Source organism: Glycine max, chromosome 4, assembly GCF_000004515.6.
Source record: "Glycine max cultivar Williams 82 chromosome 4, Glycine_max_v4.0, whole genome shotgun sequence".
Lineage (NCBI taxonomy): Eukaryota > Viridiplantae > Streptophyta > Magnoliopsida > Fabales > Fabaceae > Glycine > Glycine max.
Genome location: NC_016091.4, coordinates 34064410 through 34136498, shown reverse-complemented (window position 1 = coordinate 34136498; position 72089 = coordinate 34064410). Strand labels below are relative to the sequence as shown.

Genomic DNA, 72089 nt, shown 5'->3' with positions numbered 1-72089 from the left:
GTAATCAATTAAACCAAAGCTATGAACTCTCTGCAAGCTTCTCAAAGACTTATGTCATCGATTACACATAAGTGCTAATTGATTAAAGCAGTGAGTTATATAGCGCTAAAGATGTTTCTTTTCTTAGAAACTATCTTCCTACTTCTATATGATGATGCAAGATGTACATATAGATAGACTAAGAATAAAAAGCAACAAGCAATACAAATGCAACTCAATAAGGAGTTGGGCATGTAAAAGTCAAAATTGTTCTAAGGTTGATCTTCATGTTGCTGCCCCTATCTCTAACACCAATTCCATTTCAGAATACAGAACTCAAGATATCATGACTTAAGCTATGTTGAAGCAAAAGGAAGAAACCAAGAGAGAACTCGGAGAAGAAACTCAAAAAGAGCTAAGGGCCTTTGCTGAACAACAACGACTTGAGAATGATCAATACAAGTAATTCATGCAACAAGCTATTTATGCTCAATTCACAAGGCTGCCTCAGATGCTCTGGCAAAACCTTTAGCAAGCTCAGATGAATATGCTTGGAGTTGTTGCTAATCTTGGCGTCCAACTACAACCATCAATTCTACAACAACCAAGTCTTCCTGCACTCGTCCAATTTGATCTGCCACCACCTTTTGAACTACCATCACCGGTTCCATCACCACCAACTCAACCGCAACAAGAGTGACTATGATGTTGATTCATTATTTCTTTCTTTGAACCTTATGGTTTTTTTGTTAATGACAAAAGGGGGAGAAGTATAGAAATTTTGATGTAAAAGGGGAAACACTCTTAATAATATAAGTTGGTTGTTCACTCACATATGTGTGTTATTATTTTTATCTATAAATATACCTGCATGTTTCATGTTTTACCTAAGCTTTGATATCAACAACATGCACAAAGTTGTTGGACTCAGGGGGGGTTTTGTAGAAGCCTTCATGCATATAATCACTCTAATAGTCCATAATCATGCATAATCTTACATGAATTTATTCACTTTGAACCTTTACATGATTATGTTTTATCTTGATCAAAATTTATATTGTTTGTCATCATCAAAAAAGGGGAGATTATTAAGTTTGAACGGTCCACTATGTCAAAATTGGACAATCCATCCGCACCAAATGTTTTGATGATAACAATGATATAAATTTTTTATGGACTAATAGTATATTCTTAAGTCAAACAACACTTACTTTATATGAGTTCACATTAAAAAAATTTATCCTATTTCTCATATTAGTAATTGTCCAAAGGTCACAGGAACTTGTGTTTATTCATCTTTATCCAACGTCCAACATGTTGTTGTAAAGAAGCATCCAAAAATTTGTGAAAACCAGTGTGTATGCATATTTCCTTCTATACACATCCAAAGGACTTATTCACTTACACAAAATTTTTTATATTAAGCATAAGTGACATCCAACCTTGTACTAGATTCATGTTAGCCAAAAAAAGAAGTGTGTGTACCCAGATTCTTGTAAATTCAGTTTGTCTCTCTTATTTGAATTGTTAACATTTTAATTTCAAGTGTGCAAGGACAAAATAAAAGATAATAGAAGGGAATATTCTTAAGAGTTGTTATAGTACAAGTTGTAGAAGAAAAGCACATGTGTTAGTCTGTACTATTTCTCTCTCCTCAAGAAAGCGACACGCTGCTGCCAATTGTGAGACAATGGTCACTTCTAGGAACACATAAATCCCATAATAGATCTCTTCATTGTAATCTAGTTTTGATTAGTAGAACCCTTCACAGGATTATGAAAGAGAACTGGATGTAGCTCAAGTTAAGTGAACCAATTTAAACTTAAAGTGTTTCCACTTCACTCTTAAGCTATTTAATTTGTATTCTCTTGTGTATGTCTTGACACACTTAGACACACAACTTTACATTTAGAAAACCTTTCTGAAAATATCTTTTTATAAAGTTAGACGATAGTCTGAACCTATTTTAACAAATTTGTTTTTCTATTGATTGGATGATACTTTTGAAACTTTATTTTTGACAAACTTGTTTTAGAAAATTATATCCTTTGTGAAAAGCTTTCTATACTCATTTAACACACTATTCAACCTCTCTTTCTAGTGTGATATGTGTTATTTCATGCTTGCTAATAAACTTAGATGTGTTCTTCCCAAATGTATTTCCAAGGACCAATCTGCTTTTGTAGAAGATTGGTCTATTCTTGATAATTTTATAGTTTCTATTGAGACCATTCGTCACATGAAATGTAAAGTAAGAGGTAAGGAGGGAGAATTTTCTTTGAAGATTGATTTAAGAAAAGCTTGATAAGGTTGATTGGAGATATTTACATGTTATCCAACTCAAAATGGGATTTGATAATAGATGGGTTACTTAGATGAGAATGTGTGTGGAATCAGTGGAGTTCAATGCTATGGTGAATGGAGAAGGAGTTGGACCTATTTTACTAGGGAGAGGACTCCGACAGAAGGACCCTTCACTTTATAAAAAAATATGAGAAAAAAAGGAAAGATTCATGGTATTAAAATGTGTAGTGCAGCTCCTCTCCTCACACACTTATTTTTGTTCATGCAATTCTTGTTGCCTTTGAAGCCTTTTCAAGTCTCTCTATAGGTCTTCATAAATCAAAGATCTACTTCAGCAGGAACTCTCAACCTCATATAAAGGAGCAAACTTCAGCAACATTGAGAGTCACTGAGTGCCTAAGGACTAGAAAATACCTTGCAATGCCCTCGATGATTTGAAGAAAAAAAAACTATTTTTGGCTACTTAAGGGATAGAATCTGACAGAAAATTCAATATTGGTCAAGGAAGCATCTATCTAAAGCGGGAAGAGAGGTTCTTATCAAATTAGTTTTAAGGGCTATTCCTTTATATTGTATGAGTGTTTTTCTTCTTCCCTCAACTCTTCAAGACGATATTTAAAGAATGATGAATTTCTTTTGGGCGACATAATAGAAATGCAAGAAAAGGCATAAATTGTATCAGTTAGGATCATTTAACCATCCAAAAGGAGAATGGAGGTATGGGTTTCAAGCATCTTTTTGCTTTTAATTTGGTTATGTTAGGGAAACAAGGTTGGGAGTTAGTTTCTGACCATGATGCTATAGTTTCTCAATTTTTCAAGGAAAAACATTTGTTGATTCAAAGAGTTTGAAGATTTGAAGATTAGTCTTATGATCTTTTGGTTTTAATAATTTTGCAATGCCAAAAAAATTTCTAAAGATGTGGCATTTGTATTGGATTTTTTACATTGGGCCTCTTGAGTGTTTTAGACTTAGTTTTCTTTATCCGTGCTTAGTGTGTAACACCCTAACAAAAATTACAACTCATGCTAGTAGAGGAAACTTTGTGTAGTGTCATTTGTGCATGTGTGTATTTAATTGCAGTGATGTTTTTAATTATTGATTTTCATAATTATTACATACATATATACATACATACATACATATGTGTGTGTGTGTGTGTGTGTGTGTGTGTGTGTGTGTGTGTGTGTGTGTGTGTATGTGTATGTGTGTGTGTGTGTAGTTTGGTGAAACTTGATAGAGAGATAGAAATTGTCTGAGCTAGTTTTCCTTTTGTGCAAGAATGACACTAGGCATTGAGTCATAGTGTAATTTTTTTCTATGTGAGTAGACTTTGTGTGAGGCTTACTATGAGTACATGTATTCCTGGGGAGGTTAACACAATAATTGAGGAAGTTAGCACATAAATCTAAACGTTTAAGATAAGATTTAACAATTTTGGCAAAAACAGTTTTTACCATTTTTGTCTATGCCTACTTTATGCATTTCTGACTAAAAATTCAAAAGCAAAACTACCTACTTATGGCACCCTTTGGCACGTCCAACATGGCCACCAAATGGTCATTCAAGCTTGTCAAGTGAGCTTACCAATAGCATTAGGCACAGCTTTGTATCACTTCTCATCATTTCTCACCATTTTCTCTCCAAAAATCAAAGCTTGGACCTTCATTCTTCTCCATTTGCACAAAATCTTCAAGGAGGAAGAGACCATCATTTTATTCTTCTTCCAAGCTCCATAGTAATTTTCATACCCTAATTTCGTCTAGGACTATCATTCGTTGATCTTTTGATCCTTGCTAGTTGACTTACAGTGTTGAACACCAGTTATAGTGCAAAGCAAGGAACCATTCAGTGTTTCGATCAGAAATGCAAAACATACCAAAAAGGAGGGGCAAAAGGGTCTTTTTATTGAGTTTCCTGGGCCCCCAAAAGACTTCAGGGTGAAGTAACCAGCTCGCCTGGGCGAGCTGCCATTGCCCCAATTGCCCATTTTCCTATAAATACACATGCTAAGGAGGCTGAGGAGAGGTTCAAAGGTTCAGAAGGTGAGGGAATTGAGAGAAGAGAGAAAGAAGAAGAAGAAAGAAGAGAAAACAAAGCCGAGGCACTACCGAATCGCGATCACGATCATTCCCTACGTCGTTTTCTTGTTATGTGTTCTTTGTGCGACCGTCAGTTAGTTTATTGTTTTTGTAATTGAATGTGATCTATGTACCCTTAGGGGTCCCCCTTGTTGTTTTGTGCATATTCATTTCCTCCATCTATCATCGATGATCTCGTTTTTATTTGTAAAGTTCAATCTTAACCGATTAGTGCAGTAAAATTGTCTTTAAAAAGATTGAAAGTTAATAAACGAAACCAAGATAAAACCAACTCATAACTAACTTCTTTTTATCAAATATCACTTGAGATCGTTTCAAGGTCCAAAGCCTTAAGGATTCTCTCTGCTTTTCAAAATTTAGAAGATCGTTTCAAGGTTCAACGCCTTAACGATTCTCACCACTTTTCAAAATTTAAAACATTGTTTCAAGGTCCAACGCCTTAAACGACTTTTTGTTCACAATTAAAAAAAATCTTTCAAAAACATAAAATCAATTTAACACACAAACATTCAGACTTAAAGAACTACGTAGGTCTAAATTCCTCATCGCACCTGAGGATACGTAGGAGCAAGGGCAACACCCTTGTCGACCCTAAAAAAATAAAAAAAATATAAAAAGGGAAAATAAATAATATTGAAGTCATGTTTTCGCTTGATAACAGTGAAGCCTCATCTAGAGTTTTCCTCTTTTAGTGATGCATTGTCACTGATAGTCCCTATTGCCACAATGTATTACCTAAGAGGATGATATCTCTAGAAGCCAGTAAAGTTACATGAAACCACCCTTGGGCGTTGTCACTAGAAGGGGACTTTTGGATCCTTTCCATTAGGTTCCTAAATTAGGGGGGGCACATAGCAAACTCACTCTGGCTTGTTCCTTGATCGCATCATGCATCTCTTCATGGCATCGTAATGGACATATCATTCCTGCATTTATCATTTATCATATCCATGAATTGCATTTGCATGAGTCATTGCACTATCATACATCTTCATTTAGCATGCTTTGGTTCAACCAACTACATACATTCTATTTTCATCGTTCGCATGTTATGTTCACTCATGCATGATCCTTGCATTTTCCTCTGCAAAAAAAACAAAAAAAAAAGAACAGAAAGAAAGTCACAATGAAGCTTAAAAGTTTACACTGCATTCTTAGTTACATGTATTGGGTACCATGATGATAGCTATAAACAAACCATGTTGGGATTATACACTCATTTCTCTTGAAAAATGATTGAAAATCACGTGAACATGGTGCCTAATGCCTTGTTAATTAGGAAAATGGTGGTTCTTTGGGCGTCTCATGTCGATCTCATATTTACATTTGTCATGCATAGCATAAGTGTGCCCTAATCATTCATCTCTATGATAAGTTGTTGAAGTATTGCCAATCAAAATTTCTATTCTTGCGAACATAGGGTTGAACCAAGCACATGCTTTTAAGAAAAGGTTTTTATCAAGTTTTGCAAAAGTTGGGGCAGAAGATGGATTGAGTTTACATAGCTTCTTTGGCTACTGCCAACACATGATTGAGCTAGATAATTTACAAAAATTGGGACTGTTGATGTCCATGTTTTATTTCCAGTTGCACTTTGACTCTAACAAAATGTAATGAACAATGTTGTTTTAATGAAAATCTGGATTGATTCGACCCTATGTTCTACTGAGTGTCCGGTGTAAATTTGCAATACTTCAACAATGTATTGCTCACATACATCCATGCTTTTTTTCTTTTTACATTGGTTGCATTGCTCATTTCATTCTTTCCTTGAAAGTTGAACTGTAATCATTGTGATCAAAAGGAAAGAACACGCTTTATGGCGCCTTTATCGAACGCGTGCCAAAGCTAGAGTGATGAGTGAAATAGAGGAGGTGCAAGAGTAGATGAAGGCCGACAAGGAGGCCATGAAAGACAAATGACCATAATGATGGATGCCATGATGAGTATAAGAAAAATGATGGAGGTCAACACGACTACAGTCTTTTCCGCAAGTACTACCACTAAGGTGGACCCGACTCACCCATCTGGCATCAATCAAGCAAGTCGTCCAGTCCTGAATATGGTAGGTCAGGGAGGCGAAGCATTAGGAAGTACGGGCAGCCGTCACCTGGTATATTAATCTGGAACCTTTCGAGTCCATTCTTGGAAGGACCTAATGGTTGCCTTCATTAGGCAGTATCAGTACAATTCTTATATGGCTCCGGATAAAATGTAGCTACATAACATGTGTAAGAAGGAGCATGAATCTTTCAAAGAATACGCCCAAAGGTGGAGGGATCTGGCAACTCAAGTACCGCCCCTAATGATGGAGAGGGAGATGATAACAATGATAGTAGACACGTTATCGGTGTTCTACTATGAGAATATAGTGGGTTACATGCCTTCAAGCTTTGCCGATTTAGTTTTCACCAATGAAAGGATCAAAGTTGGTTTGAGAAGAGGCAAATTTGATTATCCTGCTTTGATGAATAGGAAGCTTGGGGAAAATGGAGAGAATAAGAAGGAGGGAGAAACCCATGTTGTGGCAACCGTTCCTACATGGCCAAATTTCCCATTAGCCCAACAATATCAATACTCGCCAATATCAGTCTTTCTCATTACCCACCACCCTACCAGCCAAGAACACCCAATCATCCACAAAGGCCATCCCCAAATTGGCCACAAAATCCACCCGATGCACATCCAAGACCAAACACCACCCTTAATACCAATCAAAACACCAACCAAGGAAGGAATTTCCAGAAAAGAAACCTGTAGAATTCACCCCAATTCCAATGCCATATGCTGACTTACTCCCTTATCTACTCGATAATGCAATGGCAATTATAAGTCCAGCAAAGATTTCTTAACCTCCGTTTCCCAGAGGATACAACCCCAATGTGACATGTGCTTATCATGGGGGAGTTCCGGGGCATTCCATTGAGCATTTTATGACCCTGAAACATAAGGTGCAAAGTCTGATTGATGCAGGCTGGCTGAGATTCGAGGAGGAGAATCACTCGTGAATTCTGATGTCGTCAAGCAATACTATGTATGATGCTTGGGGAAATTTGAAGGTTGTTGTTAGATGTCTCCAATGACTCATTAGGATTTTCAAGTATATGCCATTACTGTAAACAACAGTCACAATGATAATAATATGGACCAATTTGATGTCCTTGCCTCTCATTCTCTCACAATTACATCTTTGCTTATTTAACTTTCACTAGAATGTGAATGTAAGTCGTTGGTTTGTTTGCTCAAGTAACCTACGCTCCTGAGTTGATCACCAAGTCTGTTCAATCAAAAATTGCTCATTCTCCACGTTTGGTGAGGGTGTCATAAACAACGAGTAAAGTAAAAAGTTCAAAAAAAATGTTTGTTTGATTGTGTTCCAAATCAAAAATAAGAAGTATAGACATTCATGTGACCTCATTTTTTTCATTCTTAAAAGTTTTCTTTTTGAGAGAAAAGTGAGTTATCAAGAAAAGGAGTCATTTGACTTAATCAGTCAATTGAAAATCTTTTAAATATTTCTCGTCCTTGAAAATTCATTTTCGAAAACCTGCACAATTTCTTATATTGCTACAAGGTCATGACAAAAGACAACAATAGATACCTCAGAGCCCTACACTGGGGCAATGAGAGGCACCATGCATGAGCCTCAAGCGAACCTAGGGGCAGATCAGAAGTTCTCACCCGGTAGGTCGAAAACTTGAAAGGGCGGCCTAGGCAAAAGTTAGGGTTAATAAAATATAAAAATAAAAAAAAGGAAAAAACAATCAGGAGCGTGTTTATCAGGGGATTGGTCTCGAAATCCAAACTGCAAAAGGATCTAAGTCAAGATTTGAAATGACACATGATCGTGTTTCAACATCCCAAACACTAATTTATCCCTTGCCACCCCCTCCGAGCTAAAGCATATTTGTTTTCTAAAAACAACACAAAAAACAACAAAAACAAAATAGAAACCCCAAGTAGGAACCACTGCTAAACCGGTGGGAAGAGCAATGTAAACTACACATGCATGAAGTTGGGCAACAATGAAAAGAAATAGAAAATAAAATCCGCCAAAGGCGAGTGAAGAAAAAGAGAGACAAAAGATCTCCAAATTTTACAAGGAAAGCACAAAAGTGCAATAAGGATTAATGTATAAGACAAAAAAGTAGAGCCCAACCCAAAAGTTGAAATGAATAAAAGTACAAGCAACGCTCTCGAGGTTCATACTCAATATAACCCTTAAACACTCTTTGGGCCTCTCTGATCTTTTCTTTCATAGCCTTCTTACCCCTGACCACGTTACAAGCCAAATAAAGCCCATGTGGATCGAGGAACGACTAATTTTGCTTTTAAGTTTGGATTCTAGAATGGAACCCACACACGCTTGTGATTGTTGAAATATATATATATATATATATATATATAACCATAAGGTTCACACATACACATTTGGAAGAAAACTCATTTGACCAGGAACTCGTGGAAGATGCCCAAAGACAATTGTGATAGTAGGGTACAGCTTATGTTAGTCTCTCAGGAAAACTCTTGGGGATTCCTTTTGAATCCAAGGGTAGCTTCATTATATAAATTCTTTCGTGATCAGCCCATGTCATAAAGTTTCAACGAGATCGACAGACTCTTGGCATGACTCTATGACCTTAAATCAGGAAAGTTCCACTTGGTCACATACCAAAGTGTGATAATCCATTGCCATCCTTCAATGGGGCGCACGATTGATCCCAAAGCCTTATGTTTCCTTGTTGTGCAAAATAATAGAAGGTTTTAAACAAAAAAGAAAGGGGCAAACCCTAGGATCAATATTTCGGTTGATTGATTAAATTTCAAACGGCTCCATTGTCGTCACTCCAAAATTGTCAAGTGACTAAATCAAACAAAACATACACTTTGAGGGAGTCCCCAAAAAGATTTGCAAAAAGATAGGATGAGGTCTCATGAGTTATCACGTCTTTCAGAAAGAGACAGTCAATCTATGTTTTCCACAAAAAGAAAAAAAAAGCAAAAAAATCAAATCAAAATCACAAAAATATGAAAGAATGTCATGAGCATTACACAATTTTCATGATTCAAAACCTTTTACATTTTACTGCATTTCAAGATGAAGGTTGCATGCATCTGCATCCCAAAAATCATGGTAGGTTATAAGTGCATAGATTTCTCTTTATATACCCAATTCCCAAATCTAATGTCCTATCTTTTGAGTTTAGGATAAGAGGCCCTCTCAAAGAGTCAACCTCTTGCTTTCTCATAAGGTTAAGCCCTTTGGTACTAGTACCTATTGGCTTGTTTCATAAGTGTTGTAGCTCCATGTGGAGCTTGTAGGCCTTGGATCCTCTTCATCAATGGATTCCTTTGCTTCTTGAGGTATGATTGCAGCAGAATGGAGAAGGAGAAAGATTAATGGAGACGCCACTTCAAGTAGAAAATGAGTCTAGAAGAAGCTCACCACCATAGGAAGCCATGGATAAGAGCTTGAAGGTAGAAGAAGATGAATGAAGGGAGAGAAAGAGAAGAGCACAAAATTTAGTGCCTTTAAAGAAGTCTGAACTTTGAAGTTTAATTCTCAAAATGACCAAAGTTGAAAAAATGCACACACATGACCTCTATTTATAGCCTAAGTGTCATACAAAATTGGAGGGAAATTTGAATTTCAATTCAAATTTCACTTGAATTCGAAATTGAATTTGTGGAGCCAAAATTTCACTAATTATGATTAGTGAATTTCAGTTATGGTTCAGCCCACTAATCCAAGATCAATTCCAAGATTCTCCACTAAGTGTGCTTAGGTGTCATGAGGCATGTAAAGCATGAAGGACATGCACAACGTGTGACTATATGATGTGGCAATGGGGTGTAGTAAGCAAATGCTCACCTGCCCCTCTAAAATTTAATTGGATTGGGCTTCTACCAATTCAATTAAATTTATTTCCCAACACACACATCAAATATTCACTTAGTGCATGTGAAATTAGAAAACTACCCCTAATGCAAAAACTAGTCTAGGTGCCCTAAAATACAAGGGCTAAAAAATCCTATATTTTTAGGGTATCCTACCTACATTATGGAGCCCTAAATACAAAGACAAAAAAATTATGAAATCCTAATCTAATATGTACAAAGATAAGTGGACCCAACCTTGGCCCATGGGCTCAAAAATCTACCCTAAGGTTCATGAGAACCCTCGGGCCTTCTTCAACAGCTCTAGCCCAATCCTCTTAGAGCCTATTGCTCATGGATTTGGTAACTGGTCCCTTCCTATGGAGGATTGCATCAATAGGACTCAAAGTCCTCGCTTTTATCTTTCATGGAACTCAAAGTCCTCACTTTTATCTTTCAGGACTCAAAGTCCTCGCTTTTATCTTTCACAAGACACAAAGTCCTCGCCTTTATCTTTCATGGGACTCCAAGTCCTCACTTCTATCTTTTAGGACTCAAAGTCCTCGCTTTTATCTTTCACAAGACACAAAGTCCTCGCCTTTATCTTTCATGGGACTCCAAGTCCTCACTTCTATCTTTTAGGACTCAAAGTCCTTGCTTTTATCTTTCACAAGACTCAAAGTCCTCACTTTTATCTTTCACAGGACTCAAAGTCCTTGCCTTTATCTTTCATAGGACTCAAAGTCCTCGTTTTTATCTTTCATAGGACTCAAAGTCCTCGCTTTTATCTTTCACAAAACTCAAAGTCCTCGCTTTTATCTTTCATAGGACTCAAAGTCCTCTCTTTTATCTTTCACAGGACGCAAAGTCCTCACTTTTATCTTTCATAGGACTCAAAGTCCTTGCTTTTATCTTTCACAGGACTCAAAGTCCTCACCTTTATCTTTCATGGGACTCAAAGTCCTCTGTCTTTATGCCTTCATAGGACTCAAAGTCCATTGTCATTTACATTTCAAAGACTTCAATGTCTTTTGTCTTTTACATTTATAGGACTCAATGTCCTTGTCTTTGTGCTTCTTAGGACTCAACCTCCTCTGTTCCTATGCTTCGAAAAAAAAGAACTTCAAATGTATTCCGCTCTACAGGACTTCAATGTCCTCCGTTTTATGTTTCATAAAACTTCAATGTCCTCATGCTTTTTCGGTTTCACTTCCTTGGTTTTCACCAGTTGCCTAGTCGAATAGCAAGATCGCTCAAACAAAATTAGTGTCATTATCTTTACTTCCCCTTTATTTCCAATAAAAGGTAAGTAAAGAGGGGCAACTGTCATATCTTAATTTCATTCAGGGATTATCGTTCGTTGATCTTTTGATCCTTGCTAGTCGACTTACAGTGTTAAACACCAGTTATAGTGCAAAGCAAGGAACCATTCAGTGTTTCAATTAGGATGTGAAAGATACCAAAAAGGAGGGGCAAAAGGGTCTTTTTATTGAGTTTCCTGGACCCTAGCTCGCCCAGGCTAGCCTCTAGCTCGCTTGGGCCCCCAAAAGACTTCAGGGTGAAGTAACCAGCTCGCCTGGATGAGCTGCAGCTCGCCGAGGCGAGCCAGTTACTTCAAGAGCAAGCATCAGCTCGCTTGGGCGAGCTGCCATTGCCCCAATTGCCCATTTTCCTATAAATAGGCGTGCTAGGAGGCTGAGGAGAGGTTCAAAGGTTCAGAAGGTGAGGGAATTGAGAGAAAAGACAAAGAAGAGGAAATGAAGCCGAGGCGCCGCCGAATCGTGACTGCAATCATTCCCTATGTCTTTTCTTGTTCTGTGTAACTAACTTGAGATTTTTAATAAACTTCTTTTTATCAAATATCACTTGAGATTGTTTCAAGGTCCAAAGCCTTAACGATTCTCTCCGCTTTTCAAAATTTAAAAGATCATTTCAAGGTCCAATGCCTTAACGATTCTCTCCGCTTTTCAAAATTTAAAAGAGCTTAGAATTATTTATTTTCTGGAACTATTGATTTATTTTCTATTATATTGTGGAGATAAATAGCAAGATCTAATGACTAACATATGTTCTGGAATTGTGATGATTCTCTACTGATAGAATTATTGAGATGCATCCATGTATATTTATTATTGTTGTTGTTGAATGATAAGACCGACAGAGTGTGAAATCTGTCATATTATATCTGTAGCGTGCGAATTTATATTCTGTCATATAACTATATATTGTTATTTTTATCTTTATGTGTTGAGGTTTGGGTACGAGGGTGTCTAACCCTTCGCAAATTGTTTGTTGTGTGTTAGATGGCAATGATTACAATTGTTATGTTGTCTAATTGTTTTGTGTGACAAGTGGTTTTATCGCTTAAAGGGCCACCATTAGTTCCCTGAGAGCAGTACGTAGGCCTAAGTGTTGTCTCTCTTTCTTGTTTGTTTGTTTCTACGCATTTGTTGATGTATGCGGCATGAGGGCTACGCACGCAAAGATGCAAGAAGATTGAAGAAAGAGTAAAAACCACTAGTTCTATATCATATGTGAGATGATGTGTTTTTTTATTAGGATTCATCTGTGAGATGTTATGGTTATGGTTAGATTCTGTCTGAGATGGTGAGGTATATGATTATGGTCCATTTGTGAGATGGTGAGGTATGTGGGTTATGTTCCATCTGAGAGATGGTGAGGTTTACATTGAGAAATGGATGATTCATAGGATACACTAGGGTATAGTGGGCAGAGAGGTTCGAAGAACCTAGAGGAATTAGTGAGTGGTGACTAACCAGCATTTGGTGCACTCATTTGGCACGAGGAACTCACAAGCCTCACTTTGCTACTCTTGATGGGCTACAAGATTATACTTTTTGGAGTTGGGAGCTTGGGGATCAGTATACATTGTACCCATATGTGGCAATCACTCAACTATCATCCATGGAGTTGTCTAAGACCATCAACACCTGGGAGACTTGGTGGCTTTGTTGGTGTAATGCCCTGAAATTTGGATAACTGAAAACATATGTTTGATGTATTTCTTGTATTATTTAATTACTTGATTAATTTGGATTAGTTGAAGTGTTGTATGAATTATCCTTGTGCAACTACTTGGTGTGGATGTTAGTGATAGAGGGCTATCCAAAGAGCATAAGAACCTAGAGGCATTTTATGAGTTGAAGGGTTCAATGACAAGGTCCAAAGCCAAGCTTCTACAATAAGAGATGGCCAAGAGAATCAAGGATGGACTACTCATCAAAGGCAAGAAAGGAGGAAGCCACAAAGAGCTGAATTGACACACCTAGGATATTTTCTTAATAGCTCAATTAGCGACACCAGCTCGCTAAGTGCAATTCCGTCTAGAGGAAATAATTCGCTTAGCGACTCTAGCTCACTAAGCGCAATTCCAACCAGAGGATAAATTGCTCTTAGCGCGAATGTCTCGCTTAGCGGTAACCTTCTGTGAGTTTAAGCTGTGTCAGCTCACCCAGGCGAGAAAATTTTCTCCTGGGCGAGTCTTGCTGATTACAAATACGCCCAACAGCGAGAAAAACACAATTTTCTACGAGGTAATCGTGATTTCTATGTCTTCTCCCAGTTAGATTGAGCCTATCATTGTATCTCTTGTGATTTGGTTAAAGTTATTAGAAGTTTTTACGTTTCCTTTGAAAAACCCTTGAAAATGAGACGTTGTAAAAGTTGTCTTTTTATAAAATTGATTTTGTTTTTATGACCTTTGCTAAACCCTTATCACATTGGCATGATCAAAATTTCAAAATGGCGTCTCTTTAATGTGGACCCCAAAAACACCATTTTAACCCCTTTCAAAATTGAATGGGCATTTGACCCCAAATGTTAAAATTGATCACGTCTTTGAAATCTATACCGAATTGTCTATGATTTGGTATATAGAGCTCTACGTTTGGACCAATGGACGTAAACCTAAGATATCTCAAAACAACGTTGTGAAGAGCTAACAAGGAGATATGGGTAGGTGAGGGGAGTTTATGGCTTGTTTATAGTTTTTGATGCCACAGTTGGGCTTAGGGGACCCAATTTTAGGGTTGTATGTTTGTCCCTTTGCATGTTGGTTTTCAAGGAGAAACTGTGTTTTGAACTAATGGAATGCGATATATTTGTTATTGATGAATATAACTATGAATGATGTTGTTGTATTGATTGGAATTTTTGGGATAAATCTTAATTATAGAGGATGTAACACCCTAAAATTTCAATAACTTAAAATTGATGTTTAATGTAATTCTTGTGTTATTTGATTATTTGATTGATTTGGATGAGTTGAGGTGTTGTGTGTATTAGCTATGTGTGATTGCTTGATGTGGATGCTAGGTTATATAGAGTTTGATTGAACTATGTTGAGATTGTGAGATTTCAATGTTTACCCAAAAATGTTCCAGTAAAACCACGATTCCGAATTGGTTAACCATTGCATCATCTTCAAACTTGAATTGTAGGTTTCGTGACTCTTGTCTGCATGTTTTAACTGTTGGGATTTTCCAGGTAACATTTTTGGACAGCTCACTTAGTGAGACAGGCACGCCAAGTGCAATTTCCAACCCGAGAGCGAAATTCACTTAGCAAGACAGGCGTGCTAAATGTAATCCCAATTTGAGGAAGTAACTCGCTCAGCGCGAGAGGCCACACTCAGTGCCAAAAGTGGATTTTTGCTTAGCGAGACGAGCTCACTAAGCGAGATCTGCAAATTATAAATAGGTCCAATAGCGCAACATTTTGCATTTTTAGCTTTCTCTATCTAAAACTTCCACCCAGAAACCCTAACCCCTTCTCCTCCACCATCGACAACCACCGGTGGCCACCACAAGCCATTGTTGCTTGTTGCCAGACCATCGCATGAAGAAGAACGCTTTAATAGGAGTGAAATCCTCAAAATTCACCTCAAGGATTCGGTAGAGAACAAGCTCTCCATCCTTTCTTTCATAGTTCTTTGAGGTAATTTTGACTTCTATGCCTTTCTCCTAGTTAGTTTGAGTTTCTCTTAGTGTCTCTTGTGTTTTGGGTACCATAATAGGATTTTTTTTATACTTCCTTTGAAAAACCCTTGAAGAGACGTAGTAAAAGTTATCTTTTTATAAAATTGATGTTGTTTTTGTGACCTTCGCTGAACCCCGACCACATTGGCGTGATCCAAATTTCAAAATGATGTCTCTTTGTAGTAGAACCCGGAACACCCCTTAGCCCCTTTTATTTTGATATGGGTATTTGACTCCAAATGTTGATATTAACTTTGTTTTTGAAATCTATACTAAATTGCCCTTGATTTGGTATATAGAGCCTTGCGATTAGACTAACAAAAGGTGAGGTCTCTAAGCAACGCAAAGAGAAGTTGACGGAGAGCTCACGATAGCTGAGGGGAGTTTATTATAATTTATGGTTTTGATACCATAATTGGGGTCAGGGAACCCAATTATGGGAATGTATAAACATGAGGGAAAATAGTATAAACTTTAATTATCCACGGTCAGTGCATTGACGATGCCCATGTGTCATACTTCATACGGTCTGGAGTGAAAGGGTGGCTTAGAATCTTTAATTATCCACGGCCAGTGCATTAATGGTTCCCATGTGTCATACTTCATACTGCATTGAAATAGTATAAACTTTGTCAGTAAGTACTTGTAGTTTTCCATGAGAGAAAATACTTATACTCGGGGCATGTCACTCGGTTTGGAACTCCCTTGACTCTAGTTGATCACCATGGGGGGGAGTTATCAATGCACGACAGGGTGACCTCAACACTTGTTGCCTAGTTTTCCTGAGTGTGAGTGTCGCATGGACACGCTCAAGTTATTTCCTTGCGAATGGTACCACATTGCATTTGAGACTTGAGGTCAGGTGCATGCATCATACTAAGCATGATTTATTGGGATTGTGGAATAGTTGATGAATAGTTGTTAAGTGTATGTTAAATTGATTGATAATTGTGTATGAACATGGTACTTGTTATTTTTCTCTTGCTAATTATGGTCATTTGATAATTGTTGGTTTCTTTTATAATAAACTCACTCTTGCAATTTTGTACCATGTGGTTGGTACTTGTGATGATCACGAACCTTCATTCGTGGGAGCAGATGGACAACAGTAGATTATGTGGAGGCAAATTCTTTTTGTTGGAGCCGCCAAGCCGACATGATGAGGTTGGATTATTTTGGGAGAGAGTTTTGTTTTGTTTATCAACTCTTCTATAGTTGGATCCATAATTCTTTTGTGACTCTGGAATGTAAATCACAGATTTAAATATATGTATGAACTAATTTATTTTTCATCAAGTGAATGATGTATACTGGGTTAATATATATATATATAATCAAGTATTTGTGTGTTGTTTGGTGAATGTGTATTGCAAAAAATTTACTCTAGTTTTTCATAAACAAAATAACGGAGTTTTCACTTAAAATTGAAATTTACGCGTTTTAGAGTAATGATATCGTAGAGATGATGTCGGTCCTTACAGAGAGACTCTACCCAAAATTTTATATATGTCCTCTTTATTACTTCTTTTATTAATTTTAAAATGGGCTTAAGAGTTGGCTTTGTACACTATAGTCCTTCTCTTTAATTTAGAATTTTCCGTAAAATATTAGTCTCGTTATATTACGAATTATTATTATATGTGATTTATGTTGTTTGAAGACCTAGGGAATGTGAATCCCAAGCATGAGTTTATATGTATTTATGTGGAATGTGATTGCTTGTGATGTTGATGACATTGAGATGAGATGATGTTGATGTTGATGATGGTATCGAGATGAATGTATGTTGTGTATGTACATAGGGGTGTAGTGACCCTATCTGAATATCTCTAGAGGGGGGAGGGGATTGGCTTAAAAATTATAAGCATCCATAGAGAGGGAAGAGGATTGTTTAAAAATTTTAACTATCCAAGGTCAGTGTATTGTTGGAGCCCATGTTTCATACTGTATAATTGTGTGGAAATAGTATAAACTTGTGAGTAAGTACATGTGGTTCTTCACGAGGAAAAATCTTGGTACTTGGGTGTATTTCACTCAGTTTGAAACTTCCATGACACTCATGTTGATCAACATGGGGAGGAGCGGTTTGTGCATGATTGGGTGACCTCGACAAATGCTATCAAGTTCTCCTAACTTAGAGTGTCATGAGAACATGCTTAGGCTATTTTCTTTTGAATGGTACCACATTGCATTTTAGAGTTGAGTCAGGTGCACGCATCATTCCAAGCATAATTGATTTGAATTGTTGAAAAGTTGATGACTAATTTGTCAAGTGTATGTTGAATTGATAGATTATTGAGAATGATTATGATTTGTTATTGTTTTCTTTCTAATCATTGTCGTTTGATATTCATTAATCTTTTACAATAAACTCACCCTTGCATTTTGTACCATGTAGTTGGTGCCTATGATGATCTCGAACTTTTGTTCGTGGGAGTAGATGAGCAGTAGTAGGTGTCTTTGGAGGGAGGTCTTTTGTTGGAGCTTCCAAGCCGACATGATAACATTGGAGTTTCTTTTGGGAGAGTTGTGTTTTGTTATCAAACTCTTCCTTAGTTGGTTCCTTAATATTTTGATTGGGCATGTAAATTCCAAGTTTAAATACATGTAAAAATTGAATTATACCTTGACATGTGAATGATGTATAGTGGTTTAATATATGTATACATATACGTATTTATGCATTATTTGGTGAATGTATATCACGAAAAATTTACCACCATTTTCATAATCAAATTAATAAAACTTTCACTTAAAAATAAAATTTTTCATTCTAGAGTAGTGATATCGTAGCGACGAGGTGGGTCATTACAATTGGGCCTTATTAGGTGTCGAGTGTGATAGTCAATTGTGTCCAGTGTGATTATCAATGATACAAAGTGTAGTATTTGATTGTGTCAAGAGTGATAGTCGGTGGTGTTAAGTACTATAGTCATTTATGTCAAGTGTGATAGTTATGTGTTCTAGGGCATCGAGAGTGTTGTTTGCCAAGAAAAATCATACGCCATGGATATATAAGTTGTATGCTTTGTGTGTGTTTGTGGCATTTGAGAAGCGAAGGACTCACCCATACAACCAATAACTTTCAAGTACCGATGTTAGAGGAGACCATGATTGTCCCATGCCTGCAGAGATAGAGGAGTACAGATAGATGTCATGGCAGTTAGAGCCTTTATCTAAGGAGGATGAGGATGATCCTTCCGAGGATCTATCTTAGATGCAATTTGGTACCTTGGGTCAGGCAAATGTATGCTCTAAGATCTAGGTTTTCTTTTGGAAGTATCCGTTTTAGAGTTGGATGTACCTAGGCTTAGATAGTCATATTTGTTACAAATTTACATGTTACACTTACTTTCATAAATTTATGGGTTGTAATTACATTTTATTTTCCCGTGGCACGGTACTATGGTACTTTTATTATTATGTATAAAACTAGGTTATTTCACCCTTGTATTTAATTATTTTGTTGCAAGGTTCATATCTTTTCGAATCCCGCAATTATTGTAAACTTGTTATGGAAAAGTTTTAATTTTACTAACTTTCAAGAAATGATGTTAAAGTGCTTTTATATGTTTTAATGGGATTTATTTACATGAGTTTTACAATGAAGTTTATCCACATATGTTTTCAAAAAAAAAATATTACTCAAGTTTTGAAAAAGGTATTAACTGACATGTATTTCAAGAACAAAAAGAATTAACTAGAGTTTTCTAAGCAATGTTTTGATCTAGAATCTGGGCTATTACATAGTGGTTATTAAACCTGAGAATATTATCAAACATGACAAGATATATGTATTGATCTCAAAGTTTCTAAGAAGCAACAAGTTCAACATTGTGTAATAGATTACCAAGTTTGAGTAATCAATTACAAAGTGTTGGAACAAGCAACATAACTTACTTCTCTTCAAATATTGGCAAGTTATAATGAATTAAATGATTACCAAGAATTGTAATCGATTACCCAAGCCAGTTTCAAAAGAAGAAAGTCTCTATAGCTTGAAATAATCGATTACCACATATAGTAATCGATTAGATTGCATATGGAAAATTAGGAGCTCTGTGTTTTGAAATAATCGATTACCACATTTTGATAATTGATTATTCCAAAAACCATAAAAGCTTGAGAAGCTCTCTGTGAAACGAGATAATCGATTAGCACATTTTGTAATCAATTACCACATTTATGGAAATGTAGAATAAAGAGAGATTTGAACAAATTAATCAGTTATCCCATTTGTTAATCTCGATTAAATCTATTTTATTTGTTAAAACTATATACACCCTCACTTGTTCATTATCATAAGTGACTCTAGATTAGATCTTATCTTTTGAAAATACTTTCTAAGAGTCATCTAAGGGAATCACTATGCATTTCAACGAGAAATTCATGATGGTCAAGATTCATTCATTCTTCATCATGGTTTGAGCAAGGAAAGAAAGGCTTGAAGGTATTGTAATCTATACATTAAGGTGTATTCAATCCTGTTTCGATTTCTTTTTAGTTTCTAACCTTGATTAGGGTTATCAAGGGTTTATGTGAGTTGATAGGATTTCAACTCCTGATCTTTCTCCTATAGGGTTCAAGAAAAGAGTAGAATTAATCATATTAATTTTAAATAATAAATGATAAATATGTGTTGATATCTTCAACATCTTCAAATATCTTATATCCTCAAATATCTTCTAATCTCTTGAAGGATAATAAATGCAAAAAATCCTAATATATCTTCAAAAATGATGTTTGTTGGATCTCTCATTCCCTCCCCCTTTGAAAGGATTCATCCTTGAATCAAATCCATCACATGAATCCTAACCCAATCTCTAGGATCAAATATCATTATCACATGCCCTTTGCCATATGGAAGATAAGTCAATGTTGGTCAACTTAGCTTTTCTTGAATTGTTACATCCCTTATTCCAACATTATAGAACTCACCATTCCCAATTTCTCCATAAACAATAACACACATAGAAAAGGTTTTGTTAGGATCATACAAGTCTAAATGTTGTGTGTTATTCTCAAGTCTCAAGGACTTTGCACCTTTGCCAAAAAAAAAAGATCATCCAAATCATATGCATCATGCAAATCAAGATTTAATACATGTTGCATGTAAACTAAAGCATAAGGTCTAGAGATGGTGAGTCAAATATTTCTTCCCCCAATGGTTGCCTTGTTCCTCATATGTATCCATCTCTTCTCCAAATTGTTTTGCCCATTCATTTTTTATGTTCAACTCTTCCTTGGGCATCAAAACAAAAGAATTTGCATGGTTAGATGTACAACCAAAATTACAAGAAGAATTGATAGTGATCAAGGAAGGCATCCAAGAAGAGAAGAAAGACCTAAGAGGAAGAATCCCTTAATTGGACTAAAAGAACTTGTGAAAGGAAGCTCTCGCAATGGAGAAAACACATAATTCATTAATATTCAACTTATTCTTCTTCTTGTTTTCCATTACATGGTTTCCTGTTTATAGGGAAGTAGGAAAAAAAAGTAACAAAAACAAATCCTAAATAAATTTTAATCTTATCTAAACTGAACATAAGAAAATATCCTAATAAAAGAAACAAATCTTCAACATCTTCTGATATCCTCAAATATCTTCTGATATCTTCAAGGATAATAAATGCTAAAAATCCTAATATATCTTCAAAAAAGATGCTTGTTGGATCTCTATCATAGTATTTGCTGAAAGATTAAAATATTTTTTTAACCAAGTAATTGGACACAAGTGATTAATATATTTAAGTTAAGGTTGAATTGTTCGAATAATACTAAAGTTCGAATCTTGGCAAAAATAATTCCTAAAAAGACTTTATTTACCTCCCGACCAAACACTAGATTGTCCAAGGTCTCTTTCTCCAGATGAACCAGAAGGTTAAAACAAAAAAATAATACTTTTCAAACAAATAATATCAAGTGTAAAAAAACATTTATTAATCCTAAAATAATTTATTTTATTTAAAAATTGTTATTTACCAAAAACAACATAAAGACTTATTGGTTTTGATACTTTAAGAGTCCCTTAAAAATTATAATAATTTTATCCTATTTATACCAAATATAATAAGTGATACAATGATTGTATATGGTCATGGGTTCGAGTTAGAAAATTACAAGAGAACCAAAATTAAAAAAAAAAAAAAAAAATATATATATATATATATATATATATATATATATATATATATATATATATATATATATATATATATATATATATATATATTCTTGCCAACACTCGAGCTTCAACTAAACATTGATTAAAGTCACCCTAACACAATTCCAGGGGACTAAAAATTATAAGTAAATATCGAGGTAATTTTGCGTAACACGCACAATGAGTACAGTAATAATTTTGTCGTAGGCCTTTATGAATAAAAAACCACTAACTGACGATTCTAGTTCCATTTTTGGCAGGCCATTCATAACAATACAGATAAAAGCATGCGCATGAGTACGAGGAAGAGTGCAAGATCAAGCTGAACAATCTGGCAAAATAAATCTTCAAACGGGAACAAGAGCATGAGCATATAACGATAATGTTATTTATGAACTGACAAGTTAAACAATTACTATGTCAACAAAAATAAGTAAATTGAGACTAATGAAATACAAAAACATTGGACCCCTAATGGGACACCTTCGGAGAAACATGGCACCTGATTAGCTAACAAGAAAATAAAATCCATAGCTTTATGGTTTGACTTTTCCCTCAAAAAACATCTCTAAGATCTCAAAAAATCAAAAATAAAATTTTACAGCTTTAGAAAAATAGCTGAAACTAGAATCTCCACTTTATAACATCAATACAAAATGCTTTTACTCAAAAAGTGAGGATGAAGGTATGGAAATTTAAGGTAGCAAAGGAAGACAGGTTCGTCCAGTTACAGAAATTTTGATTCACTTGAGCATACTCTGGCAGGCCTCAATATCAGATGTTTGAGCATCCAACACGGCTTGCCCAGATGCAGATCTAATGGCCCCCACCACACTGTCAAATATTGCTCTCTGGAACATGCCATCATCCACCTTCTTGAGAATCTCTCTCACCAGCTTACAATCCAATCCCCCAGCCAAAATTAGTTTTCCAATTATCTCACCAAAATTACTTGGTGCTTTAGGTAAATCTATACCAATATCATCCAGTAGAGAACCAAATAACAAACAGCCAGTCCCTATGTCTATAGGGGTAAGAATCTTCTTAATATACAGATACTCAATGAGATTGGCAACAGGTTCAACACATGGTGGACTTTTATCAAGTGCAAGGGAAATGGCTTCCTTAACAACCTCAGGGTGGTAAGAAGGAGATTTTAATTCCTCCACACACTGTAATGCCTCTTCCAAAAGCTGAACACTGAAATATTCTTCTAGAAGAGAGACAGTTCTGCAGCGAAGATTATCAGTATTCAATCTTGCAGCTGGATGTTGTGGCTTCTCAGAGGATACAGGAACAGGAGTGGCTGTTTTAGCAGGTGAAGAGAGTTGAGGTGCTGCCTCAGGTCCTAAACCAAAGTTTGTACCACCTCCATGTACTAGGGCACTATTTCTTCCACTTATAATACCACCACTACCTTGAGGTAGCAGTTTTGAATTGAGGGTCGTGGACTTGGAAAGTAAAGCAGAGTTGCTCTGTCCAGCAGCTTGAACACCTGGCAAATCTCCTCTTGGCATAGATCTAGTCTTAGGCATCTCCCAGTTGCCATTATCAAATCCAGGCATCCCAGGCATCTTCCTGGTCCCTGGCATTCCAGGCATCAAACCCCCTGCACCAGGTCGGGCAATAGGAAAACCCCCAGAGCTGGCATTTCCTTGAACACCACCACGGGGATTTCTCATACTTGCAGTTGCACCTGGCCGCAATCCAAGATTTTTTTCTGCCTCTGAATGAATTTCAGTAATGGTTTTGGCTTTGACCTACATGAATCAGCATTAAGTTAACAAGTGCACTTAAAATTAAGCATAACAAATCACAGAATATAACAATTTTAAATTTACCTCTTCGCGTCTAGGAACCCAGTTACTAGCACGCAACTCTATAACATCCCGAATCATGAACCTAAGTCGGGGTACAAGTTGTAGGTTTGAGCTTAATTCTTTCAATCGGCTAAAGTAAACGTCATTTATACGCCGCGATTTAAGACTTTCATCAAGCTGCTTGCCAATAGTATTGAAAAACTGACATATGGCTTCAACATTTTCCTCAACTGGACAAAACATGCTGTCTGGGGATCCTAAAAGCTCCTGCTCAAAGTAACCATACTAGTAAATGGATATTTTCAAACCAAAATGTACATTTTACGTAAGAGTAGACAACTTAAATCCTTAGAACCTGAACAATGTGATGGACAATCTTTTCAGGAACCATCTTCTGCTTCAATAGCTCACCAATTAAACGGATATTTCCAAGGGTACGAAGCTTGAGCAGCCTTTCCTTGTCCATACGCTCCATCTCCTGCTCAGGGGCAGTCATCCTTTTTAGTTCCTCCCTCAGATTTTCAGCACCTTCAAATGCCTCCTGGCAATTATTCAAGAGCACTCTCTTAAAGGTGATTTCTTTCCCACCAGGGTCTTCAGATGGGAATGGAGGCAACTTTTCATTTAGATCAGAACAGAGCTGAGCATACATGGGGCAAAATGTTGGTTCTAGAACAGCCTTATCAAAAATAAGTGAAATGACATCCTGCACTCAAAGAAAAACAAGTCAATTTAGAACAAGAATGTGCACAGAAATAGATTGACAACAGCAATTGAAGAGTGACAACCTTTAAGATGTCAGCTGATGTAATGCCAGAATCGATTAACTGACCCTTCAGGATATCAAATTTTTCAGGAGTCAACTTATTCAGTATTCTGCATAAAATTAGACAATGGCATATAAATAGCAGGAACCATCCAATTCTTTATGTGTATATATAGCAGGAGCCATCAAATTCTATATTAATAGCAGAAGCCACACAGCTCAAGGATCCTTAACATTGTAACGTGTGAAAAAGGCTAAAAAAGAGTTTCAGAAATAGAGTCTTTTGTCAAAAATAGAGTCTTTTTTTTCACTTCCATATTTAATAATCAATATGATATAATCCTCAAACTGCGCATGGCTGAAGCCTTCTTACTACCTGCCAGAATCCAGGGCACCTACTACACAATTAAGGTACAAGTACAGAAGCTCAGATTCAAGCATACATGACAAGTTGACAACCCAGAATCCTTCCACATAGCATGGCTAAAAGGTCCCTTATATCTAACTGTTATTCACAAGCATCCAAAATCTATTACCCTTTCACAGTTTTTATGACGCGATCCTTTTCAGATAGACTTCCCCTTCTAGCAGACCACGGAACCTCGGCCTTGACCAGCGTAGGAGTAGGTCCTCCCTGAATAAGTAGACAATAGATTAAAATAAATATACAAATTCATCATCTCAATCTAATGGATAAGCAATGAAACATTATGATATTAAACAAAACTTCTTGTACGAGCATATGACAATTACTTTCAATCAATTAATCAAGAAATTCTAACAAGGCCAGCACAACTTAGTCATCATCAATTACTAGTCTAAGGAGGAATGGGTCAGACTTCAAAAGAATAACATACAGAAAACATGTAACTACTAAATAAAACTAATTCCCTTTCTTTAACAGCAGTTCAGCATAAAATAAAATTCTCTGATAATTGTAATTACTCAAATTACAGAGCAGTGAGAGCACAACTTAGTTCTTCTTGGTACCAAAATAAACCTATAAACTCCGAAGTGCAAATAAATAAATATAGTAAACAAATCAATAATAAAGTTAAAGTGGCCATTGATACATGGATAAAAGCAAATGAGGCTACATTAATAACCAACAAACTACAAAACCACAAGAAAAGCAAGAAAATTTTAATTACTTAGATAAAATCCCACCAAAATAGCTGTTTATCAGTGAAGAATGCATCACATGTTCAATTTGATCAAGATGCATAGCAGCATGCCAGGTTGGGCATAGATAAAAACTAGAAAGAAAAAAAAATCATGTAATTATTGGTCACAGGCATGGTAGTCAGTATCGCATTCTGACTCGTAGAATCATGCGAGTCTGATTTTGTGGTGCTGCTCCACACACGTCCACACGTGGAATCATCTGTTGGTGGAATTGTTAAAAACAGCAAACTGAATCACAAACTCATGGGAACAGCATCCAATACTTGTTTGAACATTCACTTTAGATGGGTTAAAATTAGGGTTATTTGTTTGGTTTTGGGCTTCTAAAACTTTAACCCCACAAGACCCAACCCGTAAAACTTATTAGTCACAGCCCCTTAACACCTAATAAAGAAATAATATAATATGCCCCTTGAACTTGTGAACGTCAATACGTTATTCTTCTTCAGCATTGCAACTTCTCTCCTTTGCTGCCACCAGACATTGCTCAGCCACAACTAGACCTTGCTCTGCCATGATCGGACCTTTTGCTCTGCCTTGATCAGCCCTCTGATGGCTTGCTTGACGGTATATAATCACAGAATAGATGAACTCAAACCATTTATTATGAAATAATTTAGTGAACATGATGGAGAAGTAATGCATCACTATATGAAAAACTCCTCATCAGTGTCAATGGCGGATGACAGAAGGCTGAAATTCTACAATATAAACATGCCATTGTGCCTTATGGCGCCACCATGGTGAGCCTCTCTTCACAAATTACCAATGGCGGTTGGCAAAAAATCTGCTATGCCATTCCACCATGGCACCATAGCCACTATTTAATAACACTGCTCTTCATATATGCTCCTCACCCAAAGCGGGATTGATAACGACAACTATTAAAAATAGTAATTAACCATTTATTATTTATACTATCTTGATGCATATATAAGAATTTACTCCTCAAATTATATTATCTCGATTCATACATAATGAGTATATGCATATATATTATTTTTATAGATGTTGGTTTCAAGTTACGATTGCTCGTTTTACAATTTTGTGACCCCTTTCTGAGTCATTAGCATCTCGAATTTGACTACCATATGGTCACAAGTTCATTAGGGTATATAATAAACATGTATCAAGTAACAATAAATGTAATATGGTGATCTCTCTTTTGGAAAAATCTCATATGACCAAATCCTAATCAAACAGGTTTCCAAAGGGCCAAAAAGGATGTTCAGAACATTGAGGATAACACAATGGGTCTCAACCATATGACCGACACATTTAGAAGCTTCTACTGCGAGGAATAAAATTTAGTTACGGCAGTGATGTATCACTTTGGTGTTTACTGATAGCAAGTTTCAAACAAACATTGAATCTAAACTCATAACAAGTCAAGTAAAACACTGGTATTTATTTTTTTCCATGCTTACCCCTTGCATAGAAGAGATTTGTGTTCTAGCAAACTGGGAATTAAGTTGGTCATGACGATTAACCTGACTAGCATCCTGCTGTCTATTACCAAACTCCCTGTTATCTCTGAGGTTTTCCCAAGACCTCTCATCTGAATTAGCAGGAAGTTGTCCAGAATGACCACGCCAATCACGGTTATCTGGCTCAGAATACCGATTTTGTAATTGATGAGGAAGCTGCAGAAGATAAAGTAAACATTATTATATAACATTTTAGTTGTGAAAATGATTACAAATAGATTTAAAAAAATGGATAATATTTAATTGCAACAATCAAAAAAATAAATGTATCATTCAAATAGTATGATATTCTAATTATAGAGAATTCTTCTCTTCACATGACGCAAAAAAGTATGTTCTCCACCAAAAATCAATCAACCCATATCAACTTAACCAACCAAATTACCAAATGGGATGAAAGAGGATTCATGGTTCTTAGAAAAATTTAAAATATAATTAGAAGGCAGGAAAGATAGTTACATTGCTTTCAGCACGGCCCCAACTTGGATTTTCACCAAAAATTTCAGCTTCTATATCTTGTTTAATCTTTAGTATATCATCAGGGACCTCAACAGCCTGTGAATGAAAAGTTTCAACAGTCAGATAACAGTTAAAACATAAATACTTGATTTATATGTTTTACATAAGTCACAAAAGAGTACTGAACTATGCTATTTCAGAAGTAGATTCCTCTAGTATGGAGGAGGGCAAAGGGAGAGATAAGTGAATGAAACAATAAGAAGAAATTATTCGGAGACTTAGGTAATAACATAAATTGCCTTTTAATGGACCATAACCCCACCCTTCCTCCCACACACCAAAAGAAAAATAGACTGCTATCATTTAAAAAGAGGACCACATGGAAAAATCTATTTGAAAAATAAAATTAGAAAATTTAGACTACATTTTAGCAGAGATAGACGTGATTAGTATAAGGCTTAAAATCAACCAAAAAAAAAAAAACACAGCAGAAGGATGTACTGTATAATAAATAAAATAAAAAATTTTGCTTCTTCAGAAACAGTTTAGAGAATTAAAACTAAATTTGCAAGAGCAAACAGTTACCTCTTGAAGCTGTAAAAGCTGATCTCTGCTATATCGCACACGCTCATGACCCTCAAACCGTGAATCTCTGGTCTATAAAACAAGAACCAATAAGATACAAATATCTACAAAAGGTCCTTACTTAAACCATCACCACACAACCAATAAATACCTCAAAAGAACAAGAAAAATGAAGTAGACATATACAATAGTATGCAACAATAGACATCACAGAAAAAATCACAATTATTTTCCACTAAAATCCTTTACAAAAATATAGCGATAGAAATAGTTATACATGAACCATACACAACTCAATAATATACCACCATGTCTAGTAACATTTGGCCAAGACAAAATGTTTCCCTTTTCAACTACTCATTCATTAGAAACAAATATACTGACAACGCAACAGAATCATTTAGTTCGTCGCATAGTCATAGGCAGCTCCGGAAAAACTGTTTCAGCGTTTCAGCGTAGTAAGATACACGTGGAAAACTAAAAAAAAAAAAACAGAATCTGAAAACTTTCATATTGCATGCAAAGGCAATGAACCAACATGCCGACTAACACTGGACCAAGACAACCGTTTCCCTTTTCAACTACCCATTCGTTAGAAACAAATACACTGACAACGCAACAGTCATTTAGTATGTCGCATAGCCAAAGGCAGCTCCGACTCTCCATAGTAAAAAAGAATCTGAAAACTTCCTTATTGCAAAGGCAATGCTTGCAATGCCCGAGATGCCGGTGTTTGGCTTGGTGATATGCTATAGGATTCTGTTGCACCGGACATTAAATGTGAGCTAAGCATTTCTCCCAGCATCAGAGGCAAGGCAACCCCCTCTAAAACGAAACCCTAGTTGGAAAGGCAAACGAGCAGGAATGTGTGTGGGTCCTTTATGGGCAATCTAAAACTCAACGAAGCACACCTACAGCCCACATGCTGTTGCTTTCTGTCCATATTACAGCAAGAACACATAACCAAGTGCCCCCACCAAGAATCAGGACATTCCAAGTTTCAAACTCTCAACTCCCATTCCATTCCTATAATAATAACCCTATCCATCAAACAAGATAATCATGGGTAACGAGATCCAAATAAAACGTGCTTAAACAAATCGAGATCTGACCTTGAGAGAGAAATAGGCATGAGGGCGGCAGAGAGGGAGATCGGCGGAGAGAGAGGAGGAGGAGTGACCGAAAAGCCTGCTTCCGCCGCCACGACCACCACCAGGCCTCAAGCTTAGGACCGTTGGATCACCTTGCTGCATATCACTACTCACTGCCACAGATTATTAAAGGGTGTTATGCTCGTTCGTTCGTTCGTTCTCTCTCTTCTGCGCAGCGCCAAAGAGAAGAGAATGAGAAAGAGAGACGCTGCGAGAGACGGGGAAAGAAATAAAAACCCTTCCCTCCACCACACCCAATGTCAGTTTCCCTAATTTACCCTTTTGTTTAAATTTAAAAAAAAAATAGAAGATAAATTTGTTTTTAAAAAAAACTTTTACGTAAAAGCATATCAAACAAACATATGGAAAACTGTTAATTTGATTTTAAAAAATATTCTTTTAACAAATAAATTTAAATAAATTTACCCATAGATTTGCTTTTAAAAAAATAAAAAATTACTTATTTTATTAAAGAAATATTTTTAAAAAAATAAGTTTAAACAAACACACCTTTGAGAAAATTATTTGTTTTTAAAAATATCTTAGATTCACGTCCAATCCAGATTTTCACACTAGTGATGACCCCACTTGATTTTACAATCAGCTTCGTCAAAAGCAAGACATCCTTTTCGCTTGTTGTTGGTTCTGTGACACCTTATACCCCGATGTACATATTTATATAATAACATACATGAAAAAATACTGAATTGAGTAAAATAAGATTTTATTTTCTAAGCATAAAAGGATTCATGTGGGTAAAAGATTCACATTTACTTCGCTGTTACCAAATAAAACTTACCAGAAACATTTTCGATTCAAAACAAGGTCGTTCAAGTTTAAAAAAGAATTTAAGTTAACAAACATAATAAAATAAAGTAAGATAACATGTTCGGAACATCATGCAATTAAAATAGAAATTCATGTCTCAATGTCATATCCTATCAGAGCATTGTGTCTTGGCATCTTCCAGCATAAGATTCCTTAAAGCAATTCACCTAGTCATTTGCTCCCACGAACACAAGATTCAAGATCATCACAGGATTCAAACATAAACAACACACGGGGAGTGAGTTATCAAATTCCTAACTAATAGAGAGAAACGAGACAACATGTAGAAATACATATCATATAAATGAAATACGGCTTACTTAAACACAGTTCATGTCATTCCACCACTTGTCGCGTAACATCACATCTCAATACAACATGTCTCATTCATTTTCACATCATTCACATACTCAAGGATCAAAACACAATATCACTCAACCAATCAATATCGATCAATACACAAGCGTTATGCAACAGATATACTAAGACTCAATCCTATATGTAATATGTAACACCCTGAAATTTCACTAATTATAAATCAATGTTTAATTGTATTTAGCATGTTATTTGATTATATGATTGACTTGAATGAGTTGAGGTATGGTTTGAATTAGTCTTGTGTGATTTGCTTGATGTGAATGTTGAGTTATGTGGAGTTTTATTAACCTAAGTTAAAATTATAAGATTTCAAATTTCACCTAAACCTATTCTGGTAAAACCACAATCATGAATTTGTTAACCGTTGGATCGTCTTCAATTTTTGACTGTAGGTTCATAACACATGTTTCCACAGTTTAACCGTTGGATTTTTCCACAATTTTAACCTCTTGCTTAGCGCAAGAAGCGCGCTAAGCGCAATTCCAACCCGAGAGGGAATTGCGCTAAGCACAAATTGTCGCACTTAGCGCAAGAGGAATTGCGTTCAGCGCGAATTGTCGCGCTAATTACAAATCCCAACCTGAGAGGAATTGCACTAAGCGCGAAATGTCATGCTTAACTCTAAAAGTGGACTCCCGCTTAGTGAGATGAGCTCGCTAAGCAAGATCTACAAACTATTAATACGTTCTTCAGCATGAAAAATACGATTTTTTTCACTCTGTTTCTCTCCAAACGCCCACCCCAAACCCTAACACCTCCTCCTCTACCACTAGTGGCCACCACAAGACGTTGTTGCTTGCAACCGAATCACCAGATCAAGAGGAACATTTTAATCGAAGAGGAACCCTCAAAATCCACCTCAAGGATTCGATGGAGAACAATTCCTCAATCCTTTCTGATGGAAGCTTGCTTGTTAGGCTTCTATGGAGGCTGGATCTTTGAGCTTCAATGAGGTCCTTTAATGGTGATTTTCCACCATGGAGATGCAGCGGAAGACAAAGGAGAAGAGGTGAGAGGAGGCGCCATCCACTAGGGAATAAGCCATGGAAGAAGGAGCTTCACCACCAAGATGAGTCTTGGATAAGAAGCTTGGAAGGATGCTTCAATGGAGGAAAAGAAAGAGGGATAGAAAGAGAGAGGGGGGAGCACGAAATTGAAGGAATAAAAGAGGGAGAGAAGTGGAACTTTGAAGTATGTCTCACAAGACTCTCATTCATCAAAGTTACAACAAGTGTTACACATGCTTCTATTTATAGACTAGGTAGCTTCCTTGAGAAGCTTTCTTGAGAAAACTTCCTTGAGAAGCTTCTTTGAGAAAACTTCCTTGAGAAGCTAAAGCTTAGCTACACACACCCCTCTCATAACTAAGCTCACCTCCTTGAGAAGTTTCCTTATGAAGATTCCTAAAGTAGCTTGAGCTTAGCTACACATACCTCTCTAATAGCTAAGCTCACCTCCTTGAGATGAGAAGCTAGAGCTTAGCTACACACCCCCTATAATAGCTAAGCTCACCCCCATGACAAAAAACATGAAAATACAAAAAAAAGTCCTTACTACAAAGACTACTTAAAATGCCCCGAAATACAAGGCTAAAACCCTATACTACTAGAATGGCCAAAATACAAGGCCCAGACGAAGGAAATACCTATTCTAATATTTACAAAGATAAGCGGGCTCATACTTAGCCCATAGGCTCGAAATCTACCCTAAGGCTCATGAGAACCCTAGGACCTTCCCTTGGATCTCTAGCCCAATCTACTTGGAGTCTTCTACCCAATGCCCTTGCGGAGTAGGATTGCATCACTTTCTTTCGTAGCTTCTATGAGGTAATTTTGACTTCTAATCCTTTCTCATAGTTAGTTTGAGCTTCTCTTAGTGTCTCTTGTGTTTTGGGTACTGTAATAGGGTGTTTTTAGACTTCCTTTGAAAAACCAGTGAAAATGAAACATTGTAAAAGTCTTTTTATAAAATTGATGTTATTTTCGTGACCTTCGTTGAACCCCGATCACATTGGCGTGGTCGGAATTTCAAAATGACATCCCCTTTTAGTAGAATCTAAAACACCCCTTAGCCCTTCTCGCAACCTAAGTCACGACGGGACGACAAAAGAGAATTATTTTCTAAGAAGAAAATGAGAGAGAGTCACCACCAATGTTTATTTAGGGGAAACATTAGAAAAAACAAAAAAAAAGGTATGTGAATTTTGAAAAGAAGGGGTTTGGGAGTTGTTTATGCATAGGGAAGGTGCTAGCACCCCACGCGCCCGTCACGAAGTACGACAACCTTTAATCGTGTGTGCAACAAAAATAACGTGACTTCAAAATTATTTATTTTCCCAAGAGTGGTGATTTTTTTTTGTGTTTTTGTTTTTTTTAATCGACAAGGATGTTGCCCTTACTCCTATGTATCCCCAAGTGCAATGAGGAAATCAGACCTACGTAGTTCTTTATCTAAAAATGTTTGTGTGTTGAATTAATTTTTTTGATTTTGGTTTTGTTTATTGGTCGGATATCCTTCGTATCCACCTGTTATGAATATGATGAAAATCTTCGAGCGCGCGAGGCGAGTCCAAGACCTAGCGTCGTGTGCTATGAAAACAAAATGCTAAGAGAATTACCAAGCAAGTCTGAGACTTAACGTGACAACTTAAAGTAAAAGAATAGTAAAAATAACAGAATCACAAAAACAATGAAAATACGGAAATAACAGAAAATACGAAAATAACGAAATTTAGTACGTCAGAAATACGTAAATTACAGAAACGACTTAAGTTAATTTTAGAAAACATAGGATTGGATTTTATCGTTCATACCTTCAGTATCCTAATAATGTTAACATATATAATTCATTTTCAAACATTATTGATGCATGCAGAGTTATCCCAAGTCGGTTTCTCACACTTTGGAACCTAAAAATATTTACTAAATATTGATCCCTCGCATATGTAGTAAATATCTCAGCATTACAACTATATTCTCATGCTTTTTGCAATCAAAGCGTTATGCTCTATTCCTAGCAACATAACGCAAAAAGTAAAATCATTCTGTTCAAATTCTAAGATTACTTTCCAATCTCACTTAAAATCCAATTTCATGACACTAGTGATCAAATAGAATAAAGCATTACAAGTAGAAAATAATGAGTAGAAAAGATTAATACATATATAATATCAAAAGGGACACATAAAGGTACCAAGATTACATCCAATCCTTAAGAAAAAACTAATTGATCATTGCGCAGAGCACAAGACTAACAAGAGAAATGACGAAGGAAGTGATTCACGGTCACAACTCTACAACGCCTCAGCTCGACTTTTCCTCTTCTCCTTCTTCTTCTGCATTTTCTCCCTGTTTTCTAGGCTGCGGAACCCTTTTTCCTCCTCAACCATGCATGGCTATTTATAGAAAACAACCATTGAGTGCAGGGAAATTCGCTCAGGCGAGTTGCTGGCTTAATGGTAAAGGTATCTACTCGCCCAGGTGAGCGAGTTGCTTGCTTAGGGCTGAAGTTATATCTTAGCCCAGGCGAGCTGGATGTTAGCCTGGGCGAATTTAGGGTCAGAAATCTTCATGAAGAGACCATTTTGCCATTCCTTGTGGCTTTGTTTCTGGATCTAACAAACAACCATCATAACCCTGAGTGACCCCTTGGCTTTGCGCTGTAACCGGTGTCAAACGCTGCAATTCGATTGGTTTCCCTTTTCCTTCTTCATAACTTACTCCGTTCTTAATTTACTACGTTCCTTTTTTTCTATCTCTATCTCTATGTTTTTTTTTCTTTTTCCTTATATATATATATATATATATATATATATATATATATATATATATATATATATATATATATATATATATATATATATATATATATATATATTCCCTTGTTTTACCACTGGCAATGATAAAAGAATTAAACCCAAATGAAATTAGGGTCTTATAGAGGTACTTTCTAGCATATGGTATTTTTCCATATTGGGCGACACTTGTGAAGACCATCTGTAAACACTCACCTTGTCAATATGATATCACTAACCCTAAGACGCAACATTTTGGTTTTTAAGTGGAAAACTTCATTAATTTGATTATGAAAAATGAGAGTAAATTTTTTCGTGATATACATTCACTAATCAATGCACAAAATACTTAAATGAATATATACATGCATATATGTATACACACACACACACACACACACACACATATATATATATAATATACCATCATACATCATTCACATGATAGGAAGTAATTTAGTTTACACATGTATCAAAGCCTAGAATTTACATATCCAAATAAAAAAAGAATCAAGGAACCGGCTACGGAGGAGTTGATAACAAAACAAAACTCTCTCCCTCCACATTGTCTAATGTTGTTCATTTGCTCCCATCAATGAAGGTTCATGATCATCATAGGTACTAACCACACGATATTAAATTTGCAAGGGTTAGTTTATTATAAAAGAAATCAACAAGCATCATATGACAATAATTAACAAGAAAACTATAACAACAACCATAATCATACTCAATAATCCATTAGTTCAATATACACTTAACAACTAGTCATCAATTTTTCCACAATTCAAATCAATCATGCTCAGATTGATGCATGCTGATAACGACTACCGAGTTGTTCAAAAACAAATAAAACAAGGAAATTATGTAGCACATGATTAACCTATGTCAAACTCAGAAATATGATTCAATATGGTTCCTACATTTATCACTTACAAACAGAAAGAGGGGAATTTTATTGAACAGTTTATAAGTGACTACAAAGGAATGCGAAAACACACAAAACAAAATTGAAGAAACAAAATAGATTAAGAACATAATACAATTCAAGATGAAAAATATCAATCCAATTCAACAAACCAATGCAAATAGAATTATCACAATTACTCCGAATGATGTTCAATGTGAAAGTTCACTCAAATGCATTAGAGAGGGTTCAATCAAATCAAATCTCTAAATTATTTGAAATTGCAAATTACGTTGGAAGATCATCCAAACAATCTATGATAAAATTTTGTAATTAGGAAATGGATCCATAACCTAATCCATTTTCAATCCTAAACATAATCACAATCATGAAAAATGAAAATAGGATTGAAGAGAAAGAACATTCACAAGGAGTAGAAAAACCAAACCAAGACTCAAATTCAGTTTTGCTTGGAGTGAATCCTTGGATTGATTAATTGTTTAACCTTCCATGATCATCACCAATGGAGAAACCACAAAATTTGTGTAAGAAAATGGTGGAATAGAAGTGAAAAGATAAAGAAGAATGAAGAACAATTGAGAGAAAAAGAGAGAAGATAAAAAGCATGCACAACAAGTTTTGAACAAAAATGAAGTTCTAGTGAAGTGTTTCTTCCAATGAAGTTCAGTCACTAACTAACTAACTAACACCAATATATAGAGTGCTAGTAACTAATCTAACTAACTAACTACCTAGCTACCTACCTAATTAACTAACTACCTACCTAATTAACTAACTACCTAACTAAACATTACACAAAACAAAAGCCCAAACTCACACCTAGGGGTGTTAAAAAAAGCTAGTTCATGTTGGACCGGATTATAACTGAACCTAAACCGAATTGGTTTTTTTCCTGAACTAGTTCAAGAAAAAATGAGTGCGCTATTTTATAAAACCAATTCGGTCAATCTAATTGTTTCTATAAAACCAGTTTGGTTAACCAAACTTATTGTTATTTAAATATTTTTTATTTGAAAAAATAGTTCAAAAACTAGTTCGAAAACCAATTCGAAACTGGTTCGACTCTTAAAACTAGTTAAAAACTAGTTTAGTTCAGAACCAATTTTTTAAAACTAGCTTGATTTTGAACCAATTTCTAAATCAGTTTGACTATTTGGATATAAAGTCAAACCAATTAAAATAGTTCAAAACCAATCCGGTTTGGTTTTTTTACCGAACTAGTTTTTGCACACCCCTACTCGCATCCCAATTCTTCAAGTGCAGAGGTTCTGACTTCCAAGCTCAATTTGACCCTTGAAATGACAGAATTGGCCAATGATTATTTATAACAAAATTGAAGGGATTTTTCTGTAGAAGCAAGCTTCATGATGATGAATCAAGTATGAGTCAAGTAGTTTTGATGATGACAAAAAGCCCAAAAGAACCCAAAAGAATGATTTCAAGAATGAGTCAACAAGTTCAAGATCAAGATTGATTTCAAGATTCAAGAAAAGACATCAAAATGAATTCAAGATTCAAGAGAAGAAATCAAGAAGCAACAAGTCAAGACTTCACAAGGGAAGTATTGAAAAGGATTTTTCAAAAACCAAACATAACACAGTTTTGTTTTACAAAAGAGTTTTCTCAAATTTTTTTAAGTTGCCAGAGTATTTACTCTCTGGTAATCGATTACCAATTTCTTGTAATCGATTACCAATGTTAAAATTTGATTTCAAAAAGCTTTTAATTGAATTTACAATGTTCCAAATAATTTTTAAATGGTGTAAGCAATTACAATATATTGGTAATCGATTACATGGTTATGGTAATCGATTACCAGTGACAAGTTTTGAATAAAAGATCAAGAGATGTAACTCTTCCAATGGTTTTCTCAAGATTTTCTCAAGGTTATAACTCTTCCAATGGTTTTCTTGGCCAGACATGAAGAGTCTATAAAAGCAAGACCTTGACTTGCATTCATATAACTTTTTGAACAATTTCTTGAACAAATTTTGAGAAATCTTGAAACCTTTGCTACTCATCTTTCTTCTTCTTCCTTTGCCAAAAAGCTTTCTAAATTTTCTGCTTTCCAAACCTTGTTCTTCTGCAAGGGAAAATTCTGCAGAAAACAAAAATGTGCTATATCTTTTCATTCTCTTCTCTCTTTGCCAAAAAGAATTCAACAAGGACTAATCGCCTGAATTTTTTTTGTGTCTCTCTTCTCCCTTTTCCAAAAGAACGAAGGACTAACCGCCTGAATTCTTTTGTGTCTCCCTTCTCCCTTTTCAAGAGAATTCAAAAGGACATAGTCTGAGAATTCTTTTGATTCTTCCCTTTCCCTTAAACAAAAGATTTCAAAGGACTAACCGCCTGAGAATTCTTTGTCTTAACACATTGGAGGGTACATCCTTTGTGATACAAGTAGAGGGTACATCTACTTGGGTTGTTGTAACTGAGAACAAGAGAGGGTACATCTCTTATGGATCAGTTCAAGTGGAGGGTACATCCACTTGGTTGTTCAAAGAGAACAATGGAGGGTACATCCCTTGTAGATCTTTGCTTGTAAAGGATTTTACAAGGTTGAAAAAAATCTCAAGACCCGGTGGTTGCTTGGGGATTGGATGTAGGCACGGGTTGTTGCCGAACCAGTATAAAATTCTTGTGTTTGTCTTCTTCTTCCCTACACTCTATAATTTCCGTTGTGCACTTTAATTATCACTTTTACTTTTGGTTAAGTTTCTTTTTCTATTCTTTACTTTCTTAACTTAGTAGTAAAAGCCTAATTGAATCTAGTAACATTAAGAATGATAGTTTTTTAATTAGTCAAGGTACATTAATAATTAATTCAACCCCCCTTCTTAATTATTCTGAGGCCACTTGATCCAACATTTTCTTATCTTTCCAGGGACTACTCACACATTCCATTTGGAGTTCTGTAGTATCCTTTAGGCCCTGCACAAGACAGATAGTTCAAGTAAGCAAAAAAAAATCTAAAATTAAGCTCAATCATTTGCCTAAGACCCAAAATGAGTTAAGGTGAGAAAATAAAGGTCAAAGAGATGTCAATTGAGTTAAGAAGGATAGAAAAATATTAAACTATAAATGCTCAATCTTATGCACCTGACATCAACTCTCAAATGCAATGTGGTACCATTCGTCAGAAAATAGCCTAAGCATGTCCACGGGACACTATCACTTAGGAAAACTAGGCAGCAAATGTTAAGGTCACCCTGTCGTGCACATGCAACTCCCCCCCATGGTGATCAACCTAAGTCTCAAGAAAGTTCCAAACCGAGTGACATGCCCCCAAAGTACAAGTATTTTTTCTCATGAAAAACTACAAGTACTTATTGACAAAGATTATACTATTTCCATGCATTATGAAGTATGAAACATAGATACCATCAATGCATTGATCATGGACAATTAAAGATTTTAAGTCATCCCCTTCTCTCTCCAGGGATGCTTAAAACTCTTTAACCACTATATTTCTCCCTCCAGGGATATCCTGTGAATGTATGTATACATGATTTTGATGATGTCAAAAAAAGAATCAAACAAGACTCATTTTGCTTCAAGATTAATACAAGATTGTTTCAACAAACAAAGCCTTGATTCAAGATTTCTTCAAGTTCAAGCCTTGCCTCACAATGAAAGGTTTCAAGTCATTCAAGACACATATAATTGATTACCAATGGTTTGAAAGTGTGTAATCGATTACACATCATATGTAATCGATTACCAGAGACTCTGAATGTTGAGAATTCAAATTTTAAATGAAGGGTCACAACTGTTAAAAAAAAAACAATTGTGTAATCGATTACACTAATTCTGTAATCGATTACTAGAGAGGATTTTCAAGGAATATCGCCAACAGTCACATCTTATCATTTGGATTTTGAATGGCCATCAAAGGCCTATATATATGTGTGACTTGGGACGAAATTGGAGAGGGAGTTTTGCTTGGCAAAAATGTCTTATCCTCTCAAAAGAAAATGAGAGAGATTCCAAGAGAACTTCATTGTAAAATGCTCTCTCAAGAACTCTTGGGCAAACACTTGCAAATCCATTAAGAGTTCATCCAGGGATTTTCATTGTAATATTCTTCTCTTTAAGAGAGAATTCTTCTTCCATTCTTCTTATTCAATGAGATTGGTTAAGAGACTGTGAGTCTCTTGTTGTAAAGCATCTGAACACAAGGGATGGGTTGTCCCTGTGTGGTTCAGACTTTGTAATGGATTTTACAAAGATAGTGGAAAACTCAAGTGGGTTGCTTGAGTACTGGACGTAGGCACAAGGATGTGGCCGAACCAGTATAAAACTGTGTTTGCATTCTCTCTTCCCTTATCTTATTTATTTTGTTGCAATCAATTGTGTCTTGCATGTTTAAAGAACATTGTTAAATTGATTGTTGTTGCTTCTTCTGCATTCTAAGCCTATCCCTCTTAAGATTATTGAGACCACAAGGTCCAACATATCCATCATGGTCACTGCACCCCAATGTACATACACAACATACATCATCACAATGACAAAATCTCACCTCAATGTCATCATCAACATCAACCTCATCTCATCTCAATGTCATTATTAACATTAACATCATCTCATCTCAATATCATCATTAACATCAACATCATCTCATCTCAATATCATCATCAGTAATCGCATTCCACACACACACACACACTTAAAATTTCATGCATGGGATTTAGATTCGCTAGGTCCTCAGACAACATAAGTCTCATAAAACAACAATATCATTCATCAATAACAAATATATCGCATCCCATTAGTCAAAAACATAGTTTTCTTGAAAACCAACATGCACAAGGACAAACATACATCCCCATAATTGGGTTCCCTGATCCCAACTATGGTATTAAAATCGTAAACCAAATAATAAAATCCCTTCACCTATTGATATCTCTTTGTCATCTCTTCTTTGCATTGCTCAGAGGTCTCTCAAGTTCACATTCGTTGGTCCAAACACAATGCTATATATATCAAATTGAATATAATTTAGTATAGATTTTAAAAATAAGGTTAATATCAACATTCAGGGTCAAATACCCCTGTCAAATTAAAAAGGGCTATGGGGTGTTTTAGGATCTACATCAAAGAGATGTCATTTTGAAATTCTGATCACACCAACGTGACCAGGGTTCAGTGAAGGTCACAAAAGCAACATCAATTTTATAAAAGGGTAACTTTTACAACGTCTCATTTTTAAGGGTTTTTCAAAGGAAGTGTAAAAATATCCTATTACGACACCTAAATCGTAAGAGATACTAAGAGAAGCTCAAACTAACTAGGCGAAGACAAAAGAATCATGATTACCTCGAAGAAACCATGAAAGAAGGGCTAAGAGCTCTGTTTCTCTACCGAATCCTTTAGGTGGATTATGAAAATTTTACTCTGATTAAAGTGTTCCTCTTCGTGCGGTGGTTCGACAGCAAGTAAGGGTGGCTCGTGGTGGCCATCGATGGTCGTGGGTAGTGGAGGAGAAGGTGTTGGGGTTTTAGGGCATGAGTAGAGAGAGGGAGATAGGTGAAAATCAGAATTTTCACGTTGTAGAACGTATTTATAATTTGCAGATCCCGCTTAGTGACACGAGCTCGCTAAGCGAAATTTCACTTTTGGTGTTGAGAGCGACCTCTCGCGCTGAGCAAATTACCTCCTCAGATTGAAATTGCATGTAGCGTACTGATCTCGCCAAGCGAATTCCCCCCTCGGGTTGAGAAATGCTCTTAGCACACTTGTCTCGCTAAGAGAATTTCCTTCACGGGTGGGGAATTGTGCTTAGCACGCTTGTCTCACTAAACAAATTTCCCTTGTGGGTTGGGAATTGTGCTTAGCGCGCTTGTCTCATTAAGTGATCTATCCAAAAATGATACTTGGAAATCCCAATAGTCAAAACGTGAATCTAAAACCTATAGTTCAAGTGTGAAGAAGATCCAATGGTTAACAAGTCCAAGATCATGGTTTTATTGAAATTGGTCTTTAGGTCAAACTTGACATCTCACAAATCCAACACAGGTCAAACAAACTCCACATAACCTAATTATTCACACCAATTAATCGCACATAGATAACTCACACAACAACCTCAACTAATCCAATTTAATCAGACAATACAAAAATTACATCAATCATCTATTTTCACTTATCTAAATTTCAGGGCGTTACACCATCCCAAGGCCTCAAGGTCATAGAAGAAAATTGTTTGCTCAACATCTAGAAAAGATGTGGAGTGGGCATTATATCATATACGTGCATCATATTGCATTATATGACGGTGGAAGATGAACCACACATGTATAATGGAAATTTTGACCACCATTATGTGTACCCACTAACGATGGGCTGACAATTGACATATACAGTGGTCCTCATCCAGCCCTTGAATCATACTTTTTTAGGAGAAAATAACTTTATACTTTATGATCCGAGATGTCGTCACCAACTTCAAGTTAGACCTTGTGGAGAATATTTGGGAACATTTTAGACGTGATAATCAACAAATTTAGTTATTGTTTTGATTATATAACTTTTATTATATTTTGATTATTGTCTTTTATGTTATGCTATTTGTGAGAAGTTAGCTACTTTTGTCATTTTAAATAAAATATAATTAAATTATGTTTATATTTATATATGATTTTTAATTTAAAATTTTTTAACATCCGCCAAAAAAATTTAACATAATAATGCACTAAATTTTTCTTAATTTTAAAATTTTAATCAACTTATAAATAATATGATTATAAATTAATAAAGAAATTATTAATAAAATACAAAAGGCTTTTTGGTGGAACCCATTGAAAATAACAAAAGAAGTTATTGCATAGAGTTGTTTGTATTAAAAAGATAAAAATGAATGATGTGTATATAAGGGCCCATCAGAAGTAATTATTATGTGTAACTGTCAATGCTAGAAGGATTCCTTTCCTATGTCATATTTTTGGTTTTATCAGTTTTTGTTAGTCCCTATTTTGTGTAAACCTTGTTTTTTGATTTGCATCAGGCTCCTACTCGGGTAGAGAGAGTGAGAGACCATTCAAGCTTTTGACTTGTTTTTGATGTTTTTAGTGTGTTTGTTGGGTTGTTTCTATAGTGTACTGACCCAGTGTAAAATGGGCTTATTGCAAATTTTACATGTTAATCAGTTGCACTTTTTACAAATACAACATCGTCATAGTTATACAATTATAATTAAAATTTACGTTTTAATTAGACTATCCTTAACATTGTTTATTTGTGAAAGCATTTATTAAGTAGTAAGAGCATCTCCAACCATGGTTTCTTAAGGGGCGCTTAGTGTGAAGAAATCATTTTTTAATTTTTTTTGGCACTGGAGCAAACCCACGTGGCAGGGTGTGTTCTTTCACTCTTTAGATTCATTTCTTATGTAAGAAATGATATCTTAGCATTGAAAAAAATAATTTCTTTCAAGCTAACAGGTTCAACACATGTACGAATTAGAGGGAAGATAACTGTCCAGAGAGAAGAACAATGAATAAAAACTCAAATGAACAAAACAACCATAATGAATCCCAAAATTCATAAAAGTTGATCAAAAAAATCTCATCGAGATCCAGATTCAGAATAATACATTAAAGGGAGAAAATGGTCTCCATGAGCTAGATTGAAGGGATCTTCAGTAAAGGGGGAAAAGGGAAAACCATATTGACAACCTCCTCACTTCTGAGGCCAACAAAGGTGGCACAATGAAGACACAACGATGTCGGGAAGTGGCGACACCAGTGGAGAGGATCGACACGGTGAAGGGACAAAGAAATAGAGATTGTGGCCATATGTGCGAGGAGTGGCGACAACTGGAGGAGTTAGTGACTCTACGAGACTGTGTGAAGAGAGAAAAAAATGACACTGGAGGAGAAAATGGAAAAGGAAGAAGAAGGAATAGGAAAATGAAGGTAGATGATTTTTTTTGTTTTTGAAAGAAGAATGAAGTTGGAAGGAAGGGAAAGGGAAGGAAGATTATGGAGTTGGGTGATATTTTTTGTTTTTAATGATGGTAGGTGGTGGGTGTGGGTTTTTGGTGAAAAATAATAATTTTGTTTTTCAAAATTACTATGATTGGATTTTTAATTGATATTTAATATTTTCTTCAATTATTCATATTTATTATTTATATATATAAAAATTAAAAAAATGAATTAATTATTTTATTTGAATAAAAATTAAGTTATAATAAAAATTAAGTTATAATAAAAAATATAAATATGTGAATTTTTTGAAATTTCTTAGTATTTGAGTAAAATTTTGTATGAATTTTTTAAGAGTAACATTCTAGTCAATATCACAAAAAAATAATTAAGAAACTCATATAAAAAATTCACATTAAAAATGCCCTAATTAAAGTAAGCAAAAATGGCTAACACATTAGCTTTTTTTTATATTATTTTTTTGTTTTTTTACCCGTTTAAGTTAAAAGTTAAGTTTGTTTTAAGCATTTGCTTAAAAATGGGCCCTTTTGTGTGACGCTTTTTTTTTTTTGTATTTAACAAAAATAAAAGATAAAGATTTGAGAAATGTTAATAACAAGAGGATTTAAAGTGTAATTAAATCAAATTAAACATGCAAATGCTAAATGATAGTGCCACATATGACAAAAGAGCCAGTTCAGTGTGCCAAATCATCATAATTAAGCAAGAAATTGAAACCTATTTATCATTAATCATACCCAGGTCTCCGAAGGTGAAGGAAGAGAAACTATGCGCGAGAGTGAACCGAGAGAGAGGCACAGTTGAGTAGCAAAGCAATGAGCGCAGTGGGTGGGTTTACTCTCACTCTCAGTCCCATCAATTTGAAACTCCCCCTTCTCCCTTCCAATCGCCTCTTTAACCGCACTCCCTTCAAATCTTCCATTTCCTTCTCCCTACGCTCCAACGACGAGCAACAACCCCTCGGCCTCGACATCGCCGCACTAAGGTACCGTACTACTCTCTCTCTCTATTTCACTCATCTCGTTCGTTGCAAGCATAGCATTTATGGATTCGATTGTTCAAGAGCACTTTGGTTACGGTAACAGGTCAGCTTCCGTGAGGCTCATTGATGGGAATCAGATCATGGTTAGTTTAGTGATTTCTTTGTCTTGTTATTTTCATATTCATTACTTATCCCTAACGGCTTCTTTCCCGTTTTCTTAGGTCGGAGTTGTGTCCAAGACTCTGGCCCGTCAAATGGCCCAGGATTCTGAACTCGACCTGGTATAATTACGTTATGTTATTCCTTTGCACACTAATGCACACAAGCTTTTAAATTGCCGTTGTGGCTGCGGGTATTGCTGGTTTAATGCACATGCTGGGTTCTTAGTGAAAACGAAATGAACATTTTCTCATACCAAACAAGTCCCTAGTGTTGGGACTTCGTTTTGTTAGTAGGATCGTAGGAGGAGTCTGTTTCTGACTTATTTTCTCTGCATTGTTCAGGTGATAGTATCCCCAGATGCAGATCCTCCTGTTGTTAGAATGATGGATTACAAGTATGATCTTTGAATATCCTCAGAGAAATTATGTATCTTTGTTTTAATTTTTTTTTTTTTTTGCTAACCTGGATATTTTCTAATGCTCATTACTTCTGGTTGATGAGTGTAGTGATCATCTAACGGGTTTGTATGTGTCAAATTGTTGTGTTCACGTTTTTGTGCTTCACATGTTGGTTGGTATAGGTTTAGCAGTTAATGGTCTACCTGTCTACATGTTCAACAATTGATGTTTAAGTAATGGTTGATTGGCCTGATACAGTAATATATATTTTGGTGTCTTTATTTCTGGGATTCTAGCTTCATGCAATTACAACTACTTCATTTTTCAATTTTTATGTGGTATAGGAGAGTGGTGGTGAAGATAGGAGTGTGATATACATGCTGTTGTCTATAAATGGATGTCGACATACCGTGCTTTTATATGGTAGTGTAAATGCATTTGCTAGATCATTAAGTTTTTCTATGCAACTCACATGCTGAAAATTTAGATAAATTTAAAATTAAAAGCAGTCGACATTCGACAATAAGATAAGCATGTGGTTGATGAAAGACTATATTTGCCTTAGTTTTTCTTTCTTCTTTTCTGCCTGCTTTATATACCTATCCTTTGAAATTATTGAATATTGAAATTTAAAAATGATTATATTTTTCTACAGTAAGTATAAATATGAACAGCAAAAGAAGAAAAAAGGACAGCAGAAAAGAAGTGCTGGTAATCATTGTTTTTCGTTTTCTTTTAAACTTTACTGTTTTCTTCCAATTCATGCAAAACTCAAATTAAGCAATACATATTAAATACAGTTGTGTTCTCTTAACTGCAGCTAATCGGATGGATTTGAAGGAGCTCAAAATGGGGTAATGTTCTAGCCTTGATCCTTCCTCCTTATTTTTTCTTCTTTTATTTCTGAGATTCATATTTTCTCTATCTGTTACAGAATTCTGATATGTTCTGATTGGTCAAGTATAAATAGTTTTAAATTGTAATAAGTCAATGCCAGAACTTATGGACAACAAATTTAGGCAGGTTGACTATGGGTACTCTTGAAAAGCATAACATTTATACCTCTGCATTTGTTTTGGCTTTTCCAATTGATGGGCATAGACTTGGTGCTTTTGAATTGTGTATCTTATAAACTAGCAGAAATAAAAGAGTATTTAAATCTTAAGCATTTTCAATTCATGTACATAAACTTGGTGCTTCCTAACTGTATATCTTACATACTAGCAGAATATAGACAGAAAGCTGAATATTTTATATTTTAGGCATTTTTTATTTATGTACATAGACTTGATGCTTTTTAATTGTTTAACCTAGAAACTAGCAGAAATAATAAGGAGAGAAAGCTGAGTATTTTGAATTTTAGGCATTTTTATCTGAAAATTGAAAAGTTTCCCTCTCCCCCTTTTCACAAGACTAAAAAAACTATGCAATCTATTCTCTTCATTGGTGCTTACAATAGTCTTCTTTATACTAATCCAAATCACCTTAATTGAATTTCTATAATCTTTTTCTCAATTGGTGCCATCTTAACATTCTCATTTCTGCTACTCCTAGCTTTTTCTCTGGTTGTCTTCAATAGCAAAATCCGTTGAGTGACTCATGTTAGGTATATTGCCAAGTTTTATGTTGACTTCCGAAGACCTAACATAACCCTCCTTTACATAGGCTTGGGACTGGTTATGATACCAAACTTGCAATTTTTCCTAAATTTAGGCATATCTGCACTTGCAACCTCCCAAAATGTAACTGTATTACCATAAATCTCATAACCATCCATTACATCTAATACAATCACATCTACAACGCTCTCAACAGCATTTCAAGAGATAACCCAAGCCTTTATTAAATAATAACTACTCTACAAATATTTAGTTGCCCCAAGGTGGCTGCATAGAAAAGGGGATCAAGCACATATATTCTCTACCAAAGCTTGTGACAAATGCTAAGATTCTGAACAATGGGTGAAACATGGGTTGAATGGAAATCCAGTATCAAATGAACAAATAGGAAGAACACTGGGATCTGACAATTGCTCTTAGTCAAGGAAAAAATATGTGAATGATCTCTTGGTTACGTTACATCCCTGTCAGTAGATCTATGAGCACCACATCATTTGGAGCAAGTTATTTTTCTCACTGGTTTGGTTGTACCCCCGCCACATACACACACAAACACCTTTGAATTGTGGAACCTAGGAATGCATGTGGTAAAGAAAAGGTGGCACAAAAAAGTAGACCTGAAAATGCTCAGTCCAAATATAGAAAGAGGACATTGCTGGATGGGGAAAGGAACCACTGTGACTGTAGTGCATGAGAGTTGAGGTGGCTGCAGGAACTTGTCTGAATTGTGGCACGTTGGGGGGAAAGGGTTGCATGAATTGAGTCAAAGCAAAAGGCTAAGGCAACAGTTGAAGGAGTTGGCATGTCTGTTCAGACAGCTAAAGAGGAGTTCTTACATGCTGGGAAGGTGGAACTCTGACAGATCAAGAGGGAGTGACTGTAATGAACTAATGATGGAGACACATCAGTTTGAGAACTGCTGAACTGGGCAAATGAAAGTTCTTACTAGTGCAGTGAAACTTCTCAAAATCCATTGATGGCTGCCACAACTTTGTTCTATTGGGCTGGACTTGAACATAAAAGCAACAACAGGGTGTTTTGTGGAGGTACCTAGCAAATTGGACTGCTTCAGCAACAATCTTCCACATGTTCTGGTATTGTAAGCGTTGTAACTTTCCACATGAATGCTTCAGTAAGTGGTAAAAAAAAGTTGCCATAGAGAAGTGCCGTATAAATGGTTTCCAACAACAATCTTCCACATCATACGCAATTGTAAGCGTCCAGATGCAATGACAATATCTGTTTTGTGAAATTGGGACTCAAAACGAGAGAACATTGGCAGCCACAAATGAGTTTGCTGGCTATGGAACAAGCAAGATTCCGATGGGAAAAGTGATAATAAAGGCCTGGGATTGACCAGAAGTAATGAGTACTATTTGTATGGAGAGTTTGGCTAAGGATAGTGATTGGGAAAGTCACTAGAAAATGAGACAGCCACCAAGAATTCTAGCAGAGTAAATTAAGTTGTGAAACAAAGGGGTTTCATATTTTAGGACTTTGGCAGTGGAATCATGGTGATTTGTACCACTTTTTTTAGAGAATTATTGAGAGAAATTGTTTGTTAGCCACCCCACGTGTTCTGATATTTGTTGATTTTGTACAATAAATTAGAGAATAATCTGAGTCTCAGCTGACAAAAACTATTCTCTGACATAATGATTAGTAATTGATTATTCTAATTTAATCAACATAGTATAGTTGATTATATGTTGTAACTTGTAAGTTGTAACATAATTTTAAATGCTAAATTTTGAAATAGTCATGTTTGGAGCTCTAGCATCTTTTGTCTACCAAACAATCTTCAGATTAACTATCCTTACATTCTGGGGGTCGAGCTTTTGCACAGACTTACTAACAATTGAACATGTGGATATAGATCCCATCTAAAGAGCTTTTCAGAATTTCTTGGGAATCCTGCAAGAGTTATTGTTCTTTTTTCTCTGACAGATGGTCAGAATTTCATCTGGGTTCGAATCCTATTGAGAATAGCCCTGCAACTTCGGGAGAAGGGGTGCCTCCTCACAAAGGGGGGTCGCAATGACCAGGCGTTAATTATGAGATTTGTATCCTTTGCTGTTGTTACTGTCATTTGGACCACTAAACGAGCCTTTAGCTTTGCCTTATTTAGTCTTTTGCCAAGAAGCATGGTCATTCATTTCTCTCATCTCAATTCTTTTCTAGCTATCCATGATTGTCATTTTGACCATCTACTGTTTTCATTTATTTCTATTTTTATTGAATCTAAGTGTACAGCATGGAACTAAAGCTCCGTCAAAAACTTGCATCAAAATCTATGACATGCTTATTTGGAATTTGCATCCAATCCTACAACACACTTTAATTGCTCATTTGTATTTCTCTCGGAAAAGAAGTGCTCTATGAAAAGAGTTTGTAACTCATCCTAGGTCAATAGAGTGGATGCAGGGGATTTGCTACTCAATATAATGCAATGTTTGTCCCTTGGATCAAAAGGCTAAGTGATATGAATTAAGTTATGCTCATATTGATTTATAGATCTTCCCTGAGTTGGTTATGTCGGAATCAAGAATTATACAAATAAAAATAAGCGGGGTAGAAGAAGAGGAGAAAGCAGCACGAAGCTTCAAACAATTATATCAACAACACCAAACACAATAAACAAGAGGATTAAAATAACAAAACTAAATAGAAAAGATATAATATATGGGAAAAGGGGAAAGAATGCGTCACAATCAAAAGAGTGATAAGCTGAGTAAGGAATTCTCGCAAAAGGTATGGATGTGATAGAGGGGGAAATAGATGGGGAAAGATGTATGTTAGAAAATACCCTTGGAAGAGTTAGAGAGTTGTCAATTGTAGGACAGCTAAGATAACTGTTAGTTAGTTATAACCAATTGTAGTTAGATAAGAGGCTATAAATAGCTTTGGGAGGGGTTAGTTAGGGGTTGAACAAAAATTTGGAGAGAATAGGAGGGTGATGAGACCTTGAATCCATTAGAGTGTGTAATCCTTGAGTTTTGGCATTCTAATTCGAATAAAACGATTTCCCCTGTTCTGGTTCAATTCTATCAACTGGTATCAGAGCTCCGATCTTGGAGCACAGAATCATTACTGGTGATGAAGGCAAACGCAAGAGGGGAGACACGCATGAAAGCTATGGAGAGAGCAATGGAGGAGAATCATGAAGTAGTGGAATCGCGGCTGACCTCAATCGAAGGGATGATCCAAAGGTTGGCAGCGGCATGGGAGAAAAAATCTCCTGCGGCAAACATGAATACAGTTGACGCGAGCAAAGGGCATGAAGGTACGGCGGCACACGACAGCAATTGGTGGAGGAATTTAGAATTGCCCATATTCGATGGTGAGGATCCAATGGGCTGGTTGATCAAGATTGAGCGATATTTTCGGTTACGGGCGGTTAGGGAAGGAAGCGGTGATGATTGCAATGGAGGGGGAAGCTTTGGGTTGGTTCCAATGGTGGGAATCTTGGAATCCAAATCATTCTTGGGATGGGTTCAAGATTGCTGTCGCTAAAAGGTTTCAGGCTTCGAGCTTAGGAAATCCTTTTCAAGCGTTGTTGGCACTGCAATAAGAGATAGTGCAAGGATTCATAGGTCTATTTGAGAAGTGTGTTGGAATGGTGAAAGGGTTGGATGAGCCATTTCTGGTGGAAGTGTTTCTCAAGGGTTAAAGGAAGAGATTAGCACTGAAGTAAGGCTTCATGAGCCAAAGAACTTGATGGAAGCCATGGTTAAGGCTCGAAGAGTGGAGGATAAGAACAGAATTTTAGGGAAGTTACCCTGGGTAATGGGAGGGGGAGTAATTTGCAGAAAACTGTTCATTCGGGGCAGAAGGGGGTAAGAGATTGGCAGCTAGCAAACAATAAGGTGACTGATCTTCAGAATGCTGTAAAAACAGGGACAAGTGGCTGGAAAGGTAGAAGGACGTTCCACAATTTTTCTCCTGCGGAGGTAAATGAAAAGATGAGGAAGGGAGAGTGTTTCACATGCGAGGAGAAGTATAATCCTACTCATGTGTGCAAAAATAGACAGTTTAGATTGATGATTATGGAAGAGGAGGAAGAAGGAGATCCTAGGAGCCAGCAAGGGGAGGATAAAGAAGAAGAGATGGGGGAGTTTCACCAATTATCCCTCTACTTTTGAAAGAATTTCATGATTCCCCTCTGGGAGGACATTCAGGGTTTTTTAGAACCTTCAAGAGGGTGGCTAATGTGGTGTTTTGGCAAGGAATGGATAAAACTATAAGGGACTATGTTGCTGCATGTGAAATCTATCAGAGAAATAAGGCCGTACATTAGCTCCTGCAGGGTTGCTGCAGCCCCTACCTATTCCAAGTAAGGTATGGACTGATATCTCAATGGATTTCATTGGAGGTTTACCAAAGGCTCAAGGGAAAGACACTATCTTAGTGGTGGTGGATAGGCTGAATAAGTATGCTCATTTTTTTGCATTAAGTCATCCTTATACAGCTAAGGAAGTAGCTGAGTTATTCATTAAAGAAGTAGTGAGACTGCATGTGTTCCCTGCCTCAATAGTACTGACAGAGACAGACTTTTTATGAGCCTCTTTTAGAAGCAATTGTTCAAGAAAGCAGGCACTCAATTGAAGATGAGTATTGCCTATCATCCTCAAACAAATGGGCAGATGGAAGTAGCTAATTGATGCTTAGAAGCGTATTTGAGGTGTTTAACTGGAACCAAACCAAAACAGTGGCCTAACCACTTGGCCCGAGCTGAATTCTGGTTCAATACAAATTTCAATATCTCTGCCAAGATGTCTCCTTTTAAAGCTTTGTATGGACAGGAACCTCCACTGTTAGTTAAAGGAGCTGACATTCCTTCCAAATTGAAAGATGTAAATCAGTTGAGTAAGGACATGGATGAATTATTACAGGAACTGAGGAACAATCTGCTCAAGGCTCAAGATCAGATGAGAAGATCTGCAAACAAGCATAGAACGGAGCTAATCCTGTAGGCAGGAACTTGGGTCTTTCTGAAACTACAACCTTATAGAATGAAGTCTCTAGCAAGAAAACCAAATGAGAAGCTGAGTCCACGATTTTATGGACCCCTACAAGGTGATTCAAAGAATTGGGGAGGTCACTTATAAACTGGAACTTCCAGAGGGAAGCAAGATACATCCGGTGCTTCATATATCCCTTGTTCCCCTCAACCATTACCAACAACCCTGAATGAAAATTGGGAACTGCAGGTCCAACCAGAGAAGGTCATGAAGAGCAGAATTTCTGAAGATGGCAGAAAGGAGGTTCTTATCAAATGACAAGATTTACCCCACCATGAAGATAGCTGGGAACTTGCTGATGAAGTACAAACTGTTTTCCCTCAATTTGACCTTGAGGACAAGGTCCATCTTGAAAGAGGGGGGGCGGGGGGATATTGATAGATGGGGAAAGGTGTATGTTAGAAAATACCCTTGGAAGAGTTAGAGAGCTGTCAATTGTAGGACAGCTAAGATAACAGTTAGTTATAACTAAATGTAGTTAGTTATAACCAATGTAGTTGGATAAGAGGCTATAAATAGCTACGGGAGGGGTTAGTTAGGGGTTGAACAAAAATTTGGAGAGAATAGGAGGGTGATGAGACCTCGAATCCATCAGAGTGTGTAATCCTTGAGTTGTAGCATTCTAATTCGAATAAAACGATTTTTCCTATTCTGATCCAGTTCTATCAGGATGCCTTTGATAAGATTCAAGAGGTTCACTTTAGTAACCCACAACGAGGCCTAAGTTAAGGTGGATGTGTAATCACACAAGAAAGGATAGGATACAATGATATATTATTTTGGCCAAACAAGGAAAAAATGACAGGAAATTGGTTAAGGAGGTTTAGTCACATGCAAATAAGGCTGCTAGAAGTACTAGTATGGAGAGTAGATTGCATGGTTTTTAGCTGTACGAGAAGACGTAGAGAGAGACCAAGAAGAACATTTGAGGAGATTATTAAGAGGGATCTCATAGTGAGTAATATCCTTGAGAATTTGGTTTTTAATCAAGTCCAATGATGTCATGCAATCCAAGTAGCTAACCTCATCTAGTGAGATGAAATTTTTGTTATTGGTTGGAATGTTGGACACGTAAATGTTGAATGCAGTGCTTAATGTATCTTCCTATTTTCCACATGTAGTGATTTAGTGCAGCTTATATAGCCACCCCTTTGGGGTAATTCTTATTTGCTGACCTTTGGGGGCCTCAGTAGGTATGATAGATAGATTAGATAAATTTGAATACTATGAGGTAATCATGGCCCACATATGAGTCATGACAATTTTTTTTATGATTTATGTTTCTTTTGGGGGTTGTTTAGTTTCTTCTTGAAAATGGAGTTGATAAGTTCAAGCATGAGTTTTTTTTATGAAAAGCCTGTCATTGAATTTTTCACCACTCAATCTTTAAAAAACAAAATTGACTTAGTGATAACACGAATCCTGTTAAAGCAGTGACATGGATTGGTTTTTATGAGCTGTGGTTAGTTTAAAGATTCAAGTATGCTCAATTAATTTTGCCGTATGTGACTGTTCTCTTTTACTAATCTGTTCAAACTCTTATTAACAGATACAACATAGACCAACATGATTATTCTGTGCGTTTGAAAGCTGCCCAGAAATTTTTGAAAGATGGTGACAAGGTTACATGAAATTTTCAGTTGTGGCACTTATTATATACAGAACAAAAACGCACTATCTTCATGGTATTAATGCATCAATATGTTTTGGATCAACTCCTGTAGGTTAAAGTCATAGTGAACCTCAAAGGCCGTGAAACTGAATTCAGGAATATTGCTATTGAGCTTATTAAACGTTTCCAGAGTGATGTTGGGGAGGTATGTGACATTGTCACTTGTGTTATTGTGCCGGATACTTACTATTGTGACCATGAGACAATTAGGGCTTATTTGGTTTGAGAAAACATTTTTTTTCCCAAATGATCGCCAAAATGTCTTGTTTTTACTTTATTTTCTGTTTTTAAACATATTGTTTTGCTAAAGAGTGAAACCAAAATTTTTGTTGTTTGCTTAATTGGTATGTTTCCTATACATCTGATTTCTGTTTTAGCTATCACCAGAAGCTTTTCGTTCTATCATGTATTTGGATTTTGTATCTAAACAACACTTGGATGATGTGCAGCTTGCAACAGAAGAGACTAAAAGCTTTCGTGACAGAAACATGTCCATAGTTATGGTTCCAAAGAAAGCCGCTCTACAGAAAGCTCAAGAACCACCGAAGAGAAAAGACATGTCAGCAGCAGATGAAGTCTCCGCTGGTGTCCAACATAACTGAAAGCTTTCGTTTCATAGATGGACTCAGGTCAGGGTGGCTTACATTCTTTTCAAGGGATCCCGCTTGCTTAACCAATCATTTATGGAAGTTCTTCTTAAATTGTTATTGAATGGTTGAAGTTGACAGTAATATTAATGCTATTCAATTGGTGACTACTAGTATGAGATCGACTTAAATCAAGAAGTACTATCCCAACTCACAACAATATACGCATTTGCTAGGAAAACATCAATTTCAGATCAATAATATTATGGTTTAGTGGAGGACGATTACCTATTTTAGGGGGCTGCTTAATGGCTATATATTCTGGTCGAGGCTACTCTATCGCAAGATGTAGAAGCTGCAACATACGTACCTAACGATTTGAAGGTTGCTTAACTTTCAAGTTCTTACCTTCCAAGAATGCTGACATGTTTTTTACTTGCACAGAACGTAGTCTCCTGAAAGCAACACCTTTTGTGTACAATAGTATTTTTTGTTTTCATTGAAAGTTAATCATTTTCTTTTCTGTTTCCCTCTGGATTCTACGATTGTTTAAGAATCGACCAGTCAAATTCACTGTATTTTTCTAGCTGTGATGGTAGTAAGCCTTTTCTTTTTTAGGACTCGTTTCTATTCTTGTTGCGATGGTTTCGTATAATATTCGTTCCTAACTTTCCGTTATAATGTCCTCATCTTTAGAGGTGTTTCTAATTAGAAGAACAAAATCTAAATGGATAACTTTGAAGTATCATTATGACTAAATAAATTATTAAAAAACTGATTATAAGATGAGATGTGCACGTAAGTTCGTGCAGAAAATGCCATATTTGTGCAAAAATTGCGTATCTAATATTACTCTATTTTATGTGAACGGATAGAGCTCTATTCCAGTGGATCATTAATTTGTATTTATTATTGTGTAATAATTTTATGTATTGTTTAGTATTTTGTGAATAGGAGGACGTAGTAGGTGGCCAATCTCACAAGGGCCCAAACATCCTCTATACTATAGTCCCAAGTTCTTAAAACATCTCGTCTACTATCTACTACCTTATAATAAAAGAACCGTGAAACCGCATAAGTGTCAGCTTCATGATTTTCGACCGGTTATTTTTTTTTTTCCTTTCAAATTGCATTTGGTTAGTTGCATTTTTTTTCTTCTTACGCTGCGTTTTTGGTTTACATCCTTATGTTTTTTCATTTTTTCAAAATCTTGAATTCACACTTTCTTCTTCTTCCTGCGCTACCTACCTACAATAGCTCTACACGTCTGAGCTACCAGGGCTATGAGGTCACGTCGTCGAGCTAGGAAGCTTCTCGACCTATTGATGTTTAGCAACAAATGAATAAACCAATGCATATTCATCATTTCTCTGTTTCCATCTCGTGTATTCACCTTCTCCTCAAGCGAAGCTTCGCTGCATATCTTCAGCAAGCTCACAAGCTCATTGTCGGAGAGATTTGTGTGGGTGAGTCAAGCTATTTTTTCATGTATCGTTTCATGCATGACTTAGGCTTTCATCATTTTCACCTTTTTTCAGCCTATGTTTCAATGCATCTCTAAAAAGACACAAGCATTTTTGTCATTCTCTGTTTTAAAGTTCAAGCATTTTTCTACTTTCTCATACTTTTTCATTTCAAGTTAGTTTAAATGGCATTTGTTAAGTATTTAAAACTCTTGAAGTTTTTTTAAATGTGTTACTTTGCTGCTGTGGATCAAAGTTTAATGCCTGCCGGTAAGGTTTTAATGATCTAATAGTACTATTCCTTTGAGTTATGCTGATAATAGAAATCATTTTGAAATTTCAATTTTTGTGTTTGTTTAGCACTATTTCGTAGATTGAATTCCATAGCAGAAATAAATGATGACAAGGAAACTTGGAAGATTGATGTTCGATTGATAAACATGTGGATTATACCAAGGTTACCTAGGTTTAATATCAAGCAAATTTTTATTGACAAGGAGGTCAGGTTACTTGATTTATTCAATATGGTGTATCCATTAGTTGTTGTAAGTTTTTTTTTAAAACATGTTTACAAAATCTAGCTCAAATGAATCACTGCAAAATATTCATTGTCCAAGGTGATGAAATTCTAGCTCAAATGAAGAATGTTGATGTTCAAATGGTGAATGTAAATTTTGAAGTTGGACAAACTTATGTGATTCAAAACTTTGAAGTAGAGAGCAGTAGTGGTCAGTGTCCCAACCTACCTCGCGATGTGACGGCGAAGGAAAATAAAAGAGGTGTCTTCTAAAAAAGAAAACGCGTGGAAGTCACCACCAACGTTTATTTAAGGAAAATGTTAGAAAAACAAAAAAGAGAGGTCAACGAATTTTGAAAATAAGGGTTTGGGGGGTGGGGGGAGGGGTTAGGCATAGGAAAGGTATTATCACCCCACGCGTCCGTCACAAGGGACGATAACCTTTAATCGAGTATGTAAAACGTGCCCTTGCTCCTACGTATCCTCAGGTGCGATGAAAAATTCAGACCTACTTAGTTCTTTAAGTCTGAATGTTTGTGTTAAAGAGTCGTTAAGGCGTTGGACCTTGAAACGACGTTTAAAAGTTTGAAAAGCGGATGGAGCCGTTAAGACCTTAGACCTTGAAACAATCTCAAGTGATATTTGATAAAAAGAAGTTTGGTTGTGAATTGATTTCCTTTATTTGTTTTTTTTGTTCATTAGTTTCTAGTCCCACAAAAGGAGGAAGCGACTTCATGACACTAATGATTGGCTAGCACTAAACCTTACAAGTAAAGTGAAATTGCCAACCGTAAAGGGGAGAAGATGAGTACATACAAAATAACAGAGAGGACCCACAAGGGTATATGAATTATATTCAAAACTTAAGAAAAGAAAATAAAAATGAAGAACTAACTGGATGTTGCACAAGGTACAAGGCTAGCAAGAGAAGCGATGTAGGGAATGACCCATGGTCGTAATTTGGTGGTGCCTCGACTTCTCTTTTCTTCTTCTCTTCCTCTTCCTACATTTTTCCTCTATCCCAAACTTGCTGAACCCCCAAAACCCCTCCTCTGCATGGCTATTTATAGAAAAAGCCATTTGGGGGTAGGGGCAACTCGCCCAGGCGAGCTGGTTTCTTAAGGCTGAAGGACCTAGCTTGCCCAGGTGAGCTGGAGCTAGGCCTGAAGGCTTTTGGTGGCCCAGGCAAGTTAGATGCTAGCCTGGGCGAGTTGGGGTCTAGAAAAATCCATAAAATGACCCTTTTGCCCCTTTCTTTGTAGCCTTTTGTTTTTTTGACCAAAACATTGAGTGATTCTTAGCTTCATACTATAATCGGCACCAAACAATGTAATTCGACTAGCAAGGATCAAAATATCACATTGAACGATATTTCTCGGACGAAATTAGGGTCTGACAGTCAGTATAAGGGTACATGACATGCCTTTAAAAGTAACTTTGTGAAAGCAACCAAAATTATGGCCCACAAAATACCTGAAATACCTAAGACAATGTATAATTTCACAATGTTTGATGCCATTGTAAATGGCTCTGCCAAACCTGATTATTTAATAGGTATAGTTTTTTTAAAAATTGAAGAATTGATTTGATTAACATGTTAATGTTGTTATGTTTTTTTGATTTTGGGTTTTTGTTGAAGATGTTATTGGTGAGTTTGTTGAAATTGGTCAATGGAATTTGCATGGAAAGCCAAAGAAAGTGGTTTTCACAATGAAAGATGAATGATATTCATTAGTTTATTATTATAAGAATCAAAAGTTGTTAGTAACGTTTATTAGTTTTAGAAGTTTTTTAGTGTTACCTGCATTTTAAGTGACACAGTGGAAGTATCATCAATTGTAGTTTGTGGGAGGCACTTGTTATGGAGCTTAAGGAATGTTTGGATAACCATGTTACTGGGCCTTGGTGTTGTTGTTGTCTATGGCTAAAATCAAAGAACCTAGAGGTTATTCATTTTGAACATCAGTTTAAATGTTTGATTCTATATAGCCAATGATTAATGTAATGATTGTTCCATTTAATATAGGCACTTATCCTATATCAATACAGAATTCAATGTATGGTTCCCAGATATTTGTGAATAGCGACATCAAGGAGATTGTGGACTTCAAGGATTGGTTATCTGCTTCATGTTGATGAAATATATGTTATGATGCAGTTATGCATACTTACACTTTACTTATAATTACATTTGTTTCTTTATTTCAGTATGGATCCAAGTCAGCTAACAATGATTCACTGTACCCAAAGTGGAAACCAAATTTCGGGGTCTTCATTGTATTCTGTTGGAGATCGCTTTATGCATAATGCAAAAATGATATATTTTGATGAAGTCAGCAAAGTGAAAAAGGTTTGAATATATTTTGATACATTAGTTGGTTTCAATTTAGCATCATATGAACAATTGAATGTTAGCACAAATGTTGTATTCACTTATGATTTCATGTCACGACTTTGTTGTAAGAGTGTATGTGTGTGACTATGGCTACTATAACGAAATTATTGGTAGCCAATGGTTGGATTTATGATACTTATCCCAAATGTAACAAGAAGGTTGATGGAGAGGCTTTGCCTATTTTTTATGTTGGCTGTGCAAATGAAAGTGTAAGTACAACACCAAAGTAACTTGAACATGTATGATGTCTAAATAATAAATTTCATAGAATCAGTGTTGTTATCGTTGTGTATGGCTATTAATAAAAGAAATTCTATCATAGGTTTCGTGTAGATGTTAGACTGGCTCAGCCTCGTGAATTTTCCATTTTTACACTATAGGATCTGGAATGTTATGCTTTGATAAATGAGATTCCAACTGATATTAAGCAGAGAATTATTGATGAGGTGAAACATATTATATCTACCATGACGTGTGAATATTCGTTTTGTACACATAATATTGTAGTGCTATGTTAATGGTGTCATATTTATAATTACATAGGAATGAGTTTTTGATCCAAGAGATATATCGAAAGCTCTTGATCATGTATTGGAAAAAAGACTGACCTTCATGTTCAAGGTAGTCCCTGGCAATACATGTCATTTTGTTTCTCAGTTATCTCAAGACGAGGCATTAATCAATTCTATTGTTGCTAAGCTTCCTACCTTTGACCTTCAGGTAAGGTTGAATGAGTTATTGGCTATTTAAGATTCAGTGCATTAGTTACTAACTGGGTTGGTTAATATACTTCTAAGGATGAAGCTGAGCCATCTATGTCATTGGTGCATGAGAATAATAATGTTTTTGACAATATAAATTATTTGGTATTACTCATTGGGTCGATTGTTATTTAATCAATAAGGAATGTTGTATAATTAATTGATTCCAATTCATATTTTGATGCAGCAATGCTTCTCTACCACTGCTGAGTCTAATCCACTTTTATCAGGATCCATTACACCAGCTAAGCACAATCTCGTCCTATCTAATACTCAATTGGATGATATACCATTTGAAGATTTATCATCCATACAACTATCCTCAATCGGGGTGACCAAACATATCAAGATTGAGTGATGACGACGAAGCACTATTGAAGAACTTTTTTGTTTGTTATGTGGCAAACTATTTATATTTTGAGTATTTGGATGAATGTATTTAAGTACTTTGGTTAATCTGAACATTTTATCACTCGTCTTGTGATAATATGATAAAATGACACATAAAACAAGTGTGGATTGTGTTGATAACTTCATGCAATGTTTAATATTGATGAGTTAAGTACATGTGCTGTTAATTTATACTCATTCTGAATTTGTGTTAAATAGTGTGCTGTGTTAAATACTATGCACTTAATTTCATTATTTTCTTTTAAAAATCATTCGTTAATCAACAATTAGTTAAATACTATGCACTCAATCTAAATGTTGTTCGTAGTGGGAGTATCTTGACAAACATTATTGAATCAAGTGATAACAATTTAAAATGAAGTACTAACAATATCCATTGATATCTTATTTAGACTCGAATATAATAAATATATGGTTCAACAAATGTGACGTGAAGCCTGTTACAATTTTCATTGCTAACCTATTTAGATACTATAATGAAAAATAAGTAGCATAATGAACCAATACTTTATTTATTTTGGCGATAATAGCATTGGTTAATGAATGACATATTGTGATTGTCAATTTCGTGTGGCTCAATGGTGCTGATATTTGACAATAAAAACTATTGATTGACAAAGTACATATGCCATGCTTAAAATCTTATGTTTTTTATGCTTGTTTATTCAAACAATGTCGTTTAATAGTACCTTCAAACTTTTGTCACTAGGAAATGACAAGCCACACTCTCAAGCATGTGTTAGGAAATGACAGTTCACACTCTCCTTCTTACCAAAAAGCCCAATATGCTGAAGGAAATTGAAATCTAGCAAGCACACGGAGCCCAAATAGCAGTGGTAATTGGAATAGTAGACAAGTATAAACTCCTTCTACTCAGACCCATCCAATACAATGTCCATGGATTTATATGAGTGTTTGTCATCCTCATTGTTGTATTTCAGCATCTCATTTCATATTTGTACACAAAATGTCATTTTCAGAATTCATATTAATCCCACTCAAATCTATAAGTCCTTCTGTAACCTGTTGGGTTGTAAAGGTTCAAGTCAGTAAGCTACGAAAAATCGTTGATCACGTTAATGGAAAGACAATTGGCAAGTTGAAAATGATTTTGTTTGACAGCGAGCTAGGAAGTTATTATGTTTACAGTAATCTATTTAAGTTCAGAAGTTGATATTTGTTTTGTCTAACTGAAACCTTGATATTTATTTGGAATAAGGGTGATCAAATACAAACATGTGTTAGAGAAGATATTGGGAATATGCTTTGTTTAAATATGGAAGAAGGAAAGGTGCATATTTTGCAAAATGTTAGTGTTATGTGTAGCGTCCCCAAAATAATGACTGGTTTGATAGTAATGATTTAAATAACAAAAACCATGGTAAATTTTTTTTTCTTCTTTTTCTTTTTCATTTCTTTCTCTTTTCACCATAACTAGGTTTAGAAGGAAAATCCTCACTATAGAGTCCTGAATGGCCAGTTCACAACTCTATTCGGAGTCATTTCTTTCTTACCGCTCATAATCTCTAAACTATTTTGCTGTTTCAAAAGGAAGAATGTACCAGCCATTACTTTAGGTCGTCACGTGAAAATAAAAGAATAAAATACGGTCGATAAACTCTTTTACAAATAAATTTGCTAATGCTTTCTTTTCGAGTAACAAGATTGATCATAAATACATTCATCATTTTAAGCTTTCCAAAATATGGGAGTTTTACAAAATACATAGTGTCATCCAGAGCAAAGGTGTCCACAGTGGTGGCTTCAGCCACATGTATACAATCATCAAATTCCTATACAACAGGTCTACCCATACAAAAACAAAAGAGTAAACCTAACAGTCAGTCCTAGATACACCCACCCTCAAAAGTATATAAAACTAATCCAATGAGCTGTCTACTATGATGAAGAGCCTCCACTGATCGCCATCTCTCCAGGGCCACTATCCTCCGTAGAGTCTGCCTCAGATGCCGACATGACGTCCTCGAGAGAATCCACCTCAGGGAGTGGGTCCTCATCGCACTCCAGAAAGTCAAGAGCATCCACAGCAGGCTTAGGAGGTAGCTCCTCAGGATCCTCCTCAGGGTCTTCCTCGGATGACATCACCTCGATCACTTGGACTGGCTCCACTAGACGGTATGGTGTAGGCGTGGGTAGTATCCACTCCACAGTACGCTGAAGCGTGTGCGCGGGTTCATCTGGATGCACCAATGAAGTAGCCGTGAATCGAATTGTGCCCCGAAATCGGCACCTCGTGTTGCCTTCGAGGGTCTCCCAAGCTCCCTCTAGGCACTCCATCTCCACTCGATCATGGATTAGTTGCGCCGCCATCACGATCTACAAGAAAGAAAAGAAAGGGGTAGACTCTTTCACAAGAATCTAACTATGCCGCCACACAATGCATCTCATAACCACTACATGCAAGTAAAAGGGGTATCTTTAGGCTTTTCATCTCTGGTAATCGATTACACAGCCTTGGTAATCGATTACCAGAGGCCAAACTCGAATCACACAGCTTCAGGACATGAAAACCTGAAAAAGGCACTGTGTAATCGATTACACATACCTGGTAATCGATTACCAGTGACCCATTCCTCTGTGTAATCGATTACACAGACTGGTAATCGATTACCAGAGGCCTCCACAACCTGCTGCCTTCATTTCTAAGCCTGGTAATCGATTACACCCCCTTGGTAATCGATTACCAGAAGCCCTTATAGCTTCCTGACCTCGTTTTCAAGCCTGGTAATCGATTACACCCCTTGGTAATCGATTACCAGAGACTATCTTAGCCTCCTGTCTTCATTTTTAAGCCTTGTAATCGATTACCCACCCTTGGTAATCGATTACCAGAGCCCATATCCCATATATCAATCAAGTTCATAGCTGGCCAGCCACCACACAAGCCTCCTTGCTTTGTGGTCTTTGTTCCTTTTATCTGTTGACTGCCAGGAGCTCGCCTGTTTAGGTACATCACAGGTTCTCACTGACTGACTATGCCCGGGTTGGGTCGGGATTGGTCAAGCTTGGTTTTGGGCAATAGCACCCCACCTGATGTCCCCAAGGTCTCCTGACCCCCGCGACATATCTCCAGGTACTACTCTGTGGTCAACGAATAAAAGCAGGAAGTTTCACCCCTCTACACTTCCTTATCTCAAGCTTGTAGGATTATGGGGTACCCATCACATGTGGTACTAGGTGGCGGTCGGGCGATGGTGCACAACAAGTTTTCCACATCCACAAATTGCGCATAAACCCACCATCCCCTGTTGCCCACCTCCAATTGAGCTCACATACTCCCACGTAGCCCATATCCTCGTTTCTCTCAACACCGGGTCCCCATCAATCCTCCCAAGCTTCCCCAACATCCAGGTAAAACAACATTCAAACAGCACAAACTATCACAGCCAAGAAAACAGGGCAAAGGCAAAAAACTCTGCCCAACACCAACCAAAATCACAACTTTTCTCACTTAAAGACCCCAGTAACAATTCCTTCGTTCCAGTTCGTTAACCGTTGGATCGACTCGAAACTTTTACTGGAAGTCTCTAGTGCATAAGCCTACATTTTGACCGTTGGGATCTACTAGCAAACTTCCAGAACTCATTCTGCACTACTCTTTCCACAACCAGCAAATGCATAGCATTTTTCTGCACAAAGCCAAAATTCTGCTGCACCTATTTGACAGCAAAATTCTGCATAAGTGCAGATTTCGAAAATCACACTTTCCCTCATCCAATCTTGCCCAAATCAAATCCTACAAGTCCCAAATCATGTATCAATCATGTCTAAACCAAAGTCAAGCTTCAAACCACAGCAACACAAAATCTAGGTATCCAAAACCCCTCATTTTGATGGATTTTCAAGGTTTGAGAAGGGAAATTGAGAATGAGGTAAATTTGAAGCAAACTCTCACCTCACACAAGTCTATAACATCAATTTAAACTTGTTCAAACTGGATTTACACCTAAAATTTCACCGAATCAAAATTTGACTCTTCAACCCCCAAATTTACCCTAGAAATAGCTCTTTGTTCACTTTGGTCATTTGTTTTTCTCTCTAGCACAGCCCAAACTTTCTCATAAGTCCTAAATGACATTTCAAGCTAAGATTAACTCATTTTAACCTCCATTTACCACAGAAACCATATTTAACCATCCAACTCTCAAAGCCTCACTCTTTTTCCACTCATAACACCACATTCTCACTTTCTAACCCTAGGTTAATTCTACCCTTCATCTCTAACAGTTTTCCATAAGCAATTTCAGCACATAAACATCACAAGCATCATCATAAAAACCCTAAAACAGAATGGGTATGTTTAACTCATCCAAACATGGCAAGTTCAACATGCTTTCAACAAATTCCTTCACAAATAACTATCATGAAGCAGAAACTTAGCAAAACTACCCAGCATATTTCCCAAAACCCCATACCCACGAAAATCAAGAGAGAAAGAAGTCCACCCAAACCTGAAATTTCGAAGTCCCACACGTAGAGATGCGCTTCACGACTCCGAAAATGCCCTCCTTTCGTGATCTGGAGCAGAAATGATGGCCAAAGGTTGGAGCTTTGTTTGGAGCTTCAATGGAGAATGAAGGAGAAGAGAATGGCAACGTGAGAGAGAGAGGAAAAGGCTTCTGAAATTTTTGGGCTGAGTGAGGAGAGAGAATACAACTTTTTGGTTTTAAAAAGGGTTTTCTCTTTTTCTATTTTTTTTAATTAAGCTATGCCACATGTCTCCATTTGAGTGGAGCAAAAAGGGCCCACTTTCTCTTTTGATTGTGACCCATACTCAGCCACAAAAAGTGAGAAAAATCTGACCTTTGAAACGCTAAAATCCTGCCTCGGTTTGCGTGTCGTTTCTCTGGTTCCAGTTCCTCGCGTTCCTCTGCGTTCGTCGGGGCCAGTTTTTGAAAGTAATCAATATATATATCAAAACGCTCAGAATAAGACCCCGAGCGTGGTTCAGAGGTTGGTTTCGTTAAATTTTAAGTCGCACGCAAAACGATAATTTTTAGACTAATTAATTAAGAATTAACCCATAACCTCCCAGTTATGGATTTCTCTTCCTTAATTAGCCTAACCCGCATATCTTGCCCCCACTATTCCTACTTCTATCAAGAACATATATGCATATACACTGAATAATACTTATATATATATATATATATATATATATATATATATATATATATATATATATATATATATATATAATCATTCAAAATACATCGTTTTAAAAAATTCCGGGTAGAAATTTCCAGGATGTCACATTATGAAGAATGGTGCTGAACTTCGATTAGCAAATCATAAATATAAACTTGAACTAACTAGATTCTCTATGGTTACCTCAATGTTATTTGAATCATTGAGTCAACTATCTTGCCTGAAACCAGTTCCATTTGAAGCCTTTACTGATTCTACTGAAATTCTTGTATTTTGCTTAGGTATCATTGTTGTATTGTAGGCTTTAGTTCATACGTTATTAACAAATTTTTTATTCAATTTGTTTTATATGTTATATGTTGAAGACATTGCCAGGTGGATTTTAGCAATATCCTTAGTTGAACACTTTGTCAAAGATGACAACAACATCCAAATATTTTTTATCAACTTAGTGATGGACAATATGATTCATTTAACTTAAATTTATTTGTTAGTGTATAATAGAACATCTTATGTATTTTTATACAGGAATTCTATCGAGTGTGTTTTGTGTGGTGAATATGTTGAAGCTATCATAGATTTAGTAAGAGATTGTAATGTTGCACCTCTTTTTTTGGCGGTTCAATATAGCAGACTCAAACCATGTGGTGCCTTGACTTATGGTAAGATTTAATATTAAGGTTTGAAGTGGATTTATATGGAATTACACAACATTAAAATCTTCTTGGCAATTTAGAAAAAATACATGACAATAAAACAGGTGAAATGTATATTGAAATTGTGTCTAATGTGAGCAAGATTATATTGGATCCAAACTTACCAACCATGCTTAACTTTGGAATGAGGTATAAATTCATTATCTGTATAAATACTTTATCCATGACTTTGTGCAAATGTGTGTTGTGTTTGTGAAGTGTATGTATTGGTTGAATTTTAACATTATATTTGTTTTATCATAGTGAGGTCTGATAATGTCTCTGTCATTAACATTGGACCAATGACAAAAGACATCTATTTCAAATCTCTAATCATTCATCCTCACAAAACAATTACAGCTTTGCATTTAATTGGATGAATTAATTTTTTTATTGTATCTTAATTTAGTATGACATTTAATTTAGTTTTTTTATATTAATATTTGGATTATTAAATATGGTTAATATGAACTTTACCAATGACACATTTGTTGCTTTTATTTCAAAGGATAGTCTGTGTGTACTTTGGGCCAAAATCATTGGATTCATAGATAATAAACCTTGGTGGGAATTAGAAGATGGCCAACGATTGTTAGATTATAATGATACTAGCCATTACATAAGTGAAATGAGTGTTCCAATCATTCCCAGGTATATAAATAAAATAAAATACATTGATATGGTTAATATGAACTTTACCAATGACACATCTGTTGCTTTTATTTTGAAGGATAGTCTGTGTGTACTTTGGGCCAAAATCATTGGATTCATAGATAATAAACCTTGGTGGGAATTAGAAGATGGACAACGATTGGTAGATTATAATGATACTAGCCATTACATAAGTGAAATGAGTGTTCCAATCATTCCCAGGTATATATATAAAATAAAATACATTGATTTCGGTTTCTTTGATTACATATTGAACCTACCAATACTAACACATCATTGAATTACAATTATTCATTAATAGTTCAAGTATATGATGAATCTGAGACTTGCATGGTTAAAATTACCAAAAGTTGATGTTGAGAGGTTTCTCGATGTGGAATGCCAGAACCTGATTTTGTCGACATAGGTACTTACAAATTTGTGATCAAGGTCACATGGTTTTGAAAGTATGAGAAAATTTGGATAATGTCACAACATGCCCTTTTGCGGGCGAGCGAGGGCGAGGCTCACGGGTGCGCTTTCCAAAGGAGGAAAGGTGCGCGGAGTCGCCACCAACGTTTATTTGTGGAAAACGTCGGGAAAACCGAAGGAAACCGGTCAAAATGAAAATTCTAAGTTCGGGAGTTGTATTTACGTTTGAGGAAGGTATTAGCACCTCTCACGTTTGTCTCAAAGGACAACAACCTATTTTTTAGAATTGTGGAAATTGTGTTACCTTAACTTTTATTTCTTTTTATTTTTTGAGGTCAACAAAAGCGGGGCTCTTGCTCCTACGTACCCTCTATCAAAGAGGAAATCATACCTACGTAGTTCTTTCTTATGCGTGAATCAAGTGATTCTTTTTACTTGAAAGGTGATCATTTTAAGGCGTTGGACCTAAAAAAATGATCCATTTTACTTGGTAAGAAACTGAAATGATAAACTTTCAAAACCCTATTTTTGTGGACGAGCTTGACTAGGCGAGTTGATTTTAGCCTTAGTTTCACTTTAGTTATTAGTCGATTCAATTAAGAATGAGAAATCCCAAAGAGAAAACGTCCGATTGATTTTTTCGCTTTATTTTACTAAAAAGGTATTTTTTGATTATTATATTATTATTTCACCTCTTTTTTGATTTCCAACGTGGTTACGGCACGATCGAACGGTCGGAATTCATTTTAACCGAAATTAACGGATGATACAATTCAAACGATCGGTGGAAATTTGTTTTATTTTTAGATTAGGCGAGAAATGACTTAAATAAATGACTTAAGCACGTCAAAAGGGGGTATAAAAAGCGAATGAAAACGAGAATAAAAATACATGAAACAACATGTGGACCACCACGGGTACATAGAATGAATAGAAAAGCTCGGTTTGAGGTACTTACCCGTTGAAGACTGAAGAAAATGAAGAACGGACGATGAATGTTGAAGAACGGTCGAGAATCTTCGCGTAATTACTCACGGAAACGTTACGGAAGCGCCTCGGCTTGGATTTTCTTCACGGAAATAATTTTCCTCAGTAATTTCGAGAGAATGAGAAGTGCCAAGAAGGCTGAACCCCTTCTCCCTTCACTCCTCCCCCTATTTATAGCAAAATAGGGGAGGAGCTTGCCACCCAGCTCGCCCAGGCGAGCAAGGTTGCTTCCTCCAGAAGCAACAACCTTCTGGAGAAAGAATCTGGAAGGCCCAAGTGGGCCTGATTGCTATTTGTACCCCCATTTTTACTAAATGCACCCCCTCTACCTTTTTTGGTAATTCTTTTTCCGTAACGTTACGAAAATTTACGAATTTCGTAACGATACTTATTTTCCTTCCGCAAGGTTATGAGTCCTTACGGATTATGTATTTACTCTTTTTTAGCTTTCGAAGAAGTTACAAAATCTCACGGATTGCGAAAAATACCTCCTTTCGATTTCCGTCACATCACGAAATTTTCACGAATCGCGTAAGCCTGCTTCCTTTTGATTTTCGGCACGTCTCGGGACTTCACATATTGTGCAAAAAAGGGTGCCAAATATCTCGAAGCGGCCAATCAATGGTTGTATATCATCAAATTATAATCCCCGGACGAAATTAGGGTATGAAAGTTGCCCCTCTTTACTTACCTCTCATCGGAGATAAGAGGAAAGCAAAGATAAGACACTGATTTCGTCCATCCTGCCCTTTCCGTGATGACGATTCTCGTCTCTACTCCTTCTTTTTTTGCTGTACAACACAAAACAAAATACAAACAACAACAAGAACAACGAATATAATATACATATACACATATACACATGTTTGGCGAAGGAACCGATCCGAAAAACAACAGAAGAACATATTTCCCAGTCACCAGAGGCTCCGCGCTTGATAATGGAGGACACATGAACAGCGCTAGGCAATGACATTCATGGGGCTCCGAAAAAGGTGGAGAATGGAGGATTTCCTTGAGGGTTCGCACTTAGGCAATCAAGAAACATAGCTCCAAACTCGAATGTGGAGGACACATGAACAGCGCTAGGCAATAACATTCATGGGGCTCCGAAAAAGGGGGAGAATGGAGGATTGCCTTGAGGGTCCGCACTTAGGCAATCATGAAACATAGCTCCAAACTCGAAGGTGGAGGACACATGAACAGCACTAGGCAATAACATTCATGGGGCTCCGAAAAAGGGGGAGAATGGAGGATTGCCTTGAGGGTCCGCACTTAGGAAATCATGAAACACAGCTCCAAACTCGAAGGTGGAGGACACATGAACAACGCTAGACAATAACATTCATGGGGCTCCGAAAAAGGGGGAGAATGGAGGATTGCCTTGAGGGTCCGCACTTAGGCAATCATGAAACACAGCTCCAAACTCGAAGGTGGAGGACACATGAACAGCGCTAGGCAATAACATTCATGGGGCTCCGAAAAAGGGGGAGAATGGAGGATTGCCTTGAGGGTCCGCACTTAGGAAATCATGAAACACAGCTCCAAACTCGAAGGTGGAGGACACATGAACAGCGCTAGGCAATAACATTCATGGGGCTTCGAAAAAGGGGGGTTGGTGGGACCGAACGGTCCACCGGGTTTTTCCACCTGAAAGGAAAACATGCTTTTTGTAAAGAAAAATAAATCATTCGCGAGAGCACCATATCTTAGAGAAACAATATACTTGTGCCAAGGGTAATCTTCCTTGTAACCGAGAATGAAGGGCAGGACGTCAACTTTTAGCTTTTAAATGAACATGCAGGGGAAACATCGGGCTGAGCTGAAAATAAATCACTCATAGTGTATAAAACTCACAAGGCAAGTGTTTTATCCTATTCCCAAACCATAACTGCACCATGACTCTATTTTGCACACGACTTCCTATCGAATCAAAGATCAAACGTATGATCACGGATCAATAGGATTTTCTTGAGGGTAGTGTTTTTTGGAGAGGAAGCTGGGTGTTTCGGTCTTTTCCTCTTTGTTCAGGTGGGGTGGGATATCGCCAGTCGAGATCGACCTTGAATGGCAATCTGAAAGGAAGAAACACCAAAAATGGGGTTTCCTTTGCCAGCAGTCACTTACCTTGCCGAAAATTTATCTGGTCGGAAGGTTCTCTGATCTTTTTCTTTCATTGATCGAGAATTATTCTGTTTGCCTCCGATCTTTTCCATTTCCACCCCTTCCGATCTTCGGCCGGGAATCATTCTTTCTCTTTCTTTTTTATTGTTCTTTTCTTTATTTTCATCTTTTTCTTTTCTTTCTTTCTATTTTCTCCTTTCCCACCCCTTTCTTTGGGAAATCGGGTTTTAGCATTCTATTCGCTTTCCCTTGAGGAGATTCCGCTGTCCTTTGCTTCGGGGGAAAGGATGAGGATTCCTTTTTTATAGGCCAAGGTTCAACAAGGTCTAAGGTTGTGTCTCAATGGGGTCTTTTATCGTGGGAACCCCAATCTTGATATCTGGGGTGAAACAAATTTGGGTGTCAAGGTGTCGATTTCGGGCCGAACTTCCATATTATTCCATAAGGCATGCGTGACAATGATGATTTGAAAACAACGTGCAAAATTAGTCATGGCTACAGCCAGGTGGGCACTCAAGCATCCCGTTTATGGCATTGTGATACTACGGTTGGGAATTTACACAGACAGACCCAACGTTTCCAAGTTATGTTCTTTCATCAGTTCAATGAATTCATCCATTCTTATCTCAGTTTATTTCGGAAAATAAACTCTTAGCATTAGTCCCTTGTTTCCAGAAGACACGTTTGCTCTTTACGAATGATTTATACTTCTTAACTATAACATGTCAACCTTCGCTGTCTTTCTTTCTTTTTCCTTTTTGTTTCATTTTTATATATTCACAAAATTATACACCTATGGTCCTCTATGAAGAAATTTTTCTTTGTACATCTACATTCTTATACATGACAAACTTTTTCTGTACACGCATTGGAACCCTTTCTCTTTACGTCACACGGTCTATATTCAAACCCTATTTACGTTCAAAGATTTTTTCATTTTTCCCAACACACACTTATGGTTCATACAAAAGTTTCTTCATATACACTCGTTGCTCACACACACAAGAATTCCTTTTCACGCATCATTTACACACAAAAAAATCCTTTTATACACACTTTCCTTTTTCTTTGTATACGCAGCCATTTTATTCACAACACTTCTTTCTTTTTATTAGGATTTTTGGTTCATTTTATTTTTTAGGACGACGTTCCTAAATGAAAAACTCTACACGGTCCCGGCATTTCAACAAACATTATTGACAACAATGAAACAAGTACCAACGTAACAACTCAAATGATATGTATGTACAAAACAAAAGTCAAAACATGAAACAAACGTTAGTCCCTTAGTCAAACAAAAATATATAACAGGAAAAATAGAAACAAAAAGAAATATGGATCAAGGGATCTCCCAATCATGTGGCCCCGCTTCCTCCAAAGAAATCAAGTAAATTGGTCATCTCCTCGTCCTCGCGGGCCTCATCTGCCTCGTCGGGAGCCTCTGCTGGCGCCTCTCCTGCCCGGGCCTCAGGCCAATCTCCAGGCCATGCGACCTCTGCCCTGAACTGGTCCGGAGTAGGTCACGGAAAAGAAGTAAAACGCTGGCTCTGCAAGCTGAGGCTCATCTGGTAAAGACAATCATGAGTTTGTACATGAGCCCGGTGGTTGGCCGCCTGCTGGCGAACCAAATGCCGCAAATACTGCTCCGTATCAAACGATTCTGCTGGACCAGCCTGATGAGGTGGCGGCGCGTCTGCAGGCTGCGGAGCATCCCCCTGTGCCTGTCTCTGTGTGCAATACTTCTCAATAAAAGCTCAGGTGATGGGCGGCTGAATCACCTTGCTAGGTGCGACGGGGACTCCGAACGACTGGCAGAGTCCTGTGATCAAGGCGGGAAATCCCAGGGCCCTGTTGGACTTATCCAGGTCCAGAGGGTGCCTGGTAGGCGCCATACCTGCAAATAGATAGATGGCATCAGCGATTAACTGAGCCACGTGAATGCTCATCTGCGTCAGGATGGCGTACACCAGCTGACACTTCGGCAGGGGGAGGTCGGAATTATGGTCGCTGGGCTGGATGTTGCCGAGCAGCAAAGTCATCCAGATCTGAGTCAAGGTGGTCATGTTGGTGCGCATGATCCGCACCCGTCTCCAGGCAGCAGTCCGGGCAAAATCCTGCCCCGGTATACATAGCAAATGGGCGATGGCCTCCTCATCGAACCCATCGGACCGGTTCCTCCTCTGGCCATACTCGCACTCCTGACCCTCTTCCAGCACTAAAGGGTAACCCAGGAACTGGCCGATAGCATCTGCATCAAACGGGATCCACTGACCCCTCACCCAGGACCTCATATCTCGCACGCCCTTCTCTGTAGGCCAAGCATTGGCATAAAATTCGAAGACTATGTCTGGATTGAACTTGGCCATGGGGGTGACCAGTGATGCCCACTGCCGACGAACTATCTCCTCCTGGAAATCGGTATACTCGTCGTCCCTAAGCTGGACGCGTCGCTCCCGGAGAAATGACCATCCCTTGGTGGCCTCGAAGCGCTGCTGGTGTTCAGCGCTCCTAAAGCGGTGACTATCATACCCGGGAGCGGAACTAGTTCCTTCGGCCGCTTTATCCATCCTGGATCTCTTTGAGGCAAGTTTCCTCGGGGCTATCTCATGCGAGAACAAACATTTGGAAGTTAGTTTTACAAGATAATGCTTATATTAACGCAAAAATGTCGTGCTAACCCCTCTGATTTAGACCAAACTCATGTAATCTATTTATGCACACGCGCATGTGTAGAAAATATCCTATTACCCATGTCAACATACAAGAACATCTAATATATTCTAATTGCCATACACCTATATACATTCTGAAAAAGAAAACACACTTTCATGCTCAAAGTGTTGCGTCAAACTTTACACCTAATTTATATCCTAAACATTTGCTATCACAAACTACTTACATACATTTGAAGTACACCATACAAATTTTTACTGTTTCACTCATATTTATTTATATGCATATTGGAAAGCTAATTACATCCTGCACATATTTGCATTCAAAAAGGCATTCCACGCTATCATACATTCATTTAAGAAAACAATTATTCATACTTGGCGAGGAATTTTATGCCCCTTATATTTACACATATATCTACATACCATTGAAAAGCATTTCCCACATTACTTAGGTGCAAAGTACCAATCATGGGGCGGCCCAAATTCTTACAAGCAAATCCCTATTTTCATGCTTTTCTAATTCTAAAACCAAATTTTGGGTTCCTAGTCATGAGTATGTTTTCTTGCATTGAAGCTAAAAAGTTTGGGTTCCTAAGCTTGGGATTGCATTTGGGCGTCTA

The 72089-nt window shown here is 36.7% G+C and overlaps 2 protein-coding genes, 1 long non-coding RNA gene and 1 other non-coding gene across 8 annotated transcripts; 2 read left to right on the top strand and 2 right to left on the bottom strand.

Moving 5' to 3' along the window:
• Nucleotides 1-21790: 21790 nt before the first annotated feature.
• Nucleotides 21791-29117, bottom strand: LOC100800438 (eukaryotic translation initiation factor). Of its 2 annotated transcripts, none has more exons than XM_003522880.5 (9): nucleotides 28837-29117; nucleotides 27725-27796; nucleotides 27140-27235; nucleotides 26621-26836; nucleotides 24545-24642; nucleotides 24031-24118; nucleotides 23598-23948; nucleotides 23264-23509; nucleotides 21791-23182 (listed from the first exon to the last, which is right to left on the bottom strand). In XM_003522880.5, exons 1-9 carry the CDS (start codon nucleotides 28975-28977, stop codon nucleotides 22166-22168), a joined length of 2325 nt encoding a protein of 774 aa, XP_003522928.1. In that variant the 5' UTR covers nucleotides 28978-29117; the 3' UTR covers nucleotides 21791-22165. The 2 variants fall into 2 exon arrangements, with proteins under 2 accessions (XP_003522928.1, XP_014630176.1); XM_014774690.3 differs by having other exon boundaries at nucleotides 27725-27791.
• On the bottom strand, nucleotides 28587-28692 carry LOC113001556 (small nucleolar RNA snoR103). Its single transcript, XR_003266950.1, has one exon. It is a non-coding gene; the product is annotated as a small nucleolar RNA snoR103 (small nucleolar RNA).
• A 14387-nt stretch (nucleotides 29118-43504) lies between the features above and the next one.
• LOC100499836 (uncharacterized) lies at nucleotides 43505-53230 on the top strand. Its single transcript, NM_001249750.2, is given in 9 exon segments — nucleotides 43505-43736; nucleotides 43837-43876; nucleotides 43955-44014; nucleotides 44237-44289; nucleotides 44949-45004; nucleotides 45114-45147; nucleotides 52483-52555; nucleotides 52658-52750; nucleotides 53055-53230. Coding segments are annotated over 9 exon segments (732 nt in total). The 5' UTR covers nucleotides 43505-43566; the 3' UTR covers nucleotides 53208-53230.
• Nucleotides 53231-54141: 911 nt separating this feature from the next.
• Nucleotides 54142-58859, top strand: LOC100799907 (uncharacterized). 4 transcript variants are annotated; one of them, XR_005891054.1, is made up of 3 exons: nucleotides 54142-54328; nucleotides 54450-54658; nucleotides 57381-58859. It is a non-coding gene; the product is annotated as an uncharacterized lncRNA (long non-coding RNA). The 4 variants fall into 4 exon arrangements; XR_413945.4 differs by lacking the exon at nucleotides 54142-54328 and having other exon boundaries at nucleotides 54337-54658; nucleotides 57381-57522; nucleotides 58516-58859; XR_005891056.1 differs by lacking the exon at nucleotides 54142-54328 and having other exon boundaries at nucleotides 54337-54658; nucleotides 57381-57522; nucleotides 58111-58859.
• The last annotated feature ends 13230 nt before the right edge of the window (nucleotides 58860-72089 follow it).

What these genes read in the sequence shown, in the direction of transcription:
- LOC100800438 (XM_003522880.5), bottom strand. Translation starts at nt 28,977, where the DNA reads ATGCAGCAAGGTGATCCAACGGTCCTAAGCTTGAGGCCTGGTGGTGGT. An exon ending in GGGGCCGTGCTGAAAGCAAT is followed by an intron (nt 26,837 to 27,139) that starts GTAACTATCTTT and finishes TATCTTCTGCAG; the next exon opens with CTTCCTCATCAATTACAAAA. An exon ending in AAATCTCTTCTATGCAAGGG is followed by an intron (nt 24,643 to 26,620) that starts GTAAGCATGGAA and finishes CTACTTATTCAG; the next exon opens with GGAGGACCTACTCCTACGCT.